The 70,002-nt window shown below is 40.6% G+C and overlaps 2 protein-coding genes and 1 pseudogene across 4 annotated transcripts; all 3 read right to left on the bottom strand.

The window, feature by feature from the left end:
* Positions 1–21,820: 21,820 nt before the first annotated feature.
* On the bottom strand, positions 21,821–24,363 carry LOC126587132 (proline-rich protein 4-like). Its single transcript, XM_050252109.1, has 2 exons — positions 24,102–24,363; positions 21,821–23,222 (listed from the first exon to the last, which is right to left on the bottom strand). Exons 1-2 carry the CDS (start codon positions 24,241–24,243, stop codon positions 22,177–22,179), a joined length of 1,188 nt encoding a protein of 395 aa, XP_050108066.1. The 5' UTR covers positions 24,244–24,363; the 3' UTR covers positions 21,821–22,176.
* A 7,375-nt stretch (positions 24,364–31,738) lies between these two features.
* Positions 31,739–33,849, bottom strand: LOC126584317 (uncharacterized; annotated as a pseudogene).
* LOC126585903 (translocon-associated protein subunit alpha) lies at positions 33,716–63,972 on the bottom strand. Of its 3 annotated transcripts, none has more exons than XM_050250485.1 (8): positions 63,720–63,972; positions 62,943–63,107; positions 62,775–62,825; positions 62,445–62,533; positions 60,560–60,637; positions 60,229–60,432; positions 59,996–60,067; positions 33,716–34,060 (listed from the first exon to the last, which is right to left on the bottom strand). In XM_050250485.1, the coding sequence occupies exons 1-8, from the start codon at positions 63,784–63,786 to the stop codon at positions 34,010–34,012; spliced, it is 777 nt and encodes a 258-aa protein (XP_050106442.1). In that variant the 5' UTR covers positions 63,787–63,972; the 3' UTR covers positions 33,716–34,009. The 3 variants fall into 3 exon arrangements, with proteins under 3 accessions (XP_050106442.1, XP_050106441.1, XP_050106440.1); XM_050250484.1 differs by lacking the exons at positions 59,996–60,067; positions 60,229–60,432; positions 60,560–60,637; ... (2 more) ...; positions 62,943–63,107; positions 63,720–63,972 and adding exons at positions 34,499–34,570; positions 34,740–34,943; positions 35,071–35,148; ... (2 more) ...; positions 36,474–36,638; positions 37,232–37,416; XM_050250483.1 differs by lacking the exon at positions 33,716–34,060 and adding an exon at positions 59,212–59,542 and having other exon boundaries at positions 63,720–63,967.
* Positions 63,973–70,002: the final 6,030 nt, after the last annotated feature.

The raw sequence follows: 70,002 nt of genomic DNA, 5'->3' as shown, positions 1-70,002 counted from the left end.
TGCTTAACCAAACACACCGCATGCTGGCGCTTCATTTTCTTCAGGCTCTCGATTTTGCCCCCAAAAAACTTCTCTATAAAGTCCCATCTCGTCCTGATTCCACCATTTCTGGTTCGTCCAAATCACCGGAAATCTCCCTCACCTGCATCTTTGACTCCGCCTTCTTCTCGCTTCAGATATCCACCGAGCTCAAGATTCTGACCAACCTTCAGCCGCATGATAGCTGCGACGACCTGGATCGGGAAGATGATGAAGAACTCGAGCGTTGAGATCAGATGGAAGCCACTGACTTGGTGCTCTCGGTATCTCATTACGATCTGCCTCTCTTTCCATGGATAGAGAGAGAGATAGAAGAAAATGATGATCTGTCTATATGGTGGTGGTTGCAGGGTGGTTTGGTTCAAGAGAGATCTAATCTGAGGGTTGAAGATAACCCAGCTTTGATAGTTGCAGTAAGAGCGGGATCTGTAGTTGCTGAACCAAAAACAAAGGATGAGGAAGCGGCAAAGCTCAAGTTCCTCTCCGATGGCAAGATGGCCTCTTTCTTAGCCAATGACTACCACAACCCACCGCCTGCGCATTAAACCCCGAGTTGGGAGCTTGGTCGCGCTGACAGCGATGATAGCTCTCTCTCAACCTCTTCCAATCACACGCTGCAAATGGCTCTCCAGCTCCTTGTCGGCGTTCTAGAAGCTGAAAACCTCGAAACTGTCTTCTCCCACCAAATCTTCCTCGCTCAGCCTAATCTTCTGGAGGAAAAAAACTCCAAACCTTCAAACCCTTCTTCTAGCGCAAAAGATCCAATCATCCGTGCGTATTGTTCAAGATATATGGATCTGATGACCACTAATTGGCAATAAGAAACATGTCGGGATATTATATGGAGAAGGCAGCGAAGCGGTATCGGTTTTCCTACGAACTGAAAGAAAAGTTTTCTTGCAATGCTGGGCTCATGAAATACCGACAGAGCATCAACTTTGCAGCACCGACAAAGCATCAACTTTGCAGCACCGACAAAGCATCAACGGCATCAACTTTGCTTGTTAGACACTATCCCACTATCTGCTTGTTAGACACTATCCCACTATCTGCCAGCCCACAATCCCACTCTCCAAACCACAGAAGATAAGTCTTCTTTTATTACAAGATGCTGGCCACATTTTCTTAAAGCAAGATAGTTTTAATAATTTTTATTATTATACTTATTCTTCAAATATTAGTGTGGAAGTGGGCCTCTCGTGGAAACCAATGGTGAAACCTGAAGAAGCCAGGTTTTCAGCCTGCCTTTCCCATACCCATGATAATGGATGTACTAGATGGGACAATCATTCGAGATGGGCAATCATTCGTATCAGTTTTGGGGGTGTGATGATGGGTCATCTGTGATGTATCTTTAAAAGCACAAAGAGAGTGGACAACATGAAAGAAGAGAAAGTGGAGAAAGCAAGGATATGCATGCATACGCGGGCACCGCAGACATTATTTTTATTTTTTGCTGGTATATGTACTGTTATCACCATCTGTATCTCTGGTATCATACCCAGTTAAAAAAAAAAAAAAACGGCAAAGCCCAAAATAAATGGGCTGGAATGTTGTGGAGGGCGAATGCCCATAAGCCCAAAATAACACCAACCAGGCCATCAAAAGTACGCCCAGTACTCCACAATTATTCGGCAACCCGCCGCTATTACCACCAACCAAGTGATGAAATGTACAACCCGTACTCTAATCTCATTTGGCAACTAGCCATTCATGCCACCAACCATGTGATGAAATGTACAACCCGTACTCTAATTTTGGCAACTAGCCATTCATGCCACCAACCAGGTGATGAGATGTACAACACGTACTCTAATTTTGGCAACTAGCCATTCATGCCACCAACCAGGTGATGAGATGTACAACCCGTACTCTCATTTGGCAACTAGCCATTCATGCCACCAACCAGGTGATGAAATGTACAACCCGTACTCTCCTTCATGCCACCAACCAGGTGATCAAAAGTACGCCTAGTACTTCAAATTATACATAAGCATTACTCATGTCATTCATACATAAACATTCATGAGCATCACTCATGACAATCATACATAAACATTCATGAGTATCATTCATGTCAATCAACATAAATATTTATGAGCATCACTTATGTCAATCAACTTCCAAAGCTTCATTTACAAAAGCTCCAACTTCGAAAGCTTCATTTACAGAACTCTAGCTTCAAAGCTTCACTTGCAAAGCTTCACCTATAAAGCTTCAGTGCAGGGTATACAAATACCGTCTCCGAACAACCGCCACTTCGGCCCATACATGGATTCAATTTGAAGTCTCCAGCCAACAGACTCTATTGACCGAAGACTTGGGGGACTACACTATACACCATATATTGGGCCTCAACTGGGCCTCATGAAAAATACTCGGGGGACTTAGCCCATTACTTATGTATGAAGGGGCGAGCCCTTATTCTATAAAAGGGACTCCCTCACCATCATTAGAGAGCATCGCCGCCAGCTGAGTAACCGCCTCGCCGCGAGCATCAACTCTAGCACATTATCCATGTATTGAGGAGCGAGCCCGTATTTTATAAAAGGAACTCCCTCACCATCATTAGAGAGTATTGCCGCCAACTGAGCAACCGCCTCGCCGCGAGCATCAACTCTAGCACATTATTCATGTATTGAGGAGCGAGCCCTTATTCTATAAAAATGACTATCTCACCTTCGTTAGAGAGCATCGCCGTCAGCTGAGCAACCGCCTCGCCACGAGCATCACTCATAACCCATTATTCATGTACTGAGGAACGATCCCTTATTTTATAAAAGGGACTCCCTCACCATCATTAGAGAGCATCAACTCTAGCCCATCATCTATGTATTGAGGAGTGAGCCCTTATTCTATAAAAGGGACTCCCTCACCTTCAAACGCCACAAGCCGAGCCAACCAAGGCAACATAAGCCACAAGCCGAGCAGTCTCGCATCATGTGCTACTTCTGGTTGAGCATCATTTTAGATTGAGCACCGCCTTACATCGAACATCAGTTCAAGACAACTTCTAGTTACTTCGGCCCACACATGGACTGAATTTCAAGTCTCCAGCCAAAAGGCTCTCTTGACTGAAGACTTGGGGGACTATTGTTTATACCATATTTAGGGCCTCATATTTAGACCTCGTATAAATACTTGAGGGACTTAAATGTAATTATGTAATAAAGGAAGGGGCAAATATGTAATTAGGGGAGGAGCCCTTATTCTATAAAAGGGCCTCCTCACCCTCACAAACCCTAAGCTTCCTCACACCCCCTAAGCTCTAAGCTCTCTCTCTCCCTCTTCAACAGAGAAATACAATACAATCAGTGTGGACGTAGCCCAAACCTTGGGGTGAACCACGATACATCTTGTGTTATTTACATTACCTGCAGATTCACGGTTGGATTTACGTTGTACCAAGACCGCCCCGGTTTTGTGCATCAACAATATATAATATTTATGAATATATAATATATTGTTGTACACTTTCTAGTTTAAGTGTGATTTTGTAAATCCTAGATTAGATTTGTTTCTAGTTATTCTTTCCTATAAGAACTTGTATTCCTTAGGGATGAACGATTTCTTCTCCTTTTTATTACTATAAATAAAGGCACTATGTAGGGGGAATAACACACACATTCCTCTACATAACCCTACAAATACTTCTCTCTCTATTCCCCCACCCCCTTCTCTTGTGAATTAAATATAGGCCACAACACGTTATTAGCACGCTCCTACCGTTGTGCTTAGGAATCTGACGTGGAAGTTTTCTGCATCAAACCAGTTCACCAATATCATCACGCAATCAGGTTCTTCCAAAACAACGATTTTTATCTCGATATTTTTGTAGCCCTGATATCATGAACATTCATCATAATGCATGACCCAACTTTACGTTTTTCAAATTTTAGATTATACATAAATTGTGCATGCATTATATTATATCCATAATTGTTGAATTATGTGAATTTGATATTGCCATTAATTGCATCAAATATATGCCCATGCATTAAATTATTTATATAAATATACATGCAATTGAATTTTATAATCTGAAAAAAAAAATGAAAACTATTAGGGTTATTCGAACCCATGACCTATGTGCGATGCACCGGAGTCGAACCTATGCTCCATATGAGACGACGCCGTTTTGGTATTGAACCCACGACCCAGCGCCACCCGTAGTTGGCCACGGCCTCATCGCTGTTTTTCCTAGGAAATCATGACCTGCAGTAGTGTTTGGGAACTCACCATCGTTGGTGGCGATGGATTTTTCTCAAAAAAATCGATGAACCATCAGTGAATTCTTCGAAGGATTCTTTGAATCCTTAAGGTTTCTCATACCTCCGACGTTGAAACCTGATTTTTCGTCCAAGATTTGGGTTCCTAGTTGAACCCCCATGCATCGTCGTATCGTGACCACCCGTGCAAGTCGCCTGAAGTGACGTTGGAGCTTTTTCCAGTTCGAATCCAACACCCAGCACCGCTGGGGTGTCTTGGGTTTTCTCGACCTGAGCCCTAGTGGGCCTCGGACCCTTAGGCCTGCATCACACAACATCTTTTGGGCTTGCTGATTACTCTTGCTGCCACGACCCATATCCAACAAACCAATTGGGCTTTCTGTTGGACCCGACCCACGTACCACCAGCCCAAAATCAAATTTTTAGTGCCCCTCATGTACTCGTCACACCAGATCAAAGCCTTCCTCGGGCCTCTACTTTAGGCTTGAGCCTGCATCCTAATAATTTGTGATGCTAGGCCAGCCTGCATGTTAGGCATAAGCCCATTCCAGCCCATTCTTGGGCCTGGGCCACAAGGCTATAATTTGCTCAACCCACTCGTGGGCTTTAGCCCATGTTTTTGGGCCCCGAGCTTAATTGTTTATTTTTTAGACAATTTGGATTATATATATTTTCACCCACACTTTAAATTTGGCCCGAAGTCCAAATAATTAATTTAATTATAATTCTAGACCTGAAGTTATATTTGCATATATTCTTGTTGCATATTTCTGTATATATATTTGCGTTTGTCTGTAGGAACATATGAACCTGAAGTTCATAAGTATTTTGAAAACTAATGTTTCTAGAATCATGCCTTGTTTGAAAACCTGAAGTTTTCCTTAAAAACATAACCCATGAAAATCCAAAGCTTTTTCGTGCGAATTTTAACCAATACATGTCTATTAGAACCTGAATGTTCTACTTCTATGTGAATGGAGTAATATTTTTCTCCATTACATTAATCACATCTTGTTCTTTATTTTGTGTTAGGAACATGTCAAATTTGAACAAACTCGACTTCACCGCTTTAGAGGTCTCTGGAAGAAACTACCTCAAGTGGGCCCAAGATGTGAAACTCTACCTCATTGCAAAGAACTTGCGTCCCACCACTAAAGATGAGACGGACAACCAAGTTGGCGAAGTTGAGAAGGCAACTGTCATGATCTTCATCTGAAGACATATTCATGACGCAGTGCAAACCAAGTACCTTGCTGAGGAGGATCCACGAGCACTATATGTCGCTTTGGCTGATCGCTTTGATCACCAAAAGGACATTTTCTTGCCTGAAGTAAGACATGACTGGCAGCATTTGAGCTTCCAAAACTTTAAGTCTATGAATGAATATAATTATGAAGTTTGTCGAATCCGATCACTTCTCAAGTTCTGTAACGAGACTTTGACTGAAAATGATCTCCTCTCAAAGACCTATTCGACATTCTCTGCTACTAATATTGTTATGTAGCAACAATATAGGGCTCAGAAGTTCACTAAGTTCTCAGATTTAATCTCTGGTTTACTTTTCGCTGAAAAGAAGAATTAGCTGCTAATGAAAAATCATCAAGCTTGACCTACTGAGGTGACTGCTGTGATTGAAGCACATTATAGCACAAACAAATGCCCAAAATGTCAACATAGGCATGGTAGGGGTGGCCAGAAGCCAACCTATCAAGGTCAATAGAGCCAAAGCCTATCCAAGGGAGGCAACAGAGCCCAGAAGTGCCTTAACCTCTCTTCAAAGGCCCCAAACTTCAAGAATAAAGGCAAAGCACCTGAAACCATAGATGCGGACATGTGCTATCACTGTGGTTCAAAGGACCATTGGTTTCATATTTGCTGAGCTCCCTAGAAGGTTGTAGCTGAATATCATTCTCGTCATAAGAAGTTTGAATCAAACTTTATGCAAGTGGATGAACCAGAGAGTACCAAGATGGAGGTTTCTAACTTTCAATAGGCTATTACCCCTATGGAAGATTAGAATCTTAGACATAAACTATTTTTTTACTTGAAATTTAGACAATGAGGACGAATTCCACCTAGTGGCCGAACCCCCTCTTTGTTTTTTTTTTTTTGTTTAATTTTGAACAATTTTCCTTTATATTTGGATTATTTGTTAGTGATTTGGTTTTGGATATTAGATTTTTAATTAATTACCATCCTTGGATAATTAAAATTATTTTGAATGGATATTTGTTTTTAGAACTTTTATGCATGTGACCAATTCAAATTAATTTTTATTCTAGGTATGACTAGTGAGATAGTTAGTTGTCTGGCAGATAGTACAACCATGCACACCGTTTTGAGTGAACGCATCTATTTCATTAACGTCATACCTAAAAAATCACCTCTAACAACCCTCTCAGGCTCATCCAACCTGATTAAAGGATATGGTAAGGCACGTATAATGTTGTCCAATGGTATAATTTTGACCATTGATGAGACACTTTATTCTCCGCATTTCGGAAGAACGTTGTTGAGTTTCAAGGATATTAGAGATAATAATTATTGTGGAGCCAAAAATATTCACAAGGCGACACGTGGGTTTTTTGGACAAAAAGGAAAAAAATACCCTTGCAGTACAACGAGGTTCCTACGCGCAAGCAGCGGGCAACCCTCTTTCAACCAATACAGAAGTGCCCAAAATAGGTAACAATTCAAAGTCCATCTCATCAAATCCTTTCTACAAGGTAATTCCCAAACACATTCCTTTTAAATTATGTTAATTGGCTAATTAATGGGTTTATTGCCTAATTAACCTATTAATTCTCAATTAAACCATCCATTATATCCAAATAACCACAAAATACAACCAATTCAACCCTAAAACATCACATGGCCGGCCATCCTCTTAAGCTTTCTACCTTCCCTATCTTTTCCCACTTTACTACCCCAATTAAGCTAGCTAATTGATTCTATAACCATCCATTTATTCTCTTTATGTTTAATTAGCAAATTTATCATAATAAATTGGCTAATTAAACCTAAATTAAACCTAAAAACCCTAGCCACCTCCTATCCCTATAAATATACTCCCATTCTCACCAAAAAGCTAATTCCAACACTTTGGCAAAAATCCCAAAATTCTCTAAACACTCTTTCTCTCTAAATTCTAACTTTGGCATCGGAGGTTCTTCGGCCAAAGCCCCCCCCATTCATCGTGGGCGCGTGAGGCTCTTGGCCTTAACCTAAGGTGTTAATTGTTTTGTAGGTGCAAAATCGTCCAAGATAGAGGAGGAAGAAATTTGCATCCACAAATTGGTGCTTTCATTGAGAGTTGAAATCCATACTCGTAGAAAACTCTCGCACAAAAAGGTTTTTTCTTTATTTTTTTAGTCCATTTGAATATTTTTCATACGTTCTTATTATTAGAATTTTTTACTTGCAAAGGTTCTTTAATAAAACGTATAAGCAAAATATAATGGCTAGAAATTTAGAAAATTCCACAAATGAAAATTCTAATATACAAGAAATGGGATTGCGGAGATCCATGAGGCAAAATGCGACAATAAGGGGAGCGGCATCACCACCACGAGTTTCCACCATGGGAACCACCGCGGTGGCTACCTCGTTAGCCACCCATGGCGAGGTCCATGGTGTCTTCACCACGGCCACCATGGGAACCACCGCGGTGGCTACCTCGGTAGCCACCCACGGCGAGGTCCATGGTGCCTTCACCACGGCCACCATGGGAACCACTGTGGTGGCTACTTCGGTAGCCATTCGTGGCGAGGTCCATGGAGCTTTCACCATGGCCCGAGCCGTGCCATCCAAGGCTCACGGTACCAAGACCACGACCCAAGCCGTGCTATCCAAGTTTACGTGGACCCAAGCCCAAGCCTCGCATTCACATGCACCGCGTATTGAGCAGCCTGCTTTCGTTGAGCAGCCCAATCCCGTGGCCCAGCCTGCTCCCGCCAAGCAACTTGCTCTCGCGGCCCAGCCTGCTCCTGCCAAGCAGCTTGCTCTCGTGACCCAGCCTGCTCCCGACGAGCAGCCCACTCCTGTGGTCCAGCCTGCTTCCATCAAGCAGCCCACTCCTGTGGCCCAGCCTGCTCCTGCCAAGCAGCCTGTTCTCGTGACCCAACCTGCTCCCGACGAGCAGCCCACTCTCGTGGTCCAGCTTGCTTCCGTCAAGCAGCCGACTCCCGTGGCCCAACCTGCTTCCGTCGAGCAGCCCATTCCCGTGGCCCAGCCTGCTCCTGCCAAGCAGCCTGCTTTCATGACCCAGCCTGCTCCCGACGAGCAGCCCACTCTTACTGCCTATCTTGCTCCAGTGGCTTTCCAAGCAGCCCAAGTCGGCCCAAGGCTATCTCAACCATCCGGACCTACCATCGAACCGGGGGCATTCTCACCACATTTTTTCGCGGGTTTGACATTTCCCAACTCAAATCTCGCGCCCGAAGTCTACCACCCTTTCACTGCCCAAGGAGGCACATTCCTTCGCAAGCAGCCACGAGCCGAACGTTTGGGCAGTTTACATTCCCGTCTTAGAGCGCGAAGGAGCATGCACTCTCGATTAGGCCCATGGAGGAGCATACATTCACGGTTGGGGTTATATTCCGATAGTCAACATGAACAACCTTCCGGGCAAAGTGTCTATTCGCAACTAAGCCCACAATGAGCGTCCTTCACCTCACATCAAAGTAGGCAGCACGACGGACGGAGAGAAGCAGTCACTCAATCCAGCTCAAGTTCAACCAACAACATGCGAAGAACTCGCTCGCCTACTAGGAACACATCACATGCACTGCATCCGCGGTATAGACGAGCCAAACACATGGAAGAGCAGCCTAGACCAGCAAGTCATGACTGGGGGCAGCCGAGAGCTCCGCTACCCCAACAAAGGCAAATTCAGGAAGAAGTAGAGAGACTCTTGACCAAGCGATTGCATGATTTCCAACGTAACGAGGTCACCGACGAGGCATTACGACGGAACATAACCAACATAAGCAGGTCACCCTTCACGGAGGAGATTGAGCAGGCAGAGCCTCCACGCGATTTCAGCATGCCACATTTCACATCTTTCAAAGGGGATGAAGACCCGGAGAGACATTTAAAACGTTACCAAAGTGCAATGATCCTTTATCGAAACAACGATGATCTCATGTGCAAGATATTCGCCACCACTCTACAAGGCGAGGCGCAAGATTGGTTCTACACCCTGCCGCCACAATCCATCCGGAATTTCTACGAACTTTCTTTGGTTTTCACCAAAGAATATTCATCCTATCGCTCGATCAAAAAGAAGTCTGACCATTTGTTCGACGTCAAGAAGAACCCAAAGGAGTCGCTTCGCGACTATGTGAGGAGGTTCAAAGTAGAGAAGGCAAAAATAGTCGGATGCAACGACTCGATAGCTAGAGCAGCCTTCCAAAAAGGACTTCCAGCAGACCACCCGCTATTCGAAAAATTGATCATGAAAGAAGATCTAACTCTGGCAGACTCTTTTGCTTTAGCAGAGAAGCATGTACTTTGGGATGAGGCTCGCCAATGCACATTCAAGGACTTGAAGAAGTACCCGACATCACCTCCCTAGAAGCAGCGGAGGACTTATTCGCATGTTTGACGGTATCTAAAGTAGCAATAAGCTCTACCATCATGCGAGAAGAGCTGAGGGCCCGACTACCTGTATTCTACAGTTACCTGCAGTCATCATCATGACGCACTATTCCGCTGAATCCAAACCGGCGACGATAAAGGCGTAGACCCTGGCAGATGCAAAGTTTTCTGACGAACGCAACAACTCGGCCCAATGATGCCCCGAAGGCAGTCGAGCACACTTTAGCTGCACATATTCCCTTAATGGAGATTTCTGGCATTCGCATGTCAACGACGCATCCAACTACAAAGGCTTGCGAGCAGCCGTGGTTCGTGGCAACCGACTACTTCACCAAATAGGTGGAAGCAGAGCCCATGACGACCACGATTCAGACGGACATAGAGCGCTTCATATGGAGGAACATCATTTACCGATTTGGCATCCCTGAATCCATCGTCACCAACAACGGCCTGCAATTCGTGGGCAAAGATTTGGCGAAGTTCTTCAAAAAATATGGCATCAAGCAGCATATGTCCATGCCGAGATATCCTCAAGGCAATAGGCAGGCCGAAACATCCAAAAAGATGGATCTCATCTGGGAAGGTCCGTACAAGCTCAGCAGAATAGGCGGTAAGAGTAATTATACCCATGCTACCATGAAGCGATAAAAAGATCGAAAAGTAATGGAGCACCTACAATCTGAAGAAGTACCATGTGTGACCTCCGACTACATCAAGGCCCGAAGACTTAAGAAGCTCGACGGGCACCACCTCACAAGTCGAGGACTATCCAGTTGTTATGTAGTTCCTACCTTACAGCTAAGTTCTCGTTCGTTTCACTCATTTTTCAATGAGGAATTCAAAAGTAATCACAACTTGGCTCGGCTGCATGCTTACAACAAGTGATCACTCCAGCACTTCAAAAGAAGACTGTACCCTTCTTAGGGACCCATCGCAGGAATTGCGCCCCCCGATGGACCAACCATGCTCTCCAGTGCGAGAGGGTAAACTAATTGCTCTCCAGTGTGAGAGGGTAAACCAATTCCCCGACACCCATATGGGTCAGCTCTCCAAGACGGGAGGATAAACTTTACACTCCGAATATCCAGACGTGGATGAGCCTGGCTGCCCTAGTATAACTAGATGCACGCTGGCTTGCGCCGGGATTCCTAGAAGTAGCCGCAATGGTTTTTTTCAAGGCTTAGCTCACTGAAGGATTTTGGGTCTCTTGGCTTAATCCGTGGGGAACCGGGCCCTAGAGACGGAGAGGGCACATTACGCAGTACATCCGATGGACGGCTGCCCTAGAATCCTAAAGCTGCTACCGAGTGCACTAAGGTAGCCTACAGATTCCGGAAGACTGCCTACGGCTTGCCCTTCGAGCAGTAAAGTCGCGCTAGACTTATACAACCGCACATTCTTGTGAAAGGTTAAACAAGCTAGCGCGCATATACGAAGTTTTATCCACTGCCGACATGCTACGTAGTCGATAAGCTTCACCTCTGCCAAGCGCGGAACAACCTACACCAAGTCCTAAAGTGTTGTGATACTTGCTACGCAACCTACGGAATTGAAGAAAGTCAAGGTTAACAGCCTAGTGGTTACGCGAACTTGTCTTCTTCTGTAAGTAAGGCATCCGGCTGCCAACCCTATGGCTAACAACTTTGCAAAGTTCTACACTAACACCTACGGCTGCATAGGTTACGCGAGCTTGTCTGTTTATAAAAAAGTAGCATGTCTGCCACTGGTCTATCAATTCTAAAGGTTAGGGCATGAACAAAAGAAGTGAAGATGAAGAAAAACGAAGGAAAACATGTTTATAAACAACTAACAAAGGCCGAAAGAGTTCAAGCAAAACAAGAGCTACAAGGAAAAACAAAGAAAATCCTAAAGGCTACCTAAAATACTACACTACAGCAGCTTGGACATCCCATGACTACTCGGTCGCCACACCTTCAACAGCCGTAACACTCTTAGCAACGGCATCATCCGGCGCTTCACCCCCGGCTGCCCCAGTCTGGGCACTAACTTCTCCAACTACTTCACCAATGGAAGCCTTAAAAGTAAACGCAAGCAAGTCTTTCGGAGAAATAGAGAAGGTCTTAAAACCTCAAGCCCATCATTCTCACCCTTCAGCTGCTCATTCTTCTTAAGCAGACTAACACAGACGCGCTGCAGCTCATCCACTCCCTTCTTAGCATAAGCAGCGAAACGAAGCTCAGAAATTGCAAGCTTAAGATCTTGAATCTGAGGCGAATCAATCTCAGCAGCAAAGGGAGCAGGCTTTGGCGCCACTTTAGCAGCAGAGTCTACCTTACCACTCTTCATAATAGCAAGTCTCTACAAAGGTGAACCAGACTTGGCTCCCAAAGAACGTCCTGGTACAGACTTCGGCACTGGGGGCATGATAAAACCTTTACGCTGAGCAATCTTATCCACAATTGTACTAGCCATTCTCAACATGGAAGACGCCACATGCTCAGATCTAGCAGCCTTATTTTTCTTCCCATTAGAAAAAGTCATGTCAATCACATACCTCTCGGTAGCAAGCAGACCCTCATGAGCAGCAGAAGAAGTCTTCAGTTTTTTCTTAACTAGGCATCTCATGAGCAGGCGGGCAAGATCTCTTCTTTCCATCTTCATTCATAGTAAGCTCCACGACAGCGATCAGACGAGCCAATGCATCCGCCTTGATCCTCTTTACCTCATCTTTCTGGAGCAGCCCACATTTCTTTCAGCAAAGAAGACTAAGCAGCCAACGACATTCATGGTACTCAGCAGGGGAGCTCAACCCAGCATTCCAGCAGGCAGAAGGCCTGCATGCCCAACATTCCAGCAGCCCATGAGACCCGCAATCTCCTTATTTCTCTCAATTGCCAGCCTAGCCCGAGTCAGGTCCAAGAGCCCAAAAGACATGAGCCATGCGGCTCGCTTAACACTGTGCCCTAGCGCCACAATCCTCGACCCCAGCTGCACAAGCTGCCCTTGGCTCAAGCCAAGCCAAGCTGCCCAAGCAGTGGTCCCTGCCACGACATCTCCTCAGCTCATGCCGAGCCAGCTCCTGGCCCCTGCCAGTCGACGTGCTGCACCACCCCGACGGCTACCCCGCAATAGCACTATCCAAGAATAAGGCAAGAAAAATTAAATTTTTCTTACATTGGTGCGACACAAAGAAAACGAAGAAAGCAACGAAAGACGGTCATTTGCACGAGCAAGATGTAGAAGATTGCTAGAGGAGGGGGAACAAATATCCTCTAAGCTATCTCTCTCTTGTAGGGTAGAATAAATCGCTCTCCAAAGTTGATTTAATAACCCACTTAAGGTGGACTTAAATAGGCTTTGAGAGAAATTTATTTCCTTTTCCTAGAAGGATCTAATTTCCTATTAAAGAGAGAATCAACATCAAAATAGAGAGCAGTCTTAAGTTTCCTAAAGCAAGAAGATCTCTACACCTGCTGCCCTTTTCTGCGAGCAGCCCAACAGGTGTGGGGGCATTTGTGGAGCCAAAAATATTCACAAGGCGACACGTGGGTTTTTTGGACAAAAAGGAAAAAAATACCCTTGCAGTACAACGAGGTTCCTACGCGCAAGCAGCGGGCAACCCTCTTTCAACCAATACAGAAGTGCCCAAAATAGGTAACAATTCAAAGTCCATCTCATCAAATCCTTTCTACAAGGTAATTCCCAAACACATTCCTTTTAAATTATGTTAATTGGCTAATTAATGGGTTTATTGCCTAATTAACCCATTAATTCTCAATTAAACCATCCATTATATCCAAATAACCACAAAATACAACCAATTCAACCCTAAAACATCACATGGCCGGCCATCCTCTTAAGCTTTCTACCTTCCCTATCTTTTCCCACTTTACTACCCCAATTAAGCTAGCTAATTGATTCTATAACCATCCATTTATTCCCTTTATGTTTAATTAGCAAATTTATCATAATAAATTGGCTAATTAAACCTAAATTAAACCTAAAAACCCTAGCCACCTCCTATCCCTATAAATATACTCCCATTCTCACCAAAAAGCTAATTCCAACACTTTGGCAAAAATCCCAAAATTCTCTAAACATTATTTCTCTCTAAATTCTAACTTTGGCATCGGAGGTTCTTCGACCAAAGCCCCCCCCATTCATCGTGGGCGCGTGAGGCTCTTGGCCTTAACCTAAGGTGTTAATTGTTTTGTAGGTGCAAAATCGTCCAAGATAGAGGAGGAAGAAATTTGCATCCACAATTATCACGCTAAAGCCTATGTAGAAAACGAAGTTGAATTTTTATGCATCACTTCCTATGTATATGGCCAGAAGTGTATTTTAGAAAAAATGGAGCGTATCCCAAGTGGTCTATATACTACGACTATACGTCCTATAGAAAGCCACTATGTGGCCGGCCCTACCTCTAGGGCCCTACCTCTAGGACCGTGCATGAAATTACACTTTGGCATGATCATTTGGAACACCCTGGACGAACAGCGATGCGCCATATCCTCAAATCATCACACGGGCATCCACTAACCTGAAGTTTAGGTTCGATTCAATGAATCGCATGTCAAACATGCTCCATGGGCAAACTTATTATTAAGCCTTCTTATGACAAGATTCATTTGAATCCTTCTATTTTTCTACACAGGATTCAGGGGGACATTTATGGACTGATTCACCCTCCATGCGAACCATTTAGATATTTTATGGTTTTGTTTGATGCTTCCACATGGTGGTCACATGTGTGCTTGTTGTCCACAAGGAACACTACATTCTCTAAATTGTTGGCTCAGGTTATCAAGTTTAGGGCATTCATTAAACGCTTACAAATGATTACTCAATCGTTGGTCACACATACCAAGCTCCCAATCGTTGCTTGGGGTCATGCAATATTGCACGCATCCATGTTGGTCTGCTTGAGGCCTGTTGCAACCTAACCATATAGTGCTATTCAGTTGGTTACCGGATACAAACCCGACATATCGCATCTGAGCGTTTTTGGTTATGCGGTCTATGTACCGATTTCGCCGTCCTTACATACAAAAATAGGGCCTCAGTGAAAGATGGGAATCTATGTCAGATATGATTCTCCTTCGATCATTCGTTACTTAAAACCTTTGACAGATGATCTGTTTACTTCTCATTTCACGGATTGACACTTTTATAAGACAGTCTTCCCGTCATTAGGGGGAGATAAGAACGTCAACGTACCTGAAGAACGACGCGAATTATCATAGACGACTCCCACTTTGTCTCATTTAGATCCCCGCACCGCTCAATCTGAAACTGAAGTGCAACGCATATTAGATCTCCAAAGCATAGTTCAGAGCATGCCAGATGCATTCACTGATCTAGTGCAAGTGACAAGATGACATATTCCAGCTGCGAATATGCCTGTAAAAATGGATGTACCAAATGTACGACGAATTTCCCTCCTAGAGGCTTGGGACGCCACTTTGGCCGATCCACGTACATTAGCGGTTAACTAATCATCTGCCCCTACACATAAGCGTGGCAGACCTCTTGGTTCAAAGGATTCACACCCCCAAAAAAGGAAGCCTATGGCACAGGCACCTGAAGAGCCTACTGTGAATCTGACCGTCGCTTACTAATTCTATCCAACTAGTGAGGAAATTCTAGATTACGGAAGTGTTCTTGAAGAGATGAATCCACCTCCCGATAATCGTGAGATTTCGGTCGGTCTATTATGCTAGCCTAGATGATGTGTGGTGTAGAAATAAGATGATCGTCGACGATGCATTAGCATATGTAGTAGCTACTGGGATCATGTTGAGCGATGACATTAAACCGCGTTTTGTTGATGAATGTCGACATAGAACCAATTGGTCAAACTACAAACAAGCAATCCAAGTTAAACTCGATTCGCTTGTGAAACATAAGATGTTTGGACCTGTAGCTCTTACTCCTCCACATGTGAAACTTGTTGGCTACAAGTGGGTTTTTGATCAGAAGCTTAATAAGAAGAACGAAATTATGCGTTACAAAGCTCGTCTTGTTGCGCAAGGATTCTCACAACGCCCCGGGATTGACTATGACGAAACTTATTCACCCATTATGGATGTGATTACTTTTCGCTACATTATCAGTTTGGTAGTTTCCAAAAAACTGAGTATGCAGCTCATGGACGTAGTAACTGCGTATCTCTATAGGGATCTTGATACGGAAATTTATATGAAAGTTCCCAAAGGACTTACATTAATTGGATCAAATATTTCCAAACCTTAGAACACGCTCTCAATTCGGTTGAGGCGTTCACTCTACAGTTTGAAGCAATCCAGAAGAATGTGGTATAACCGTCTAAGTGAATATTTGACTAGTCAGGGATATGTGAACAACGAACTATGCCCTTGTGTGTTCATTAAGAAGTCACATTCTGTTTTACGATTGTTGCAATATATGTCAATGACATGAACCTTATCTCGAAACTTCTAAAGAGCTCGCGAGAACTGCTGCGCACCTGAAGTCAGAATTTAAGATGAAAGATCTAGGAAAGACTCAATATTGTCTCGGTCTCGAGATAGAGCACCGTTGGGATAGAATCTTAGTACATCAAATGAACTACACCCAAAAGGTGTTGCTCTGCTTTAACGAGGATAAACTGAAGCCTTCAAATACTCCTATGGTCATTCGATCGCTAGATGCAAACCAATATCTCTTACGTCCAAATGAGGATGATGAAGAGATTTTGGAGCCTGAAGTTCCTTATCTAAGTGAGATAGGCGCTTTATTGTACTTAGCTCAATGCACTAAACTCGACATCTTCTTCGTTGTTAATCTTTTGACAAGTTACAGTAATGCACCAACACGTAGACATTGGATTGGCGTTAAAGACATTTTTTGCTACCTTAAGGGTACTACGAATTTGGGCTTGTTATATGCCTACGGATCCTTGAGTGATGCCGCACCCCCTTATCTCGAGTCGATTCTCACCTTGTTGGTATGTCGATGTAGGATACTTATCTGATATGCACAAGGTGAGCTCTCAAACGGGTTATGTCTTTACCGTGCACAAGGTGAGCTCTCAATCTCTTAGAGGTCAACTAAACAGACCTTAGTTGCCACTTCGTCTAACCATGCTAAAATTCTTGCTTTACACAAAGCAACTTAGGAATGTTTTTTGTTGAAAGCACTTGTGGGCCTTATTTGAAGCTTCTGCAATCCTTACCCCATCATGGATGTCTCGACGATGATCTATGAAGACAACGCACTATGCATTGAACAGCTCAAGAAGAGTTACAACAAAGGAGACAACACTAAGCATATTACGCCGAAGTTCTTCTTCTCACATTAACAACAAGAGCATCAGAAGATTGAAGTCATGCAAATCCGTTCACAAGAAAATCTAGCCGACCTCTTCACCAAATCACTATCGAAGACGACGTTTTAGAAGCTTGTTCATGGAATTGGTATGCGTAAATTTTTTGAGTTGTGACATTGCTAGTTCTCTTTAGAATTGTGTCAGACTCAAGGGGAGTATCTTGAAGTATACATGCTTGATCTTAATGTACTTGTTTTCCCTACAATTATGAGCATTTTTCCCACTAGGTTTTTGCTACCTAACTAGATTTTAACGAGACACCCACATTGGGTTTATCATATCCCTGATGACGTCCCGTAGATGTTTCATTTGACTTTGCATTTCTCACGTATTTTTCCTTAGACTATGGGTTTGTCCCCACTTGGGTTTTTACTATAGCCATAGGGGTTTTTAGTGAGACTTACTTCCTTATGCAAGTTCCTACCTTATTAAGATTAGCGTGTTCCCATAATCAGTGCCAATGAGTCGACTTTCTCAACTTCTACATGATGTTGAATCTACCTTAAGTATTTACACACTCAAAGGGGAGTGTTGTAAACTTTCTAGTTTAAGTGTAATTGTGTAAATCCTAGATTAGTTTTTATTCTAGTTATTCTTTCCTATATGAACTTGTATTCCTTGGGGATGAAGGATTTCTTCTCCCTTTTATTACTGTTGATGCACAAAATCAGTGAAGACTTTGGAACAACAAAAAGTGTCAAGTTTGTGACATTCGCTAGATTGTTCCGGTCACTAGTGTGGATAAGTATGTAAATGGATAGAGACAGGGAAGCAAACACAAGATGTACGTAGTTCACCCAGATTGGCTACGTCCACGGAGTAGAGGAGTTCTCATTAATTATGAGGGGTTTACACAAGTACATAGGTTCAAGCTCTCCTTTAGTGAGTACTAGTGAATGATTTAGTACAAATGACATTAGGAAATATTGTGGGAGAATGATCTCCTTTTATAGATGAGAGTTTCTAGCTTTGTTCTAATATTGACACGTGTCGTGTTGTGATTGGCTTCTGATGTTGACACGTGTCGCACTATGATTGGCTTATGATGTCGACACGTGTTGCGTTGTGATTGGCCTCCTGGTTGGAGGGAAAATCTTATGGGTTCTTGACGGTATAACGTTGACTAGTACTCTGTAGTTTCGGGATTGGTCAAGTATGGTACAAACAATTACTATAAATAAATGCACTATGTAAGGGGAATAACACACACATTCCTCCACACAACCCTACATACATTTCTCTCTATATATATTCTCTCTCTGTGTCACCAGCCCCCTTCCCTTATTAGTTAAATATAGGCCATAACATATATGAATATATATGACCTGGTGCTGCTGCGATCCGCAGCATGTGTGTGGCAACATATGTATAGAAAGGTTGGATTTAATTCAACCTTGTACCTTTTGGTTGAACTGCAACTTTTGGTTAAAAGACATGATGCTTACTTAAATTGTATAAGTAGAGTTTAAAGATGTAATTAGTCAATATTTAGTTTCTGAAAATTCCAAATAGAATACATGTCTTTTGAGTTAACACTATTAAGAAGGGTTGTATATCTTCAACTAAAATTAAATGACTCGATGAACGTGTGCTTTAATGTCTATAAATACCTATTGTGGCATAATGTTTCACACACAATTTCAGAAATTTGTTTCTACATTCCTTGCTCTCTTCTCTCTCCATCACATTCATACAATTTCTTTCTAGTTATTTCTAAGGGAATATAATTCGGTTTTGCTAATCAAATATTCTATACTTTGTTGTATCCTGGAAGTGATTTGCCAAGAACCCTTTAGCAAACTCATTCAAGTGGGGGCAAATAACACTCTAAAGAAACGATTCAAGTCATACCTCAAAGTCATCCTTCGGAGTATTCTCTATATTTCTACATTTACTCTAACACCAAGAACCTATGTCTTCGATTCGAGAGGACGTGGGAGGTGAGCAAGAGTGAGAACGGGAAGAAAAAGATTTTCAAGAAAGGTGGGAGGGGAGCAAGAGTGTGAACATGAAGATGAAGATTTCATTGTTTGAGAGTGGTTATGGATAGGGATGGCAACGAGGTGTATTGGGTTTAGATGTGTCATCCCCATTCCCAAACCCATTTATTTTCCCCGAACCCGAACTCGTAGAAATCCCGAACGAGTTTTCCTCATAACCAAACCCGTTGGGTGACGGATTTATGATTGGGGAATGGTTTTCCCCATTATGATATTTATATATTTATTTATATTATTAACTTGTACAAGTTTTAAAAAACTAGCATTCGTCATCAATGTTGGGCGCATTGCACCCTCTGAGCACCACCAGGCAAGTCATCGTCCTCATCATGGGCCTCATGTTGAGCCTGTTGCTACTTCCTCCTCATATCCTCCTCCATGTTCACATCATGCAGAGTCGTCTCCTCACACTTGTCCACCTCCATATCTGTGCAGCTTCAATGCATGATTATTAACAACCTCTTTTCATATAATAAATATTTATAGTTTTTTATTAATAGATGAAATGGTTCAGTTTTGTGTATAGGTTTGGGGCGAATACCCCAATAACCATAACCGAACCTAAAACCGAAAAATTTACCCGACGGTTACCCATAACCGTAATATACTCGAAATTTTATGCTCGAAACCGAACCATTCAGATCGATTACTTGCGGGGATCGGATTTGACGGGTTAAATTGCCATCCTTAGTTATGGAGTTCTTTGCTTGAGGGATGAGGAAATGGAGTGTATTGTGTTGTCTTTTATAGACACAAAATCAAAGGACAACCACATATTTTGTACCTATCCTAAGACTCAAAAATGCCGTTCAAAATTTGGCCCACTTTGGATTTCCCGGCTAGGCAAAATTTTGAAAGTTTACTATTTCAAATTGTCATATGCACATGATATTTACAATTGCTCCAGAAATTCCAAATTAATTATCATAGTACAAGGCTTTTAAATTGGAGTGAGTAAACTTTTGATATTTTGTTATGTTCTTTTAGCATAACTGAAAGCATACAATGGATTTTACACTAAATGGTGAACAAGAGTGAAATTGAAGTATAACTCGTTTGGAAATGCTTTTAAAATGACTTAAATCGCTTTTAGAGAAAATGATTGGGTTCCAAGAGTACTTGAAGTGCTTTCCTACAAAAACAAGTTATGTACTTCTTGTAGGCATGGCTTTAAGTGTTTTTTTAAGGATTCACTTGCATTTTAATTATGGATTAGTTTCAAAAATATTTTCAGCAAAAACACTTACATCTGTTTTAAAAGTACTTCCAATTGAGCCTGTAGTCATTAATCCCATGACATTACTTCAAGCCCCATGGCTCTGAAAAATTAAGAAGAAAGAGAAGATTAATTTTTTCTTATCTTGGAGAAGTAAAGCAACGAAACACAATTATTTGCACGGGCAAGCAAAGAAGATTGCTAGGGGAGAGGGAACAAATATCCTTTGGCTTTCTTTCTTTCTTTCTTGTAGGAATTTTAATTTACCTCCAAGTTTATTTAATACCCTGCTTAAGGTAGGCTTAAATAAATTTTGGTGGTGATTAAAATCCATTTCCTAGAAGAATTTAAATTCCAAGTCAAAGTGAGAATCTACCTCAAATTGTGTAGCTTTGGATTTCTACACCTCCAACCCTTTCCTGCGAGCAGCCCAGTAGATGTGGGGGCATTTGTGGGGCTAAAAATAATCCCAAAAATCATGGAGCTGACACATAGATTATTTCTCAAGAAGGACAAGAATGCCCATATTAAATGAGCAGGTAGAAAAAGTCAAAGGTATTTATAATAGAATAATTTCTTATTCTTGTCATTAATACATTCCTCCAACATATTTATTTACACAAATATCTTGGAATATTCCAACTTAAACACAACCCAGGGCCGGCCATCCCTAAACCCTAGAAAGCCGTCCCACTTTCTCCTTTTCTTCTATAAATATCCACTTTATCTCTAAAATTCAGGAGATTTTTTTGCTACCCCCTAACACATTCTTTTTAGAATTCTAACTTTGGCATCAAAGATTCTTTGGCCAATGCCCCCCCCCCAAATTCATCATGGGCGCGTGAGGTTTTTGACCTTAATCTTAGGTGTTACTATTTTGCAGATACATTTTCGTTAAAGGAAGAAAATGCAGAAATTTGCATCCACACCAAGAATCGATCATTGCATCAATAGTTCAATGGGGGATGATAGCTAAATACGCCTCTTTGAAAAGGACAATAGTAAGGTGTCATCAAATCCCAGAGGAGAAGAAAATGAATTGAATCTAGCATTGCCCCCTTCTTAAGTTTGTAGACAACACTTTCAAATCATCCTACCTCCTGATATCACTTGTATCAATAGTTCAATGGGGGATGATAGCTAAATACGCCTCTTTGAAAAGGACAATAGTAAGGTGTCATCAAATCCCAGAGGAGAAGAAAATGAATTGAATCTAGCATTGCCCCCTTCTTAAGTTTGTAGACAACACTTTCAAATCATCCTACCTCCTGATATCACTTGTATTAAAAAAAATAATGTATTAAGTGGTAAATACACACAACTAACGTCTAATGAAACGAAAAATTTAGTTGTTAAAAATTTTGATTACTAAGATGTTACGTTGAGCCATGATTAACTTGTATGCGATATACAATACATAAAACTTGAATTCCCACAACTGTAATCCCAAAAGGAATCACAACAGAATAGTGAATATTTACTATGAAACACATGAAAAGTAACACTGTAACAGAAGCCATATGCATACGAAAATCTACAAAAACAAATGGGATATTACAATTTAAAGAAATAAAATCCAAACAAGTCAAATATTAACTCATAAATAAACAAGTGTTCCACTTTCTTAGCTATCTTTCTGATCTTTGCTTCTCTTTTTCTTCAAGGCTTGAACTTTTGAAGGCTTAATTTATTTTGATCTTAATTTCCTTCATGCTTTCACTTCACCACCCAACAATATTCATGCTCCTACTTATAACTGGAAATGGTATATGGTACTTTAATAACCTAAGGATATTGAGGAACCAAAGGTGGCATGGGTGGGAACTTGCCATCCTTTGGGTGGGGGAAGTAATATTTTGGGTGGAGTGGTGGGATTGGTGGCTTCTTAAAGAATGGGTGAGGAATCTTTGGCAATGGAGGGAGAGGCTTAAAGAATGGATGAGGAATCTTTGGCAGTGGAGGGTGAGGCTTAAAGAATGGATGTGGCTTTGGCTTTGGCTTAAAGAATGGATGTGGCTTTGGCTTTGGCTTAAAGAATGGGACTGGTGGTGGAAATGGCTTTGTGTATATGGGAATTGGTGGGGGAAGAGGCTTTTTGTATACTGGGACTAGTGGGGGAAGTGGCTTTTTGTATATTGGGACTGGTGGTGGAAGTGGCTTCTTGTATACTGGGACTGGTGGTGGAAGAGGCTTCTTGTATACTGGGATTGGTGGTGGAAGAGGCTTCTTGTATATTGGGACTGGTGGTGGAAGAGGCTTCTTGTATACTGGGATTGGTGGTGGAAGAGGCTTCTTGTACACTGGGATGTGGGGAGGGAGAGGTTTCTTGTAGATTGGCACTGGTGGAGGAAGAGGCTTCTTGAAGATTGGTACTTTTGGAGGGAAGACCTTAGGTGGGAATGGAGGAAAAACCTTAGGAGGGAATGGGAATGGGTGTCCCAAAATTGGGTGAGATTTAGGGAAAGTTGGCAACTTAGGCAAATGTGGCAATTTGGAAAAAAGTGGGTGCTTCTTGTGAGGCCAAAAGAAGGCGGAAGTGCAAGTCACAGGTGAAAATTTGAGCTTTCCACCAACCACTCCAAAGGTTTGTGTCCCATCACTTGCCTTAGACTTGAAGACTATTTTTGTGGATTTTAGGCCGTCATGGGCAGCACAAGGGACAGCTGATGCACTGTGGAGTTGGGCATAACAGTCCTCTTTTAGTTGGTTTTCTTCTTTTAGAATCTCTTTAGGGAGTGAGACTTTGAACTCTCCATGTTCATTGAGCTCCCCAACTCCTCTTGTCTTGAAGTGTCCATTTTCTGGCTTGCAATCAATTGTTACACGAAGACCTACAAAATTGTAGCCAGGTTTGATAACAGTTTACGTCGAGAATAAAAACCTAATTGGTGTATTTGTTTGTGAGAGGGAGAGGGGAAGAATTAAGTGTTATACTAGAGAAGTTATCAGGGCCGGTTTAGAGATTTTTGAGGCCCGGGGCGATGCTAAAAAATGTGCCCTTATTTTATATAAGAATTTTTTTTTTCACACATAAGACATTGATAAAATTATACTTACTCTTTGTTGAAGATTAGACTTGAATTGGAATACATGTTTAAAAATAACAACCCACATAACTACTAGCTACTAATTAAAAATAAATTAACAACCAAACAAAAATTCGTAAAAATTGAAAAGAATAAACCTCTCGTTAATTTTAAACAACAAAAATCATTGATTCTAATTAAACTTCTTGATCATTTAGTCAAATTTTATATATTTATACTCTTATGAAAAGAAATTTGTAAAAATTGAAAAGTAGATAAGCACACATGATGTTTTGAACCCAATACCTCCTCATTAATTTCAAACAATAAAACCACAAGTTCTAGTTAAAATTCTTTGTCATTGATCCAAATTTAATAAATTTATACTCTTATAAAAACATATATAAATATAATGTCCTAATAATTTTGGTATCCCCAATTATTTTGGGTCCCAGACGGTCACCCTGCCCGCACTGGGCCTGGGCCGGCCGGTCCTGGAAGCTATATAATTCCGTAGGCGAAAGAGGAAATAAAACTTCACTGAAACTGTTTTCCAAATATAGTCAGTTTTCTGTCCACTTTTGAGTTCATGCAATATTGCAACACAGTAATATGCATGGCAATGCATAAATACCTAAAATATGAGCAGCTTAGACAGAAAAATGCAACCAGCAATTATGTTACCTGAAAAGGCACGGCTAGTCTTAATGCTATTCTGATCACAGTCAGTACATTCTCCAACACCAAGTACCTCAACTGTCTGTTCAGCGTAGCAAAAGCTCACAAAAAGCACACAAAGCCAGAAGCACTTCTGGAAGATCTTCATTGGGAACCGCACCCCAACGAAGACAAAAAAGCTTAATCTATGGTGGTTATATGCACTAGTATTACACAGCTTAAGTTTAAGCTTCTTGTATTACACAGCTTACAAGGCATACATTATATAGTGCTTATAAGCACTTCGATCTAAAAGCACACCGCACTGAAATTTAAGGGCTTCACATGAGGTTAGGGACCCTTCCCTTTAGGGTTAGACCTTGCGTTTAGGGGACAAGAAAAGGACCGTACGTAACGCGCGCACTGACTTCATCCTCCTTATCACAATATCGTCCCTTCAATGATCTCCCAACTGCACAGCTTAATGCGTGTTGGTGTACTTATCTGTCTAAACCTACTTACTCGGCTCCCATTAATACCTTGCTTTTTACACAAAAACCATGCTTAATTTACCAAACTAATCTCTGTTATACAATCACTATATGCCCATACAAATTTAAACTATACGAGAATGAGTTGACAATATTTATCAAGTTTACACTGTTTGACACGTGCATGACTATTTATGCACATATATGGGAATAACCGAACTTGTGGAATGAGAGTGGCAGACATATATAGGTGCAACCTCACCTTGCGGTTGAAAACAACCAAAGAAAGCATGGAGAACTAGAATTGAACTCGAACAAGAATGAGAGGGGCAAACATATAGGTGCAACCTCATCTTGTACTGAAAACAACCAAAGAAGCATGGGAAATGAAAATTGAACTCGATACCATTTGAAAACAAAGCTTTGATAATTCAAAAAGTCGGGTCATCAAGACACTACTAATCACATCGATAATATCTCAACTTAATTATGTACACAACCTTGCATGTGTTTTGTTTTATCACAAAGTTGTTGGATATTTATCGATAAATAATGCCAAATATATATACATAAACTATATGCTTATAAACAATAAATTGCAACTAAGTATATTTACATAATATGAACGAAATTAATATTAAACAAATACTATAATGATCGAGGCTTACGTACCATAATGTCCTTGATAAAACAGAATTTTGTCCCTACTTTGTGCTTATAGTTTAATAAAACGTCTGCTTCACCAAGATTCAACGATATAAGTCAAGATTCCAACATTGAAAAACTTGACTTCTGACGAATATCTTTGTGGTTCTCTTAGTAAGAAAGGTTTTGGGATTTTAGTAGGAGAGATGTGTGTTTTTTCTATCTTCTAAATGCAATGCACATGGATGTATATATAATGTATATGCATGTCCACACCAAGTATGAATTTAGAATGAATCTTCTGGGAGGTATTTGATGAGTCTGTTGATTTACAAATAAATAATTAAATCCAAAATTAAAAAAATAATTGATTCTTGGATTTAATATTAGAGTTTGAACTAAATAGCCCCAAGGTCCATTTTTTGATAATCAAATATATATTAATAATTAATCACAACCCAAAGCCCAAACTCAAGGTTTAAGCTAAATTTTGCTCTTCATGGTCTTTCTAATCACTTGGTAGAGAGACAAAGTGCTAAGTGTAAGAAACATTTTGGTGGTGACCAATATGGGACAATGAGATTGTAGACATCGAAATTTCGGTAAATAAATGTTGACCAATAAATCAAAGTGTCAACGCTCATGTATTACATAAATTTTACACGTAGCATGTGACTCAACGAAAATTGAAATGAGTTGGAAAAGTCATCAAATAAGACACGTGTCAACACCTGGCAGAAACGACTTATTTCATCTGGGATATTATATTCAAAATTAGGCCTTGGAAAATTCTATAAATACAAGCCCATTTCATTCATTTGGAAGGGGAATTCATATTAAACTCTTGAAGCTCTGAAGCTCTGAAACTCCGAAGCTCTCAAGCATCCAGGTTCCCGAAGAATCAAGAAAGCGTTCTTCGTTCATCGTTCATCCTAAAATCAAGCCTCGACGGCCCTTGGATCAACAATCATCCACCAATTCAAGATCAAGCCCCGACGGCCCTTGAAGAAAGCACTATCGTTCATCATCCGTTCATCCAAGATCAAGCCCCAACGGCCCTTTGGATCAACAACGTTGACAAATCCACACACATCCAACCGTTCTTCAAGATTAAGCCCAAAAGACCTTGAAGATCTGTTCATCACTGTTTCTTCAAGATCAAGCCCAAAAGCCCTTGAAGATCCGCTCATCACCATTATTCAAGATCAAGCCTCAAACGGCCCTTGAAGAAACATTCATCCTCAAGATCAAGCCCCAACGGCTCCTTGAAGATCCGCTCAAATCCACCTTCAAAGATCAAGCCCACGGCCCTTTGAAGAAACTTCCAAACAGTTCATCCAAGATCAAGCCCCGACGGCCCTTGGATCAGCAAAATATCCACAAATCAACACCTTACGGAGATCGAATCAGAGGATCAAAATAGAGAGAGATTGGAACCAAAATCATTAGGCAAAACTCTTGAAGCTCTGAAGCTCTGAAACTCCGAAGCTCTCAAGCATCCAGGTTCCCGAAGAATCAAGAAAGCGTTCTTCGTTCATCGTTCATCCTAAAATCAAGCCCCAACGGCCCTTTGGATCAACAATCATCCACCAATTCAAGATCAAGCCCCGACGGCCCTTGAAGAAAGTGTTCTTCGTTCATTGTTCTTCCAAGATCAAGCCCCGACGGCCCTTGGATCAACCATCCACCAATTCAAGATCAAGCCCCGACGGCCCTTGAAGAAAGCACCATCGTTCATCATCCGTTCATCCAAGATCAAGCCCCAACGGCCCTTTGGATCAACAACGTCGACAAATCCACACATCCAACCGTTCTTCAAGATCAAGCCCAAAAGCCCTTGAAGATCCGTTCATCACTGTTCTTCAAGATCAAGCCCAAAAGCCCTTGAAGATCCGTTCAACTGTTCTTCAAAGATCAAGCCCAAAAGCCCCTTTGAAGATCCGCTCAAATCCACCTTCAAGATCAAGTCCACGGCCCTTGAAGAACGTTCATCCTTAGATCAAGCCCAACGGCCCTTTGGATCAATCACACATCCACAAATACACACTTTACGGAGATCGAATCAGAGGATCAAAATAGAGAGAGATTGTAACCCAAAATCATCAAATACTTAATATTTGTTTGTGCGCGTTGTTCTTGTCTCTTTCGTTTCAGGAATTTTCCGTGTTCACAGAGATATAATGAGATTTTAACTCGAAACTCCAACAAAAAACCTCGTGCAATTAAGAGTAAAATCATTCATTATAAATTGTAATTTATTCTATTAAATTTCCGATACGGATACTAGGATAGATTGTATTCTTCTACATGGCACACCCTTTCCTCATGAGCCGATTTTGCAAGTTACGCGTACGCTTAACAATTTGGCGATGGTAACATATGATCATATGAGCCCACATTTAATTTCTCTTATTGACTTGGTGGTTTAATTTGTCACAGTTGAGAGATTAAAAGAAGAAACAAATGGTAGCATTTGCATAATATATGTGAGGCACATAGCTAATTCACGTGGTCATCATATCAACTAAAATATCAACCAATTGTCATAACAACCAAGGTCTCATCAAAAGTACAGGCTGTGTATTGAATGTGGACGCACACTCATCATATGCCTGTTTAATTACAATAGGAGGCTAGTAGTAGTGGAGTTCGAAATGCCTCCTCTCTTTTCCTTTTCAAATTTGAAATTGATTTAGAGAAAATTGGACTTGGTTTCTTTACTTGGGGTAATTAAACCTTTGATTCAATTGAAATTTCAGTTTCCCAATGAAATATTCATGAGTATTGGTCTCAAAACCCATCACAAAATGGAGTAGTGCTCCTTTTGGATAACGCCGTTAGAATTTCTAGTCGAAAGAAATGGTTATAAAGGACGAAAGTTAAACAAATTTAAGGACCAATACTTATGAATCTTTAATTTAAACTCCGATCAAAATTTGAAGACAATGTCTAACTCAATTTGTTTATTCATATGAGCATGGTGGAGTGGGTTCTAAAATTGTGGAATCATGTAGCATATGGAAAAAGTTTAAGTTGTTCAAATGACAGCAATCAGAGGCATGTTGATAGGTATTTTCAGGGCCGGCAATGAGAATTTGTATTTTTAGGCGAGTCTTTGATGTGTATATGTATAAAAAAAAATTCACCAAATGCATGAAATATGCTATTTCTAAATCAAATATCATTAAAATAAATATCAAAAGAAAAAAGATATACAAATATTATTTATATATTACACGTGTCGCGTTTTTACATCCAAATGTATTAATTAAGCCGGTAAAATCGTAAAAAACAATAAAACTTAATTGATGAATATAAGAAATTCTCTTATGCTTCTGAAATTTAGCATCACAAGTTCACAATTTTCAAATATACCTACATAAAGCCAAATTACAAACACAATAATAATAGGGTAGTGCTATCCACTCACCCATTTTTACTTATTACACACCCTTCTCAATTTTCGGCCGTTGGATCAAATGAATTGAAGAAATCAACAGCTTAACAAAGGTGTGTGGGAGGTAAAAATGGATGTGTGAATAGCACTATTCTAATAATATCAAACCATTGGTACGTTACAATATACCAAAGAAAAAATTCCAATAACTCAAAAAGAAAAAACTTAAAAAAAGATGAATTCTCTCTTCGATTGCCTTATTAGTTTGCAGTCAAGAGTCCAAGATTGAGATTTTGAGAAATTTCTCTATTTGATAAGGGAACCGATTAGAATAAACAAGGGTGTTTAGAATTTGGTGTTTGTTTGGAAAATGCGACAGAGGCCAAAGGGTTTAACTGTTTAGCGTTTATTGTCTAGGGAGTGCGACAAAAGAAGTAAACAGGTTTGTTTTTCACATCAATCAGAACATGTTTGAGTTGCTTGACGTTTCCCCTTTAACATACAAATTAAGTTTGCTATTTTATTTATTCAATTAATTATATAAATAACTAAATTTTATAAATGTTGGGCCGCTCATGCTAATGGGCTATTGTATTCAGATAAAGAGTCAAAATCTATAAACTTTTGATTTGATCAAACACGTAATATTAATTCATATATATATATATATATATATATATATATATATATCTACTAATTAATAAAACAATAAAAAAAAGGGTGAAAAAACAAATTTGTCTTCTATCACACAAAAAAAATGATGGGCAATAATGTAATTTCATAGGTCTAAATTTTACTGTTTTTTATTGAAGCCTCACCTATAGGTGATGTTAAAATAAAATAAAATATGTTCATACACACAAAGTGTGTAGGCAAATGCTAGTATATATAATAAAAACAAATTGAGGGTCCCTGCGGAGTGGAGGTTGGATGAGGATTCTCTCCCTTTTCCTTCCCTCCTACTTGAACGACTATGAATAAGTCACGTCAACATCTTATATTGATTTTTTTTATAAGGATAAAATGATAAAAAGAAAAGTATGAAAGGAGGAGAGGAAAGAAGATGGAAATAGGAGATAAGAGAATCCTACTCCTTGAAGAATGCCAACTCTGGCTGCCCACAGGGCCAACTCTGGGTATTTTTGTACACATACTCAAGCCCCTACAAAGAAACTTGCCAATATGGTATAAAAGAATTTCTCTATGATATTAAATAGACTACTCACTCTATTATATGAGGTTAGATATCATTCCACTTGTGGGCTCTAAGTCCTGTATCAAGTTGTAGGTACAAGGGGTAGTTATAGTGATAAAATTATTGGTATGACCGTATAAGTAACTAAGAGAGAAAAACTCTTGAAACTCCATATGGTAAATTGTTGTGACAATATTTTATTTATTATTTATTTCTTTAACGCTCCTGAATTTAAGGTCAAATTATATGTGGAATCATCTACATAGGATTTATCGGTAAACTATGCATATCAAGTAAGAACATGTTTACGTGCAGGGAATAAGAACATGAATCAATTCAACTTCATGTATTAACAAAAATGTAACCATGAGAATTATTTTCCTTCTTAACCTTTTTACAACACATAGAATCTGTTTGGACGCGATTTTGCACCTACTCTGCCCATATACTTTAAGTTGTTGGACGAGAGAAATTTTAAGGATCGGGATTGGTTTCTGTATAAAGGTTGAATCAATCGTATAATCAATCTAGGTTTCGATCCTAGTCGAAGACTACGAGACTTGGAAATGATAGAGTTTTCGCCAAGAATTCCGAGTATATTCAAAGAATATGCCAAGAAATTGGAATATTATCATAATTTTACAACTCAGCGGACTTGCCCATCACGAAATTCACCCTTGTAAATATGAAGTTTTGCAACGTACAGAGCCCTCTTCAACTCAGCACACAAACACAAACGCTCTAACAGAAACCTTTTCACACCTCTGAGAAAAATTCTAATTATCCTAACACCTCGACAACACACCCTCAGTTTGGATTAACAACATTGTATTGGTGACCAGCAACACATTTAGTTTGGATTAACACTACTAGAGCCATAAAATCAATCGATCGAGAAGTATCTTCAATTTTGATTAACAACACTACTTTAAGTTTGATTATCTATCCAAGTCTCAGTCGACGAGGAGTCTTCAATTATTTCGCCAAATGAGGTCACTTCATTCGCTTCTCAGTGAAGTGAGATGTCTATAATCATTACTCCCATGTGCAGTTCAAAGGTCACCATTCCGACAGTCGAATGACATTCACAATAAAGACACTCATTTCCTTTGAGTATCTTTACTCTTGCATCCTGATTCCAATTCGGCGCACCTATATTTCTACAAATAGAGTCGAAGATCTTGAACTTAATAGTGAATTGAATACCTTCTCTTCAGATTATAGAACCTAGCTGTTCAATGCAGAAGTCAGCAAGGTGTTCAACACCATACTACCACATCTATTCTACTCGCTCAACCAAGCTCAATCGCAAGTTGGCACGCATGCATTCACAAGAAAGATGTAATTAGCTCAGTAATTGCTCGATATGCATGCCACGTAAGTCTTGTAATTTTTAGGATCAAACATAATAAAAAAATGTGAATTTTCTTCAAATCCATAATCAAAAACCTAACATAAATTACTAGTTGATCTTATTCCCTTTCAATAAATATGCCCTAAATTGCTTTACGCCCATAAGCTCGAACCTACAACGTGAAAAGCTTCTACAGTTAACAAACTGAAGCTTTAGAGCATTTCTTTTTTATCTGGTTCTTACTAACTACTTGTGCAGCATTAAAAATACAAAAATGTGTATGGAAAAAAAAAACCTGACTTGAACGATCTTGTGTTAAACTACTTGTACATCATTGAAAATGCAAAAACATGTATTTTTTTCATGGGTAAATCTCAATTTACTACTCTTAAGTTTCGTAATTTTCAACATTTAGTTTTTCGTCCTAGAGTCATACCTAAAGTATTAATTTTAGGACAGTCTCATACATCCGTTAATTTTGCTGTTAAGTCTTCCGTTAACTGATGGCGTGGCGCCCATGTGAATAATGACTGGGCGTCACGTGTCATTAAGGGTTCAAGTGAAAATTAAAAATTCAAAAAAAAAATTCCCGCCCAAATTTAAAATATTAAAAAAATTAATTAAATAAAAGTATTAAAAAAATTAAAATTAAAAAAAAACTCAGAAACCCCTTCGTCTTCCCCCACCCGACATCCCTCCACCCCTATCACGGCTCCCCCCCTCCACCCTCTCCACGACTTCTTGGTTGGGCTCCAGGTGTTATAGAAGGCTGCTCGGCCCTTGATCAAATTCCTGCGGTTTGAGCCGTCCGATTTGATAACCTTGATTCCGCTGTTCCCATCCAAATCCTGATTATACGCGATCAGATCACCGCTCGGAGAGAAGGTTGGGAACGAACCCTGAATCCTCAGCATCTGGAGTTGTTCAATAGGCGAAGACACTCGCTCGATATAAGGAATTGTAGAATCGGACTCGCCCCACTGAGTCGAATCACCCCGGAATCGGTGATACTCGAGGAGCTCTGAATCGGGCGAAACAAACGGGTTGTAATGGTGGAAATTCGGGTTCAGGATCTCTGTCATAGGCTCAAACGTCTTGGATTCGACATCAAAGAGCTCAATGTGTCGGAAATTCTTACCGGGCCAGTGAGTCGCGACGGCGATTTGTTTGCCGTCGTGGAGAGCTGTCGGGATGAAGCAGTGGAGCCCCGATGGAGTGACTCGAGTGGGAGTGATCGGGAACCCAAAAGAGGACTCCAGATCTTTGGGAAGATGAAAATCGACCCAGAAAATGCTCCACCAGCCGTCGTCATGTTGGCAGTGAAAATATATGACGGAGTCGCCGAACCAGGTGGGCCAGCCACCGCCCTCGCAGACGAGTACGCGCTTGCTGGGTCGCGATGCTTCGAATACGACTATATCGGTGTTGAGCTCGTGAAACTCACCGCCCCCTGGACGGGATCCGTACGAGGCGACGGCAACGAATTTTCTGGAGAGAGAGAAAGCGGGTTGTGATTTTGTCATGGAGGAGTGTGGATGAGTAGAGAGAAGACCAGGATTTGAAGTATCGACTGGGATCCTGGTGAGCTGAAACGAAGTAGAGGGTGTGATTTTTTTATGATGGGTCGGTCGTGGAAGAAGGATCCGGGTTTGGAGTGCAAGAGTTGGGGATGGGGGAGTCCAAGCCGGGTTAAGTAAATGGCGGGAAACCCGGTTGGCTCGGAGATGAAAACGAGGGAGTGGGGTTCGTGGTTGTTGTCGGCGAATTGGGCGTTGAAGTTGATGGAACGGGCGTCAGAGATGCGGCGCTCAGGGCCGATATTGGTGGAGGAGGGGTGGACAAGGATGGGGAGGGCGAAAATGTCAAAGCCATAGTGGGGTCTGCCAACGGTGGAGTAGACGACAGTGCCTTTGGGGTCGGTGTTCACCGTGGGAGCAAGGGTGAGGGGGATGGACGGGTGTTGGGTGGGGAAGACGAAGGGGTTCTAGGTTTTCTGACAATTTTTTTTAATATTTTTATTTAATTAATTATTTTAATATTTTAAATTTGGGTGGGAAACTTTTTTTTTGAATTTTTAATTTTCACGTGGACCCTTTAATGATACGTGGCGCCCAGTTATTGCACCACATTATCAATTAACGGAAAATTTAACAATCAGACTAAGAATGAATGAAACTGTTCTAAAATTAACACTTTATATACTCTAAGACGATAAAAACTTTATATACTAAATGTTAAAAATCACGAAACTTATTGGTAGTAAACTGAGATTTACCTTTTTTTGGGTTTCATTGTATCCTTTACTCTCACATTATTAGCAGAGCCACTATTCTTTGTATGTCAAGCAGTACTGCATTGTTTTACCTTAAACAAGCTTTCCATCATCCCTTTTCTTAATCCCAACAGAATTATCATCACTGTGACCAAACCCACACCGACTAAACGTCGAATGCGAACAATAACGTCATCGTCGTCATTTTTTCATACCAAAGTGTTGCTACTATGCATAAACTTACATCATTTAAAAACGGTGAATCAACAAATGACAAGCCAAATCCATGCAAATCCCGAATCAAAACAAGATCTTAAGGAAAATTGTATCGCATCAACAAAATTGTATGATTCCTAGCATTGCGTTAGTTGAACTTCTCAACTCCATCTCTAAAAAAGAAAATGTAAAAGTTTACCGTCATGTCTACAATAGCAAGGCAAGTATTGGTTTCTGGTCTAAATTCCATAACTAGCGCAAGTTTTCGACCTCTCTTCAATATCTTCACATCCCTAGTGTGGGTTACAAGAGTCTGCACTTCAATGCAATGTCTCGTGCAGATGAACTGCGAACAGTTCTGTAATCTATTTCTTCTTTTTTGTTTTGTCTTTGACTGACTGAGTATATGCAGTTCCCTGGCCATCAAAAGAGTAAAAACGGAACACATAAGGATGGATCCTTGAATTTATAATGATCAAAGTTACAAACTACACTTTAAACAACACAGTTGACTCGGCTCACTAAACACAGATGAAATTAGAAGAACCGATGCTTCTTTGTTTTGTTATATCCCTCATTTAAAACTTATACTTCTTTATTTTTCTGTGGCAATTTGAAACACCGATTAAACTACAGATGCGGGAAGTTCTACATGAAGCAACCCATATCGAATAGGCCCTATTAAAAGTTATGAGTGCATGACTTCGATTATGAGAGATGCAAATCTCAAAAAGAAATTGATAACTTTTAACAGGGCCATGTTTTAACCATTGGAAACACAAAATTTGAAAATTCAAAACAAGTTAGCAAAATAAGAATAATTAGGAAGATATTTTGGAGCATCAACTGCATACCTGAAGCCATTCATCCATAGAGGCATCGGTAGCCTTGGTTCCAACTTCCACCTTGGGAGCCCTCTTGGTTTTCTAACCAAAAATAGACATACACAAAAGATTAATTAAATGAAAAGCAATGAACAAAAGTAAATATAAACATATAACTAACATGACCTATATATTTTATTAAACGTGCAGTTTTATAAAGATTTGAAACAAGTACAAGAAATTCAACAATCTCATAAGTAAGTTTGAATACCTTAGAAAGGTGCTGTATTTGACCATGAATCCATAAACCTAGGAGGACAAGAAGGGCACATCCAAGGGTGACAAGAAAAACAGACTCAATGCTGAGCATAGCACCAGCCTCAACAACTTCAATAGTACCATTGTAGAAGGTGCTCTGGTATGGTTGCTGGTCTATCTCATAATAAATGGTACCCACAAGATCAAAAGCGCCAGGCTGCATAACACAAATTAAATGATTTAGGTCAAGTGTACCACTCCATTGATTCAATTGCATTTTAAAGTAAAGTTGACTAAAAATACAAGCAGTTCCAGATGTTAACAATAGATAGAAATGATGATACCTGTAAGAACTTGCTGACAGCAAATATGTATGGGAAAGTAGCCTGGGCCGAAGCTGGAACAGATCCATTGTTAAAAGCCTACAGTTAAACCACATCTGTAAGTGAAACTGACAAAAGTACAAAATAAAACTAGCCAGAAGCAACTTTAATGCAAAGAATAACACAAAATTCCCAACATGAAAAGATAAGAGGTACATTTTACAAACTAGGAAATCTAAAATGGTGTGGGAAAATAAATGACCAACCAAATGGTAATGGGCTTTAAAAATATAAGTAAAAAGGCTTTAGGTTATTAAACTTTTTGAATCCTCAAAATACTTTAAAATGAATCAGTTCAACATGTCATACAGGTAAAAGGCAAATCTTCTACATTAAAGTTCAAATCTGAACTCTCATCACTCTCAATGTTCTTGATTGAGCTATCAAATAAATTGGCAAGTTTGATCATCCTTTCAATGTGACTATCAACCCTCATCCACTATTTATATTAATTATTACAATACTAGACAACTGAGCTCGTTCTAAAAATAGGCAATGAGGGGTATAATCTTTACCAAGTCAATTATGAAAACAGATCTCACTAAGCTTCAATAAGAAACTTAGATAACCAAACTTACACTGGTCATGGATATCCTGCAAATCTAGATTTTAACAAACTATGGTTTGTTAAGCATACATATCCTTCACTTGTAAAATAAGTTACATGCAATCAGCAATATCACAAGCAGCAAGCAAATAAAAAGAGATATTATAGCAATATGGAAATAAAAAATGAAGTCCAGTTGTTCATAACAAGATTAATTGTCATAAAATGTTTCCAGATTCTAAAAAACCATGTTAACCAACAAAAAAAATCTCTTGATGAAACAAAACAATTTAAAAGCAAATCCAGAGATTATTTATGTGTAAACCAATCATACCAACAATTACCTGGGCAGTAAGATTCTGAACCAGCAGATTGTGATCAAAAGGAAGATGAACGCTGGCTTTGATTGCAATCACATTCAAGCTTGACTCTCCTGGTTTCACATCAAAACAGCAATTAAGCTATGTTCTAAACATTTCAGAAAAAATATAGCAGAAAAAGTGCATTAGTACGCCAGCACAACAAGTAATCATGTTGCTCTTTCCAAGGGGAATTGGCAAGTTACAGCACAGAACAAATAATAAAGGTGATAAAAACGATTTGAAGACAGCATTGCATTGCACTCAAAGAAATACAGAATCCAATCACATAAGAAAATATTATGTTTATTACCATCATTTTTCAGACCAACCAGTATTTCAGTCTCTTCCCCTGCCGCCACCGCTACATAGACAAGATCAAAGTAAAAAACACATTTCTAAAATTGAAAACAAATGGCTATAAATTTTCCAATGTACAATAATGATGAAATTCTTACTTTTAGCGATGTTTTTGGGGAAGACACAGATTGTATCAACTCCGGGAGCTGGGCTAAAACTTCCGTCTCCAAAATCTTGGACATCCTCGCCAACAATCCCGAGATCACTGCTTTCTTCCACGGTGTCAGAAGCATCCACTTCCGAATCAGACTGGCCCCTAGCGACTAAAGATCGGAAGAACCATATATTCAGTACGACCCACTTGGAATCCACATTAAATCAACCAAAATATTATCTTAATTTCCACAAATTATGAATATTGCAAACCAAACACGTAAATCACAGTCTATTGAACTCAAGACTCAACTTTTGCTTATCTAACCCAGCATGCAAACATTAGTTAAGTCATCTGAAAAGGGCAGGACAATGAGCGAAAAAGATCAACAAAACACGAAATCGAATTCCAAAACCTCACTAAGGCAATTGCATGTTAGCTGAAAAGCCTACCTTGAAGTGAAATTTCGCTTTCTACTAATTAAATTAACGACAATAAACTGAGCTAATCCATGCCAAACCTACACATCAACAATAAATTCAAGCATACTCCATCAAGACAATGGAGCATCAAGTCGATCAAAACGAAAATTAGTCAAACCAGATCTAATTTGCACCGATCAACAAAGTCAAACCCAACAAGTATACACCCAACACTAGCTGGTAAATCGATTCGATGAGCAAATCGCAATTTCAACAAACGAAATGAACGAAACAATACAATCTATATATTAGATCTAGATTTGGGGATTGAGAGAGAGACCTTGGAGGAAAGGGGATGCGATGAGGAGGAGAGTGAGGAGAAGAACCCTAATCGCGCTGGTCGCCATGGGCGGTGGTCGGAGCTTGTTCTTTAGGGTGGGGTGGGGTCGTGATGTTGGTGTGAGATTTGTAGTGAGAAAGAGAGCGAGGGTTTCAACACAGCGCCTAAAGCGAAGAATAACGACAATTTTCAATTTTTATAGTGATTTTCGGGAATTAATCAGAAATAGTGGAAATGAAAAATTGCGAATTTTTATAGTTACCTGTAGCAACGATCCATCATCTTCATTCAAATTTGAGTAACGATTATTTAACTAAAAAATCATTACCATTAGTTCATTAACTCATTAAAATGTGTATATATGGTTATTTTCATCAATTCTGTTAGAATTCTGTCAAAATGAGTTATGTTGGAAGAATCATTACTATAATTAGATTAAAGCTGAAGGACCATTGCACTAATTTGGTTAAAATTGAGAGATCATTTCTCCAATTGGATTAAAGTTGAAGGGTCATTGATCTAGTTGGGTTAAAGTTGATAGACTATTACTACAATTTATTCTAAAATCGAGCATGCTCCGTGGTTATTTTCTTTCATCCTATTTTGCTTTATTTTTATTTTCTCAATAGCTAAAAATAATTAGTTCAAGTGACCGCAATTACAACCAGTATCAGTACAATCAAATAGGACGGCCGTTAGCCACAGGCTGCAATCATCAATTCTAAAAATAAGAGTTTGTACTTTTAAAGCCTAGAGACTGCATTCAGCACACAATTTGCTTCTTTAAAAACTTGCTTCCAAAATTTGGACTCCTGAGAAGCTGCCAAACACTTGTTGTCCATAATAATATTCTTTAGCCTCCAAGGTATTGCTTCATTTGGCCCTCAGATCATTATTTATTTATTTTTAACTGAAAATTTATTTGAAATTTATTTTTATTTTTTAAGAAAGATTACTTTAATAAGTTCTCAAAATTTTGACCTTATTTTTAGTTTTAGTTTTTAATTTTTACATTTTTTAAAAATAAAAGTAGTTACTAAATTTCAATTTTTGATTTCCAAAATTGTGTCTTCTTTTTCCACCATATTAAACCTAACTTATGACACCCTATTTCACCACTTGTAATATGCAATTATTCATTTTCTAGGTAAAGTGAGGCAAAGTCCAAATAAACTACAAACAATTATGGATCTTTAACAAGCTAAAGACTATTTTTGTTTTGTTTGTACCATACCTAGGGCCTCCGTATTTAGACCTCGTATAAATACTCGGGGGACTCAAGTGTAATTATGTAATAAATGAAGGGGCAAATATGTAATAAGTGAGGAGCCCTTAGTCTATAAAAGGGACTCCTCACCCTCACAATCCTCAAGCCTCACATCCCCAAAACAAAGGCTCTCATATTCAGAGCTCTCATCCTCACAGAGAAGCTCTCTCAAACCCTCTCTTTCTCTAGGGGACTCTCCATCACGCTTGTAATCCATACATTCATACAGAGAAATACAATCAACATCAATGTGGACATAGCCCAAACATTGGGATGAACCACGAGACATCTTGTGTTCTTTACTTTCTTGCAAATTCACGGTCGGATTTACGTTGTTCCAAGACCCCTCCGGTTTTGTGCATCAACATTTGGCGCCGTCTGTGGGAAACAACACGAAAAGCTGTGTCGGTTCTCTCTCATTTTTTCACCTCCGCCGTGGATCTGCAAAAATCACAAAAACCATCAACCAGCCCCATCTCTCACTCCTTTCACTGACCCATGCTGAAGTCACCTCTCTACTTTCCCTCTCATATGTTCTCTCTGCAACACTGAGAACACCACCTCATATCGTTTTGTGGGGAGTTGCAACCAACACTGCTATCCCGGACCCAAAAAACACTGCTATCTAAACCAGGTTTGTTTAGATCATTTTGTGGGGAGCTTTAGTCGAGAGCTGAGTTAGACCCAAAAGAAAAGCTGAAATCCCAACATACAAAACCAAGTGTGCAGGAGGAGACACACCCTCAAATGAAGCTTCAGCAATGGCGTTAATGGCAACCAGAACAAACTTCTTTAGGCTCCTTACAACAAAAGCACCAATTTTGGGATCTGGGTCTTGCTCCTATAACCTCAAGCGACCAGTTCGGGTTGACGTCGCTGTATTCCACCTCCACAGCAGCCAGAGTCTGGGATCATTGGGTCGAGGCCACCGCACATGGGGTTGGAGATATTGGGTGTGAAAGATTATGAAGACTATAGGAGGTCTGTGTATGGTGAAATCACTCACAAGGCTTTGCTTGTTGATGCTGTTGGTACCCTTGTTGTTCCTTCCCAGCCAATGGCTCAAATAATAGATATTGATTATCTACGAAGATGGAGGGGGATCGGGGAAGGAAGAAGAAATCAGATGTTGGACTCGGACGGGGGGGGTCCCGGGGAAATGTGTGCAGTGGGTGCTGATCGGAAACCCAATCATTGAGTTAAGTCTCCCATTTTCTTCTCCCCAATGGATTGTTGGTCCCCTTTTCTCGCCGCCGACGACGAGTTCGAGAAGCTCGCCATGAGAATTAACCCCTCGAGGGTTACAGTTGATAATGCATCAAGCAGGAAAACCACTCTGATTAGGGTGGACAGTGCAAATAAGCGTGGGAGTTTGCTGGAATTGGTTCAGGGGAATAAGCTCTTTGACGATGGAATCGCTGAATGCATTCAACAGTCACTGGGACCAAGAGGACGAAGCTTCCTTTCCTTGAGAAGGTCTGTGGGTGTCCAAGCTATCCACCGGCATCAATGTGTTAATCTTCTCCCCTGACCAGTGGAAGCCAGATCCCATTCTCAATCATGCATTTATTCTCTAGGTTGTCGCACTTGTCCAACAAAAGAAAAAGAAAGGCCCTTAGACAGCTCAACCACTCCTACAAAAGTGAAAGGAAAAAGCAAAAACAAGTTTGCAGATGAGTATGTTTGGAGGTAAAGAGACAGAGAGAGGTGCGGTGTAAAAGCAGAAAGTAAAAGCAGAAAGCAAAAGCAGAAAACAAAAGAAGATAAAAAGAAGCACATATAATTGAGGTGGTGATGGCATGCAGAAAAGGGAATTATGGGCGTGACCCATTGAGCAGAGGGTCAGATTTATTTTTGAACGATGTAATTTATTTTTCTTATCCTTCAGAGACATCTGTATAACCCCATTAGAGGGTAATCATAAAATATAAAAAATAAAAATAAAAAAAAAAACGGCAAGCCCAAAATAATGGGCTGGAATGTTATGTGGATGGCGAAGGCCCATATGCCAAAAAGAGATAGGCCCTCTATTATCACCAACCAGCTGATCAAAAGTACGTCCAATAATACAAAAAATTATTCGGCAGCCTACCACTATTATCACCAACCAGGTGGTCAAAATTACGTTCAATACTCCAAAAAATATTCAGCAGTCTGCCGCTATTATCACCAACCAAATGATCAAACGTACGTCCAGTACTCCAAAATTATTCGGTAGCCTGCCGCTATTATCACCAACTAGGTGATCAAAAGTACGTCTAGTACTCCAAAATTATACATGAGCATCACTCATGTCAATCATACATAAACATTCATGAGCATCACTCATATCAATCATACATAAACATTCATGAGCATCACTCATGTCAACATTCATGAGCATCACTCATGTCAACATCCATGAGCATCACTCATGTCAATCAACATAAACATTCATGAGCATCATTCATGTCAATCAGCTTCAAAAGCTTCATTTACAAAGCTCTAGCTTCAAAAGCTTCATTTATAGAGCTCCAGCTTTCAAAGCTTCATTTACAAAAACTCCAGCTTCAAAACTTCACTTGCAAAGCTTCAATGCAGGGTATACAAATACCGCATCCTAACAACCGCCACTTCGGCCCATACATGGAGTCCATTTGAAGTTTCCAGCCAACAGACTCTATTGACTGAAGACTTGGGGGACTACACTATGTACCATATATTGGGCCTCATGAAAAATACTTAGGGGACTTAGCCCATTATTTATGTACTAAGGAGCGAATCCTTGTTCTATAAAAGGGACTCCCTCACTTTCATTAGAGAGCATCCATTATTTATGTACTGAGGAGCAAACCCTTATTCTATAATAGGGACTCCCTCACCATCATTAGAGAGCATCGCCGCCTGCTACGCAACCGCCTCACCGCGAGCATCACTCCTAACCCATCACTTATGTATTGAGGAGCGAGTCCTTATTCTATAAAAGGGACTCCCTTACCATCATTAGAGAATATCGCCGCCTGCTGAGCAACCACTGTAGACATTGAAATTTCGTTAGCATAAATGTTAGCCATTGCATTAAGATTACATTTGTAAACATTGAAATTTTGGTGAAATAAATGTTAACCATTGTATTAAAATTACAACCTTCATCTACCAAGTTCACCTACAACATCCACCAAGTTCACCTACAACATCCACCAAGTTTCACCTACAAACATCCACCAAGTTTCACCTACAACATCCACCAAAATTCACCTACAATATCCACCAAAACAAATGGATGGTGGTGATTCGTTCCCAAAGCCTATAAATAGGCTCCTCCATCAAAGAATCAAGGAAGGAATTCACAAATACATTTCTCTACTCCTCACACATCCAAAATCCTTGAAGCTTTGAAACTCTAAAGCTCTCAAGAAAATCTCGAAGAATCAAGAAAGCTCTCTTCGTTCTTCGTTCTTCGTTTATCATTCTTCCAAGATCAAGCCCCGACGGCCCTTGGATCAACCATCCACCAATTCAAGATCAAGCCCCGACGGCCCTTGAAGAAAGCACCATCGTTCATCATCCGTTCATCCAAGATCAAGCCCCAACGGCCCTTGGATCAACAAACATCAACAAATCCACACATCCAACCGTTCTTCAAGATCAAGCCCAAAAGCCTTTGAAGATCTGTTCATCACCGTTATTCAAGATCAAGCCTTAACGACCCTTGAAGAAACACTCATCCTCAAGATCAAACCCCAACGGCTCCTTGAAGATCCGCTCAAATCCACCTTCAAAGATCAAGCCCACGGCCCCTTGAAGAAACTTCCAACAGTTCATCCAAGATCAAGCCTCGACGGCCTTTGGATCAACGAAACATCCACAAATCAACACCTTACGGAGATCGAATCAGAGGATCAAATTTGAGAGAGATTGTAACCCAAAATCATCAAACACAAATATTATTTTGTGCACGTTGTTCTTGTCTCTTTCGTTTCAGGAATTTTCCGTGTTCACAAATTGGCACGCCCAGTGGGACCATCTCTACCTCTCATCTCTTTCTCCGTTCAAGAAATTCGAGCACACTTCCAAAATCAATGGCATCAAGGAAGGCTCAAGCTGTTCCCACAACCAACACAAAGAACAAGAGCATCCTTACCGCAGGCGGCGCCATTTCAGGCATCGTAACTCGAAGCAAGGCAAGAGCTCTTGTTGCCTCCTCTTCCACCCCTACATCAACCCTGCCAAAGGAACAAGAGTACCCTAGGTACGAACCTGTGATCACCCTGGCCTCGCTAAAGGCACCAAGGGAGGAAAGCTCGAAGAAGTACTCCGAGTCTTTGTTTTCCGATGCTGACTCAAGCGACAGCACATCCATGCAAGTTATGGCTACCGGAGCAACTTCAATCGATGAGCAGCTGGCTCAGATGAATGAAGCAATTGCAAGGTTAACCCGAATTGTGGAAGAAAAAGACTTACAAATTGCAGCACTCGTCAAACGACTGGAGGCGCAGGATGGCGAGAAACCCAACCCGAAGATTGATCATCTGAATAAGGAAAACGACGAAGAAGACGAGCCCCCGGTGAAGAAAATCGATGTGAAGTCGGAGCCAGACCAAGCAGCGGCAATCATGGGATCTCTTTCTATCCAGCAGCTGCAAGAGATGATCACCAACACCATCAAGGCACAGTATGAAGAAAACTCTCATGCCTCCACGTTGTACTCAAAGCCTTACTTCAGGAAGATCGACGCCTTAAGGATGCTAAATGGCTATCAACCGCCGAAGTTTATGCAATTTGACGGAAAGGGAAACCCAAAGCAACATGTCGCACATTTCATCGAAACCTGCAACAATGCAGGGACGGAGGGAGATTACCTTGCCAAGCAGTTTGTACGCTCGTTAAAAGGAAACACCTTTGAGTGGTACACAGACCTGGAACCCGAGTCCATCAACAGCTGGGAACAGTTGGAAAGGGAATTCCTCAACCGCTTCTACAGTACCCGCCGCACTGTGAGCATGCTGGAGCTGACGAGCACGAAACAATGGAGGGAAGAACCAGTCATGGACTACATCAACCGATGGCGTAATCTAAGCCTCAAATGTAAGGACAGGCTCTCCGAGATTTCTTCAATCGAGATGTGCATCCAGGGCATGCAATGGGGTTTACAATACATCCTTCAAGGTATCAAGCCACGGACTTTTGAAGAATTAGCCACCCGTGCCCACGACATGGAATTGAGCATCGCCCACCATGGAAAGAATGAGCCAATCACCGATTTCAAAAGGGATAAAGTGTTTACTTCAAGAGCAGACAATCATGGGAAAAAGCCCGCCAATGAAGCTTTTACCACCAAAACCATCCCTATCAAGACCTCGTCCGCACCCGTCAAAATCTCCTTCAATAACAAAGCAAAGGAGATAAAAAGAAGTGAGCCTTCCCACACCCAAGATAGGTACAAAAACACTTTGAGGGAACTTGAGCAGAAGGTATACCCTTTTCCGGACTCCGACATGGATGCAATGCTGGACGAATTGCTGGAGAAGAAGGTGATTGAGTTGCCTGAATGCAAACGCCCTGAAGAGATGAATCGTACCAACGATCCCAAGTACTGCAAGTACCATCGTATCGTGGGTCATCAAGTGGGCAAATGTTTCATCCTAAACTCATCATGAAGTTGGCACAGCAAGGGTGGATTGAGCTCGACCTAGAAGACACAGCCGCAACGCATACCACTACGATCGTGTTCGGGTCCTTTGATCCCGTGCCTCTTCAAGAAATACCTGACCATTCCTATCAATGTACAAGCTACACGGCACCTTCTGCACAACCATCATTGGGGGCAAACGACCAGGATGCACCTATCGATGATGAAGAAGGGTGGACATTGGTGACCTATAAAAAGACGAGGAAGCCAAGACCACAAGCTATAAAGCCAAAGGGGGAGCAAGCGAGAAAGCATCGTCGCCGCAACAATAGGAAGCTTAAAAGAAGTATAAGAGCTGCTAAGTCAACATATGCTGGGGAACCTATGGAGTCAGAGCCACGTATTCCCGTCTCCTTGCACGAATACTTCCCGGATGACTTCTTCCAACAGTGCACTATCACTGCATGTCACATGGTCGAAGTAGAAATGGAAGAACCCTCAAAAGGCAAAGCTGTCACCACTGAGGGGGAAAAGACTCTTACAACTGAAAAAGGTCTGCCAACACACCTTAGCATCGAATGAGCACTCCGGTTGCCAAAGGAGATGCGAAGAGCACTGGCAGCGGTCTTGGCAAGTCCCGACGACCAAAAAGTGCAAGAAAGCAAGAACGAAAGCTTGAAGCTTCGGCCATATGAATGTGCCACATGTTGTGCCGCCGAGGACGTAATCCACTTCACCGATGAAGACTTGCTGCTAGGATCCAAGCCTCACAACCGACCTCTCTTCGTCTCTGGGTACGTAAGGGAACATAAAGTCAACCGCATACTTGTGGATGGTGGATCAGCCATAAATATCATGCCAAAGTCAACAATGACCACAATCGGCATCAAGGTGGATGAACTATCCCTAAGCCGTCTACTAATCCAAGGTTTTAACCAAGGAGGACAAAGAGCGATGGGCATGGTCCGAGTGGAGATGACCATTGGTGAACTCAAGTCAAGCACAATATTCCACGTGATTGATGCAAGAACTTCCTACGGTTTGCTCTTAGGAAGGCCTTGGATCCATGCAAATGGAGTAGTACCGTCCACCCTTCACCAATGCTTAAAATTTTACCGAGAAGGAGTGAAGGTGATCTATGGCGACACCAAGCCATTCACTGAAGTCGAATCACATTTCGCAGACGCCAAGTTCTACATGGATGAAGACATGGTGCCCGAAACTCTTCGAAAAGAGATCAAATTCATGGGCAAAGCAACACCTAAAAAGCAGGAGTGGCAAGCCGTGCCAAAAAAAGCAAGAAGAAGAAGTTATGCCATCTTCAAGCAAAAACAACGATGAGCTTGCTAAACCTGCAACAACCAAAGGGAGTAGAACGCCCTAAAATGGACCAAACATACCCGTTTTCCGATACATCCCGACGTCTAGAAGAAAGAATGGTCAATCCCTGTTTGAAACTGCAGCAAGCAAAGCCGATGCACAGCGGCACATGGATAATGTAAAGTTGCTTAAAACAAATGCAATTCTGCCTTTAACACAGCTAGGCGACACTAAGGTTGTAGGACCATCACAAGGCTTCATAAAAGGCATGCCAAAAGGGGTAGAACCAAGCTTTCTCCCAACCAAGAGGACCGAAGAAGGTTTTGATCCAAATGCCTACAAACTCATGTCTAAAGCTGGGTACAACTTCACCTCCTCTGCAAATTTAGGAAAAAATGGTTTGAACACCGTCAAAGACAACAAACGTGATCTCACAAAAACTCAGAAGAAGTTGGAGGAACATGGTTACGGGGTCAACAACAACAAAGCTGGACTTGGCTTCACACCAAATGCACCGGTGAAGATCGCCAGCAAGACAAAAAATGCTAGCGCTCAACACATCAACGTGAGCATTATACAAAATAAAGAAGAGCCTCAACCTGCCCCCCAGACGTCAGTATTCGATAGAATGAATCGTTCAAGACCCAGAGTTTCGGCAACTAAACTCATTGGCGGTCAAAACAGAACTTCCGTCTTCAAAAGGCTTAACACATCAGCATCTCGAAGCTCTGTTTTCAAAAGGTTGTCGAAACCTAAGAAGCAAAGCAATACGACTAGCTTTCCTCCACGACAGTCAGTTATGGAAAGACTTGAATAAGCCAAAAAGCCTTCCAGAAGGAGAAAGACGACACCAGAAGTAGAAAAGATCGATCATCTGGCAGAAAAAGATGACGTTCGAAGTTCCATTCCTTCAAGAATGAAGCGCCAAACAATTTTGGAGGTTAACACAGTTGGATCACTGAAAGTAAAAAGGCGCACCATCATCCACACTGGACAATCTTCATGCCAACAAACTCGGGTCAACATCGAAGAAGAGGCCCAAGACGTCTTCCACATCACAATCCAAGAAGGTGAAGAAGATGAAATCCTCGAGGAAGATGTCATTACAGCGCCGTCACAACTCGAAGATGGAGGGCAAGCCACAGTTGACGATCTCAAATAACTCAACTTAGGCACAAGTGAGGAACCAAAGCCTATCTTCGTGAGTGCATTACTAAGTGCAGACGAGATAGAGAAGTATTACCAGCTGCTATTAGAGTACAAGGACGTCTTTGCTTGAACCTACAAGGAAATGCCCGGCCTCGACCCCATCATTGTTGTGCATCATCTTGCAGTCAAGCCTGGAACGCGACCAATAAAGCAAACTCAAAGACGCTATCGATCCGAGCTCATCCCACAAATCGAGGCCGAGATTGACAAGTTGATCGAAGCAGGCTTCATTCGAGAAGTGTAATACCCCAAGTGGATCTCCAATATCGTCATAGTTCTTAAGAAATCTGGACAAATACGTGTTTGTGTAGACTTCCGAGACCTCAATGATGCTTTCCCAAAGGATGACTTCCCCTTGCCAATCATTGAAATCATGGTGGACGCAACCATTGGCCATGAGGCACTATCATTCATGGACGGCTCTTCTGGATACAATCAAATTCATATGGCTCTTGAAGATGAGGAACTAACAGCATTCCGCACTCCAAAAGGTATCTACTGCTACAAGGTGATGCCCTTTGGTCTGAAGAATGCTGGAGCTACATATCAACGCGCAATGCAGAAGATCTTCAATGACATGCTACACAAGAACGTAGAATGCTATGTAGACGATGTGGTGGTCAAGACAAAGAAAAGATTAGATCACTTGAAGGATTTACGAGTAGTGTTCGAAAGGTTGCGAAAATACAACCTCAAGATGAACCCGTTAAAATGTGCATTTGGCGTCACATCTGGAAAGTTCCTTGGCTTCATTGTCAAGCATCGTGGCATTGAAGTGGACCAATCAAAGATCAAGGCCATTCAAAGCATGCCCGAGCCAAAAAACCTGCACGAGTTGAAAAGTCTACAAGGACGGCTAGCCTTCATCAGACGCTTCTTCTCCAACCTTGCAGGGCGTTGTCAACCGTTCAGTCGACTCATGAAGAAAGATGTTACGTTCGTATGGGACAAAGCATGCAACAATGCTTTTGAAAGTATAAAGAAGTATTTATCAAGTCCACCTGTCCTGGGGGCACCTGTACCAGGGAAACCGCTCATATTGTACATCGCTGCTCAGGAAAGTTCAGTCGGAGCACTCTTGGCACAGGAAAATGAATCCCAGAAAGAATGAGCGCTCTACTACCTCAGTCGAACGCTCACCGGCGCTGAGTTGAACTACTCCCCAATAGAAAAAATGTGCCTTGCCTTGATATTTGCCATCCAGAAGCTCAGACATTACATGCATGCTTACACCATCCACTTGGTTGCTAAAGCTGACCCGGTCAAATACGTCATGTCCAAGCCAGTTTTGACAGGACGACTAGCTAAATGGGCATTGCTTCTCTATCAATACGAGATCATCTACGTCCCAGCTAAAGCCGTCAAGGGACAAGCACTAGCAGACTTCCTTGCCGACCATCAAATCCCAGCCGATTGGAAAATCTCAGACGACTTGCCTAACGAGGAGGTGTTCTACATCGACATATTCCTGACATGGACGATGTTCTTCGATGGATCTGCACGAGCAGACGGAGCGGGGGCAGGAGTAGTATTCATGTCGCCACAAAGGCAAATACTACCTTATTCATTCCAACTAAGCGAATTATGCTCCAACAACGTCGCTGAGTACCAAGCACTGATCATCGGGCTCCAAATGGCGATCAACATGGAAATTACAGCCCTTGAGATATATGGCGACTCCAAGCTCATAATCAATCAACTCCTGACTAAATATGAGGTGAGGAAAGATGATCTCGTCCCATACTTCCGGCTGGCAACGTAATTGCTGCAAAAGATCGAGGCCGTAACACTAGAACACGTGCCAAGAAAAGAAAATCAAATGGCAGACGCTCTCGCCAAGCTAGCCTCGAGCATAACGTTAAGAGATGACGAAGCCACAAACGTGCCAGTCTGCCAAAGATGGGTAATCCCGCCTGTCACTGAAATGGTACTAAGTGATACAAATGTTATTTCCATACTTCCGGTCAACGTTGAAGAATGGAGACAGCCGCTGATCAACTACTTGGAGCATGGAATACTCCCAGATGATCCAAAACACCGTTCTGAAGTACGTCGACGAGCGCATCGCTTCCTCTATTACAAAGGGACACTCTACCGGCGATCTTTTGAAGGAGTACTTCTGAGATGCTTAGGCGAGGAAGAAGCCAATCAAGCCATGGAAGAAGCACACTCAGGAATATGTGGAGCGCATCAGTCCGGACCGAAGCTTCATTTCCAGCTCAAAACAATGGGTTACTACTGGCCAAGCATGGTAAAGGACTGCCTAGAACACGCCAAAAGGTGCCAAGCCTGCCAATTTCACGCCAACTTCATACATCAACCGCCTGAACCATTACACCCTACAGCTACTTCATGGCCATTCGATGCATGGGGATTAGACGTAGTAGGACCAATTGCGCCAAAGTCATCTGCAGGAGAAGCTTACATCCTGGCTGCAACAGATTACTTCTCCAAGTGGGCTGAAGCCATACCCCTGAAGGAAGTCAAGAAGGAAACTGTCGTCCGTTTCATCAAGGAACATATCATCCACCGATATGGCGTGTTTCGCTACATTGTCACTGACAACGGAAAACAGTTCTCCAACCGACTCGTGGACGAGCTCTGCGAGAAATACAAGTTCAAGCAGCACAAATCCTCCATGTATCATGCTCCGGCCAACGGTCTTGCAGAAGCATTTAACAAGACATTGTGCAACCTCCTGAAGAAGGTAATCGGCAGAACAAAGAAAGACTGGCATGAAAGAATAGGCGAAACACTTTGGGCATACAGGACGACATATAGAACGCCTACCCAAGCTACACCTTATTCTCTCGTATATGGCGTGGAAGCTGTTCTACCGCTCGAAAGTCAAATCCCCTCGCTAAGGATGGCTCTACAAGAAGGCTTGACTGACGAAGAGAATGCAAAGTTGCGCCTTCAAGAGCTGGAAGCCCTGGATGAGAAAAGACTCGAAGCCCAGCAACACTTGGAGTGTTATCAAGCACGACTCTCCAAGGCCTTCAACAAGAAAGTTTTCCCTCGTTCTTTTCAAATGGGAGATCTCGTCCTTTCATTGCGTAGGCCTATCATCACAACTCACAAGACAAAGAGCAAGTTCACGTCAAAATAGGATGGACCATACGTAATACAAGAAGTCTACACCAATGGCGCCTACTTAATCATGGCGGAAGACGGCTTGAAGATCGGCCCTATCAATGGCAGATTCTTGAAGCGCTACTACCCCTGAAAGGCGACAACTCATGCTCTTTGTTCGCACGAGCCTAAACTGCATGAACCAAAGCTCCTGGCCCGCAAGAGCATAAACTGTGTACGGCAAAATCATCATCAAAATTACTGTTAAATTCATCACTCATTTGAACTACGTTATGGCTTTGATCTCTTCTTTGGAAGGGTACGTAGGTGACTCGAACATTCAATTTCGAGTTCAGTCATATCAAAATTAAAAAAAATATATAAAAGTTTTATTAAAGAAAGTCAATTTTATTACAAAAGAATAAATAAATAAATACATATGTTATTATGTATTTACAAAAAAAAAACAAAAAATAAAACAAAACAAATGCATTGAGAGAAATAAAGTCCGTTTTTATTTATTTTTCTGGAAATTTTACATAAATTTGCATTATACATACTTAAAAAAAAATCAAATCAAATTTACAATAGGGGATCTTCAAGGACGTTCAGGTGCCGCCTCACCACTCGGCAGAGCTCCAGAAATGAGAGGCGCCGGAGGTTGACTGTTTGAAGCCACACCACTCGGCGGAACTCCAGGAAGAAGAGGAGCCAAAGGTTGATCATTTGGAGCTTCATTACGCGGTATAGCCCCAGAAGACGAAGGCAAATGCTGCTGGACCAAACCCACAAACCTCTGATGATCAAGTAAAATCTGACCATCAGATTCCTGCATCTGGTCAATTTTCCTCTTCATGTTTGTCGCATAGCTATGTGCGAGCTTATGCAATTGTTTATTCTCCTGCTTGAGCCCTCTAATCTCCTGTTTGAGACTCGTCACTTCAGCCGCCAATGCTTCAACTTGACGGGTTCGAGCAAATAGGCGTTGGGCCATATTAGACACATAACCTGCACACTGCACACGGAGAGCCAGAGAATCCTTAACAGCCAACTCATCAGACCGTTTGGAAAGTAGTCTGTTATCTCTGGGAGTGACAAGGTTTCGGGCCACCACCGCAGCAGTCATATCATTCTTCACCACCGAATCCCCAACGGTAAGAAGACCAGTAGGGGATATGAAGGATGGGCGCCATATGTTATCTGGAGAAGACGGGACTACCTCTTCACCAAGGTTCAAATCAAAACTACGGTCGGAGGGTCCAGACATTTTCAAAGGTGTTGAAGAAAGAAGAGGTCGGACAAATCAAGATCTTAGAAGTGCAAGAAGGGAGTTTCTACAAGCGAAAATTCAAGTGTGCTTTGAAACGAATTGCGTGCCTTTATAAAGATCAACACTTGACAGGATTTCAAAGATCGAAGAGGCGAGCTCAGAATTCGAAGAGGCCAATTCAAAAAATCAAAGAGGCAAGCTCAGAAATCGGAGAAGCATCTTGCTTTTCCAGACGCGTTAGCACCCGTCACGCGCAAACTTAGCTTTGCGGAAATCACGGGCAATTTGTTAAAGCGCAAATCCCAGATATCGAAGAGGCGCCAGTCTTTTTCAGCCTCATCAGCACCCGTCACGCACAAACTCAGCTTTGCGGAAATCATGGGCAATTTGTCGAAGCGCCGATCCCAGATATCGAAGAGGCGCCAGTCTTTTTCAGCCTCGTCAACACATGTCACATGCACACTCAGCTTGACGAAAATTACGGACAATTTGTCGAAGATTTCTGATAAAGAAGAAAGCACGTGAAGCCATACTGATCAAACACGCATTGGTTGCCGACACGAGTAAAAGAATAGTACCTCTACAGGTACTAAAGAATTTCCTATAACTGTCCACCTTCACCCTCCATAGCAAGGCAGACATACATAACCTTTCTTCATCTCCGAGAACCTTTCTTCATCTCCGAGAATGCCTTCCCAACGAAGCCTCTCGAGTCACTCAGTGTTTCTTATTCCTTGGGGTACCTCTGCAAACAAATGACACCAAAGCAAAAGTATCTCATATCACCAGGGTAGAAAGCAAGAGTATCTTATATCATGCGTTCTCCCTGTCCTTTCCTTTTTCCTTGTTCTTACCTACAAAGACAAGGATAAAGAAAAACAATATGCCGGAACCTCCACTCAAACTCGGATGCCACATTTGCCTGGAGAACAGATAAGGCAAGTGAAAATGATACCTTGCAGCATGTGGAGACAACGTGCAGAAGAAACAAGCAGAGAAGAATGCAGTCTTCACAGTCAGCTCAGCAGAATGAGTCCGAGCTGAGGAACTCAAGAAGCTGCCACATCTGCCTGAAGAAACAAGCAGAGAAGAATGCAGCCTGCACAGTCAGCACAGCAGAAGGAGTCTGAGCTGAAGAACTCGATAAGATGTTACATTCTACCAGAAGAATAGATAAGACAAGGGAAAATGATACATTGAAGCATGTGGAGACAAGCACAACAAAGCACGTGTCGATTCATCCGCTACTTCTTCAAAATCAAAAGTATCTCATATCATCAGGTTTGCAATCACTCTGGGTGGAGGACTCGTTTTGACCCTCAAATTCTTGGGTCGACTTGCTAGGCGTTGTGGGCTGCATGTGCCGTTTCACCACCCTTGAATCAAGTCCTTAAAGATCAAGTCACCAACTGGAAGAAGAGCCCATCAATCTTGAAGATCATACCGTTGACCAAACTGCTCAGGTGTGAATTAGAAAGATTGAACAAAGCAACAAGTCGTCACCTTCACCTCGTGCCTGCTTGCCATGTGTTCGAGTCAACATTCAAGAATCAAGCATCAACGGCCCTTGAAGAAGTTTCAGGCCAAATTCAAGATCAAGCCTCGACGGCCCTTGAGGAAATCACAAGTCCGATTCAAGATCAAGCGTCCACCATATTTGAATCAAATCCAGTTCAAGAATAAGCTGTGGAAAATCAACAATTGGAGGAATCCAAAAAAATCCTCCAACCCCGTTCAAGATCAAAGCTGTGGAAAGTCAACAAAGCGCAAAAACAAATACATGCCGATTCATCTACTACCAAAGCCAAAGATCATCTACCACATAAAGCTCCTTGTGGTCCAATTTTAACCTTCAAGATCAAGCCTCGACGGCCCTTGAAGGAATTTCAAACAAAGTCCAAGAACAAGCCTCAACGGCCCTTGAAGAAATCTCCAGCCCAATTCAAGATCAAGCCTCGATGGCCCTTGGATTGACAACTACATTAAGGGACTTCAAAACGCATCTCCTACATGTAACAAGCACATGTATACAACGCGCCTTGAAGTGGGGGCATTTGTAGACATTGAAATTTCGGTGGCATAAATGTTAACCATTGCATTAAGATTACATTTGTAAACATTGAAATTTTGGTGAAATAAATGTTGACCATTGTATTAAAATTACAACCTTCATCCACCAAGTTCACCTACAACATCCACCAAGTTTCACCTACAACAACCACCAAGTTTCACCTACAAACATCCACCAAGTTTCACCTACAACATCCACCAAAATTCACCTACAACATCTACCAAAACAAATGGATGGTGGTGATTCGTTCCCAAAGCCTATAAATAGGCTCCTCCATCAAAGAATCAAGGAAGGAATTCACAAATACATTTCTCTACTCCTCACACATCCAAAATCCTTGAAGCTTTGAAACTCTAAAGCTCTCAAGCAAATCTCGAAGAATCAAGAAAGCTCTTTTCGTTCTTCGTTCTTCGTTCATCGTTCTTCCAAGATCAAGCCCCGACGGCCCTTGGATCAACCATCCACCAATTCAAGATCAAGCCCCGACGACCCTTGAAGAAAGCACCATCGTTCATCATCCGTTCATCCAAGATCAAGCCCCGATGGCCCTTGGATCAACAAACATCAACAAATCCACACATCCAACCGTTCTTCAAGATCAAGCCCAAAAGCCCTTGAAGATCCGTTCATCACCGTTATTCAAGATCAAGCCTTAACGACCCTTGAAGAAACACTCATCCTCAAGATCAAACCCCAACGGCTCCTTGAAGATCCGCTTAAATCCACCTTCAAAGATCAAGCCCACGACCCCTTGAAGAAACTTCCAACAGTTCATCCAAGAGATTGTAACCCAAAATCATCAAACACAAATATTATTTTGTGCACGTTGTTCTTGTCTCTTTCGTTTCAGGAACTTTCCGTGTTCACAACCACCTCGCCGCGAGCATCCACTTTAGCCCATCATTTATGTATTGAGGAGTGAGCCCTTACTCTATAAAAGGGACTCTCTCACCATCATTAGAGAGCATCGCCGCCTGCTGAGCAACCGCCTCGCCATGAACACCAACTCTAGCCCATCATTTTGTATTAAGAAGCGAGCCTTTATTCTATAAAAGGGACTCCTTCACCTTCAACGCCACAAGTCGAGCCAACCAAGGCAACATAAGCCACAAGCAGAGCAGCCTCGCAACATGTGCTACTTCTAGTTGAGCATCATTTCAAATTGGGCACCACCTCATATCGAGTATCAGTTCTAGAAAACATCTAGTTACTTCGACTCACACATGGACTGAATTTCAAGTCTCCAGCCAAAAGACTCTCTTGACTGAAGACTTGGGGGACTACTGTTTGTATCATACTTAGGACCTCCGTATTTAGACCTCGTATAAATATTCGGGAGACTCAAGTGTAATTATGTAATAAATTAAAGGGCAAATATGTAATAAGTGAGGAGCCCTTAGTCTATAAAAGAGACTCTTCACCCTCACAATCCTCAAGCCTCACATCCCCAAAACAGAGGCTCTCATATTCAGAGTTCTCATCCTCACAGTGAAGCTCTCTCAAAGCCTCTCTTTCTCTGGGGGACTCCCCCTCACGCTTGTAATCCATACATTCATATAGAGAAATAAAATCAACATCAGTGTGGACGTAACCCAAACATTAGGGTGAACCACGATACATCTTGTGTTCTTTACTTTCTTGCAGATTCACGGTGGGATTTATGTTGTTCCAAAACCCCTCCGATTTTGTGCATCAACATGTTTAAAATAAGAATAAAGGTTAATTGTTAGTTATTGGGTGTTTGGTCTAGTGTTATGATTTTAATTCAGGTACAAGAGGTCGGAAGTTTGATTCTCGCAACACCCCCCCAATTCGCAGTTTTTTGTGTTGATTAAATTAATTACATGAAAATTAGTTGGTTTTTGTACTCTAATTGAAGAAAGGCAATTCTTGGTATTATGTTGGCTTTCTCCCTTTATATATAGAGATAAATTATATTACTTTTATGATTTATCTAAACTTTTAATCGAATATATAAAGAAATAAAATTTATTTATAATGTCTCTAAATTAGAACTCATATGTGAAATCTTGTCCCATAATTTCACTATTCATTTATTCGTAATTCGTATTTTGTAATCCTAATTTGTACTTTCGGGAAATTAATATTGTTTTCCGTTAACTTTGGAATTTTGGTTACTCAGCTATAAAGTTTGATTTTGCATAATTAATCATTAAAAATCCATGAACCTTTTGAGAAAAATTAGAGAAAGAAACCGGAAGAGGTCGTTCAGGAGGAAACTCCTAAGGTCTCCAAGAAGAAGGCCAAACTAGCGAGCTCTGGCGATCATTAGGGTGAAATGCCAAGATTGTTGACCTTACATCCTTGGTCGAAAGGACTTACAAAATTTTCTAGTAGCCACAGGCAGAGGAGTGGGTGAATCCTGCTCTTGAAAAGCCATTTATGGAAAAACATAAATCTTCAAAGAAGCAAAGACAGCCATCTCATCGGATTTCCCAAATCCCAATTTGCATTCCTCCAGCTCTCGATCCCACGGCTGAGCCCTCCACTAGTCAAATTCTAGTTAAGGGGTTGGTCAACGCCTCACCGAAAGGGCCTGTTATTCAACTTCATGCTAATGAAGAGGCGCTTGGTGAAGTGTCGTGCCTAATAATCAAGCCCGTTCATGAGTCGGTGTCGCTTCCTTTAAATGCAAGTGGTCTTCGTAATAGAGTACATGCTCAAGCTTTAATTAGTTTCGACATCTCCCCTGCTGATTTTAGGGAAGTGTGTCCAAAGAGGACCTTCAAGAAAAGTGTTATCGGAACAGATATGCAGCTAGCTTTCTTATTTTTCACTTTCAACTTGGCTCCTTATTTGTTTTCTTACTCCTGCTCTTGTATATATATTTTTTTTCAGGGGAATGTTTGGACAGAAGCCTTGATCCGTACCTAAGCAGACAAGATTTCCAAACTCGAAGCAGCTTATACAAGTGAATTGGGTAGCATGATCAAGTATGAGCGGGATTCGCAGGAAAAATAGCTCTAACCTTTAGAAGCTTTCGGATGTTGAGAAGACTTAGAATGATGAGAAGGAAACTCTAAGGGCACATCTAGATGATGTTGAACTATTCTACTCACCAGAGCAAGCTCGGTCGCAAGTTGTCACACACACATTCACGAGAATGGCGTAGTTAGCTCAGTAGTTGATCGGCATGTGTGCCACGTATGTCTTGTAATTGTTAGGGTCAAAATTACAAAAATGTGAATTTTCCTTTCAAATCCATAATCAAATACCTAAAATCAATAAATAGATCAATTACTAGAGGGCTAAATTAGATTAATGGTTCTCGTGGTGATAAGGTAATTGGAAGATAGTCCCCGTGGTGAAAAATTCGGTTTTAAGCCTTGTTGGTGAAGTCTGTTAGGATTCAAGCCCAAAATTAACATTTCAGTCAACTTTCCGCTAACATTCCCACCCCCACCCATCTTTTTTTTTCTTCAGAGAACAATCAGACCACAAACAAATCATAAAAACAATTAAACCCCAAATTAGGGGATTTAACAACCAATCACAGAAAAAAAACCTCAGGAAAACAAAAATCCTCAAAAACAAACCATTGATTTCTAATAACAATTTCACTCAACTCTTCATTTGAGTTCATTAAAAACAAGATGTTAATGTTGTCAGTTGTTAGTTCGAGAGGTCGAATTCTTCAGCTGATGATGATAAGGTCTGCTTGCTGCTCCTCTTTTCATGTTGCTTGGTTTTTGTTTTGCTTGATTGGTGTGCGAATCTCAGCGAATTAGTCAATCGATTGATTTCTTGGCTGGTTGGTTCTTAGGATTAGATTTCATAATTTCTTCCATCAAATAAAAGATGGGGAGCTAATAGAAACGTTTAACGAAATCAATTTTTTTTAGTGCTGCATAAAAAAATATCTAGTTCTCAAACCATCTCTATCCCTTAGGTTAAAACCTAAAATTTTTAGTCCAGAAATTTTGGGTTTTAACCCAGAAACAGTTTTTCTACTCCAACCCATCTGGGCTAAAATTTTAGCCCTAGATTATTAAAAAAAATGAATTTAGGCTATTTTTTTAAATTAACTTTAAAAAAAATTATGTAGACTATCCTAAATTAATTTTATGAACATTGTAACATAAAATATATCTAAATTCCAATAAATATTGAAAAAGCACTAAATCGACACATGAAACTCATGAAACACTATGAAATAATATAAACACATGATAGAGATGTATAACCACAAAATACAAGAAACACACAAAACACATATGAAACACATACAAAACACATGATAGAGATGTATAACACACAAAACACATAAAACATACAAAACACATGATAGAGATGTATAACACATGAAACATATAAAACACACGAAACACATACCAAATACATACGAAACACATGAAACACAAATCTACACGCATGAAACACAAACCTTCAATCATCCTTTATATAAGCATAGGTTGAATATCTAACCATCACAAAACATATTCACCAATCATCCAACTTTCATAGTGTTTTTGTTCCCTCAAAATCATCAATATCTCATCAATGGGTGAGAGAAGAAGGTGTAGCTTGACAATACAGATGACACAATACCAAGCAAGCCTTGCAACTGGGGATGCAGAAATGAACAATGAAGAAGCCGAATTTGCAAACTTGCTGCAACTACATACAAGACTTAATATGATAGGGTCACACTCAGTGAGTATATGAGACGTTTAAATAGAATTCAAGCTCCTCAAGGTCATGACACACTTTGAAAGGATTTGGTTGACCATATATGGCGTCGAGAAGGAGAAATGTGGTGATGGATAATCTTAAGTGTGTTAGTGTGGTTGTTTTCTTGTGTTAAATTTAAGTCTGCTAGTGTGATTGTTTTCTTGTAATAAATTTAAGTGTGCTAGTGTGGTTGTTTTTTGTAATAATTTTTTATTTTGATTTGTGCCAATGACACCATATTCACTAATAGAAACCCATGCCAAGCATAAAGCAACATCTTCATCAAAGGACCAATTACGACCTCTAATATGATCTTTTGCCATCTTGAAAAATTTGGAAAAGGGAAGAAATGGTTTTGGAAGATGGTAGAAAGAAAAATTGGAAGAATTGTAGGAGAAAAAAAATGAGTTTTGTGTGAATGTTTGAACAAATAATAGAGGTATTTATAGAGTTTTTGGGTGAATTTTGAGTTAAATAATTTTTTTAATTATTTTAACCGTTGGATTTAAATTTGGGTCGTTAGATTTTTTTTTTTTTTTTACCGTTATATTTGATTATATTTGATCTCAGTAGTTGGATTCAATAAATATATAATATAAAACTAAAAATTAAATAAATTAAAGTAGACCGTTGGATATCCAATATCCATTTGAGTTGTGGCCGTTGGATCAACAAAAGGAGTTGTTGGGCTCATGTCACGGGGCAATAGTAGGCCGACAGCCCCACATGGGTGGGCCAGCGTCACTGAGGCGGAAAAGCGCAAGCCGGCCTTGCGCGCGTTTGGGCTAAGCGAGTCCAGTTCACTTTCCTTGTTCGCCTCTCACATGTGGGCTTCACCATTAATTTTGGCCTAAATCTTGGCCGGAATTTGACTTTTTTTTTTTTTTTTTTTTTTACTTTTAACACTTAACCCCATTTTAGCACAAGCGTTGGAATGAAATGAGAAGAGAAATTTTAAGATTTACTTCAAAGGTTGGAGTTGGTATCATGGACATTCAAGCCATGGACAAAAGAGCTTTGAATGGAAGCATGGAGCAAATAATTCATAGCCTTGGATGAATGAGTTTTTTTTCTCCTTTTTGGTTATGAAGGCTAAATGTGTTAACAGAGAATGGACATAAATGTTAATTTTGGACTTGAATCCTAATGGATTACACCGCGAGGTTTAAATCCAAATTTTTTTCTACCACAGGTGTAATCTTCCTATTACTCCAACACAATGGGGACCATTAACCAATTTAGCCATTACTAGGGCTAGTTGATCTGATTCCCTCACAGAAAATATGCCTTAAGTTACATTATGCCCATAAGCTCGAACCTACAAAGTGAAAAACATCTACAGCCAACAGACTTAAGCTTTCGAGCATTTATTTTTTATCTAGTGCTTACTAACTACTGTGCATATACTACATCTTTGAATAACAGAACGCAGCTCAGGTAGGCGACTCAACAAATGCACAAACCAAAATCAAAACAAGATCTCAAGGAAAATTGTATAGCTTCAACAAAATTGTATGATCCCTAGCATTGCGTTAGTTTTAACTACTGAACTCCATCTCTAAAAAAGAAAACGTAGAAGTTTCCGTCACGTCTACAACAGCAAGGCAAGTATTGTTTTCTGGTCTAAATTCCATAACTAGTGCAAGTTTTCGACCTCTCTTAAATATCTTCACGTCCCTAGTGTGGGTTACAAGAGTCGGAACTTCAATGTAATTCTCGTGCACCTGAACTGTGAACAGTTCAGTAATCTATTTCTTCTTCTTTGTTTTGTCTTTGACTGACTGAGTATATGCAGTTCCCTGGCCATCAAGAGTAAAAACGGAACACATAAGGATTGATTCTTGAATTTATAATGACCAAAGTTAAGAGGATATACTTTAAACAACACAGTTCAGCTCATTATATACACATGAAATTAGAAAAACCGATGATTCTTTGTTTTGTTATATCCCTCCTTCAAAACATATACTTCTTTATTTTTCTGTGGTAATTTGAAACACCTATTAAACTACAGATGCGGGTAGTTCTAAATGAAGCAACCCATATTGAATAGGCCCCTTTAAATGTTATGAGTGCGATACTTGGATTATGAGAGATGCAAATCTCAAAAAGAAAGTGATAACTTTTAACAGGTCCATGTTTTAACCGTTGGAAACACAAAATTTGAAAGTTCTAAACAAGTTAGCAAAAAAAAATGAAAAAAAAAAGAAAAAAGAAAAATAGGGAGATATTCTGGAGCATCGACTGCATACCTGAAGCCATTCATCCATAGAGGCATCGGTAGCCTTGGTTCCAACTTCCACCTTGGGAGCCCTCTTGGTTTTCTAACCAAAAACAGACACACAAAAGATTAATTAAATGAAAACTAAATGAACACAAGTAATTATAAACATATAACTACCATGACCTATACTAAACGTGCAGTTTTATAAAGATTTGAAACAAGTATAAGAAATACAACAATCTCATAAATAAGTTTGAATACCTTAGAAAGGTGCTGTATTTGACCATGAATCCATAAACCTAGGAGGACAAGAAGGGCACATCCAAGGGTGACAAGAAAAACAGACTCAATGCTGAGCATAGCACCGGCCTCAACAACTTCGATAGTACCATTGTAGAAGGTGCTCTGGTATGGTTGCTGGTCTATCTCATAATAAATGGTACCCACGAGATCAAAAGCGCCAGGCTGCATAACACAAATTAAATGATTTAGGTCAAGCGTACCACTCCATTGATTCAATTGCATTTTAAAGTAAAGTTGACTGAAAATACAAGCAATTTCAGATGTTAACAATAGAAATGAATGATGATACCTGTAAGAACTTGCTGACAGCAAATATGTATGGGAAAGTAGCCTGAGCCGAAGCTGGAACTGATCCATTGTTAAATGCCTACAGTTAAACCACATCTGTAAGTGGAACTGACAAAAGAACAAAACAAAACTAGCCAGAAGCAACTTTAATGCAAAGAATAACACAAAATTCCCAACATGAAAAGAAAAGAGGCACATTTTACAAACTAGGAAGTGTAAAATGGTGCAGGAAAATAAATGACCAACCCAATGGTAATGCGTTTTAAAAATATAAGTAAAAAAGCTTTAGGTTATTAAACTTTTCGAAGCCCCAAAATACTTTAAAAAAATCAGTTCAACATCTCATTCAAGTAAAAAGCAAACCTTCTACAGTAAAGATTAAATCTGAACTGTCATCGCTCTCAATGTCCTTGATTGAGCTATCAAATAGATTGCAAGTTTGATCATCCTTTCAATGTGACCATCAACCCTCATCCACTATTTATATTAATTATTACAATACTAGACAACTGGGCTCGTGCTAAACAAATAGGCAATGAGGGGTACGATCTTTACCAAGTCACTTATGAAAATAGATCTCATTAAGCTTCAATAAGAAACTTAGATAACCAAACTTACACTGGTCATGGATATCCTGCCAATCTAGATTTTAAGAACTATGGTTTGTTAAACATACATATCCTTCACTTGTAAAATAAGTTACATGCAATCAGCAATATCTCAAGCAGCAAGCAAATAAAGAGGGGTTAATTACACTAACACTCCCTGAGGTTTATCGAGTTTTCACAAAACCCCTTTACGTTTGAAACATTACACTAACACCCCTTCAGGTTTTAATTCACTTTCACGTAACCCCTTCACTCAAAATTCTACTAACAAATTGATATCTTTACCCTTCCCTATAATTAAATTACGTAAACAATAAGTCTTTGAAAAATATTAAAAATATAAATAAACATTAAAAATAGCAAAACCACCACTCCATGAAATCCCCCGCCCTTTGACCCCATTGCAAGTCTGCAACCCTAACCATCCTTGAACCCTCCTTTGTGTGTTTTCCCAAAACCACCACAAGAACCACCACGACGGGATCTCTCCTTTCGTCGACTGGATCTCTCTCCCTCTCTCTCTCTCTCTGAATCTGTTTGAAATTTTTGTTGGATTCTTTTGGTATGTTGTTTAAGCTTTTAAGTTGATGATTTCATATGGCGCAAAGTGTACAATGTGCAGTGGGTATACCATATAGTAGAATTAAATGTAGATGTAAAACGTTTAGAAACTAAACTGTACAAAAATTTAGAGTTCAAAGAGAATAAGTATTTTGTACAAGATACTTGGGTCGCAGCCTCCATTTGTGATGAACTACAACAACAGTAATCTGTTTGATCTTCATCTCGTTATCAAGCATTAAATATTTTGTTGACAATTTTAATGTTTAATTTATTATTTAATATTTTCTTTTTCTATATAGAATTATGAAGATTTTTTTGTTGTTTATAATTATAAAGATTTTTTTATTGTTTAAGTAATTAGTTATAAGGGTAAAGTTGTCAATTTATTAGACGAATTTTGACTAAAGGAGTTATGTGAAAGTAAATTAAAACCTAAAGGGGTGTTAGTGTAATGTCACAAACGTGAGGGGGTTTTGTGAAAACTCGATAAACCTCAGGGGGTGTTAGTGTAATTAATCCAAATAAAGAGATATTATATTGCAATATGGAAATAACAAATGAAGTTCAGTCGTTCATAGACATGACTACTTGTCATAAAATGTTTCCAGATTCTAAAAAACATGTTAACCAATAAAAAATCTCCTGATGAAACAAAACAATTTAAAAGCAAATCCAGATATCATTTATGTGTAAACCAATCAAACCAGCAATTACCTGGGCAGTAAGATTCTGAACCAGCAGATTGTGATCAAAAGGAAGATGAACGCTAGCTTTGATTGCAATCACATTCAGGCTCGACTCCCCTGGTTTATCATCAAAACAGCAATTAAGCTATGTTCTAAACATTTCAGAAAAAAAATATAGCAGAACAAGTACATCAATACGCCTGCACAATAAGTAATCATGTTGCTCTTTCCAAGGGGAATTGGCATGTTGCAGCACAGAACAAATAATAAAGGTAATAAAAACAATTTGAACACAGCATTGCATTGCACTCGAAGAAAGAGGGAATCCAATCACATAAGAAAATGTTATGTTTATTACCATCATTTTTCAGACCAACCAGTAATTCAGTCTCTTCCCCTGCCGCCACCGCTGCAGAGACGAGATCAAAGTAAAAAACAAACTTCTCAAAATAAAAACACACTTTTCAAATTGAAAACTAAAAAAGGCTACAAATTTTCCAATGTATAATAACGATGAAATTTTTACTTTTAGCGATGTTTTTGGGGAAGACACAGATTGTATCAACTCCGGGAGCTGGGCTAAAACTTCCGTCTCCAAAATCTTGGACATCCTCGCCAACAATTCCAAGATCACTGCTTTCTTCCACGGTGTCAGAAGCATCCACTTCCGAGTCAGACTGGCCCCTGGCGACTAAAGATGGGAAAAACCATATATTCAGTACGACCCACTTGGAATAAACCAAAATGTTATCATAATTTCCACAAATTATGAATATTGCAAATCAAACACGTAAATCACAGTCTATGAACTCAAGACTCAACTTTTGATTATCTAACCCAGCATGCAAGCATTAGTTAAGTCATCTGAAAAAGGCAGGACAGGAAAAGAAAGCAATGAGCGAAAAAGGGTCATTAACAAAACACGTAATCGAATTCCACAACCTCACGAAAGCAAATGCATGTTAGCTGAAAAGGCTACCTTGAAGTGAAATTTAGCTTTCTACTAATTAATTAACGACAATAAACTCATCTAATCCATGCCAAACCTACACATCAACAATAAATTCGACCATACACCGTCAAAACAATGGAGCATCGAATCGATCAAAACGAAAACTAGTCAAACCAGATCTAATTTGCACCGATCAACAAAGTCAAACCCAACAAGTAAAACACCAAACACTAGCTGGTAAATCGATTCGACGCAGCAAATCGCAATTTCAACAAACGAAATGAACGAAACAATACAATATATGTATACAAGGAACATATATTAGATCTAGATTTGGGGATTGAGAGAGACCTTGGAGGAAAGGGGATGCGATGAGGAGGAGAGCGAGGAGAAGAACCCTTATCGTGCTGGTCGCCATGGGCGGTGTTCGGAGCTTGCTCTTTGGAGAGAGAGAGAGAAGGGGGGGGGGGGGGGGGGGGCTTGTGGCGATGGTGTGAGAATTGTAGTGAGAGACAGAGAGACTGGGTTCTGCAACACACTGCCTAAAGCTGAGGGACCAATATAGCTTCCGGTTTACGGGTCAAAGAACGACGACAATTCTCAATATTGTGTTTTTCGGAATTAATCGGAAATAGTGTAAGTGAAAAGTTGCGAATTTGGGATGTTAAAATCTAGTATACCCCGTCGGTATTTTCTTTCATCATATTTTGGGGTATTAAAATTTGAGATGTGCTATCCACACATCTTTTTTTACTTCTTACACATCCTTTGTTAATTTCTATCAGTTGATCTTCTTCAATTCATTCGATCCGACGACCGTAAACTAAAAAGGTGTGGGAGAAGTAAAAAGAGGTGTGGGATATCACACCCCTAAAATCTCTTCTTAATAATTAAGAAATAGTCACTTAGTATTACGGTCTGTTGATATTTTTCTTCACTTGAAAGTGAGAAGTTTCAGGTTCGAATCTCGTGGTTGGATGGCGAGTTCGATATCAAATTAGGCTGCCCATTGTGTAGTTTAGCCAAACTCCTCATTTCCTTAATGTAAAAATATCGATGTACTAAAGAAAAAGACTAAAAATGACAACTTGTGGAGTAAAAAATAATCAAGAAAATTATGGAGGTGACACGTAAACTTTTAGGTTAAAATGACAAAATTACTCTCAAGGCACACAGTGATTCTCACGCGTCTGCAATAGACAATAACGGCTCAATCAAAGAAGAGTCAAAGGTAATCAAAATAGTATGAGTAAATTGTAGCTATGGTCCCTTAACTTTAACTCAATTGGAGCAATGGTCCCTCAACTAAAAATCCATTACCTTTGGTCCCTCAACTTATCAAAACGTGCAGCTATGGTCCCTCAACTAAAAATCCATTACCATTGGTCCCTGAACTTTAATTCAAGTGGAGAAATAGTCCTTTAACTTTAATCCAATTGTAGCAATGGTCCTTACAATATAACTCGTTTTGACAAATTTTTTGACATAGTTGACGAAAATAACCATAATTATACACTTTGATGAGTTGAGAGACCCTAATTATAAAAATGGTTATTCCAACATAGCTTATTTTGACAAAATTTTGACAAAATTGATGAAAATGACTATAGCTACACATTTTGATAAGTTGAGGGACCAATGGTAATGGATTTTTAGTTGAGGGACCATTGCTCCAATTTGATTAAAGTTGAGGGACTATTTGTACAATTTACTCAAATAGTATTTATTCAAATTTCTTTCATCACTCCTCATCAAATCCTTATTCAAAAGGTAACTCCCAAACTCCCTATTTAATTTAGAATTAATTGGCATGTTAATTACAAAATATTATTTCACATAATATCTTGCAGTTATTCACCGAATTACACCATATATGCCCGGTCACTATTCTCCAAATAGGGCTAGCCATTTCCCTATAAATAGCCCTATTACCCTACTAAAAAACTAAGTCATTTGCTATTCACAAACTCTTAAACACATTCTTTTCAGAATTCTAACATTAGCATCTAGATTCTTCGGCCAAACCATCCCCTATTCATCGTGGGCTCATGAGGCTTTTGACCTTAATCTTAGGTGTTATTATTTTGCAGGTGCATTTTTGTCAAATGAGAAGACAGCGGAAATTTGCATCCATAAATTGGTGCTTTCATTGAGAGTTTAATTCACACGCTCGAAGAAGACTCTCGTATTCAAAGTTTCTCGTTTCTCGTTCATTTATAGATCTTTCATACGTTATTATTCCTAGAATTTTTTTTATAAAGTTCTTTGAAAAAATGTAAAAGATAAGTACGATGGCGAGAAATTCAGAAACCACAACGAACAGAACTTCTTACATTCAAGGATTTGGACCAAGCGATAGAGACTATGACGTAGCCCTACCATGACGATCCACGAGGCTTAACACGATGGCTAGTGGAGCGGCACCACCCCCATGGGGCACCATCGTGGCAGCCACCACTGCAGTAACCACCGTAACAGCCTATGGTGGGCCCACTGCCCATAGTGAACAAGCCACCTTGCAGCATCAGACCCAGGCCCTTGCCACAAGGAAACCAACCCAACGCTAAGCAGCCTACATCCAGCAGGCCCACAACGCTGCAATGGCAGTTGAGGCCCAAGCAACTGCAGCAAATAGAGCAGCCCAGCACTCGCGGGCCCAAGCCTAGCATGATCTAAAAGAGAAGACATTTCACACCCGAATAAGTGGCGATCATCGAAGAAGAAATCAACAAGTTACTGGAGGCCGAATTCATAGAAGAGGTAAAACACTCAACATGGCTAGCCAACGTCGTGCTAGTAATGAAGAAAAAGAAGGGCAAATGCAGGGTTTGCGTAAACTACACCGACCTCAACAAAGTATGCCTGAAAGATCCTTATCCAGTTCCTCGAATCGATCTACTAGTAGATTCAATTTCTGGGAACCAGCTACTCAATTTCTTGGACGCATACTCTGGCTACAACCAAATAGCCATGCACGAGCTCGACAAGGAGAAAATCACATTTGTGATCAAGCAAGGCACCTACTGCTACAAAGTCATGCCTTTTGGCCTTAAGAACTCATGAGTTACTTTCCAACTACTGGTAATCATGATGTTCAAGAAGCAAATTAGAGTAACCATAGAGGTCTACGTTGACGACATCATGGTGAAGGGCAAGCAGCGATCAGATCACATCTGCAACTTGGCGGAAATTTTCAACATCCTTAGAAAGTACAAGATGAAGCTCAATCCCGCCAAATGCACATTCGGAGTATCTTCAGGCAGATTCTTAGGGTACCTAGTAACCCAATAAGGAATCGAAGTACATCCTAAGCAGATCTGAGCAATCCTAAAGATGAATTCTCCAATTACCTTGAAAGAGATCCAAAGCTTGACCGAACAAGCAGTCGCGCTCAATCATTTCCTCACGCTGTCCATCGATTGATGTAAGTCTTTTTTCAAAGCAATCAAGATGGCACAACGAGACAAATGGAATGATGAGTGTGAAAGAGCTTTCCAAAACCTGAAAAAGTATTTCACATCACCTCTCTTACTTTCCAAGCCGAAAGTAGTAGAGGACTTATACATCTACTTGATAGTTTCAGAAGTAGCAGTGAGCTCTGCCCTCATAAGAGAAGAGCTAGGGGCCCAATTACCGGTATTCTACACTTCTAAAGCTCTTCTCGATGTGGAAACCAGATATCCAAAGATTGAGAAATTGATTTTGGCGCTAGTTGTTGTGACTCGGAAGCTCAAACCATATTTTCAAGCTCATACAATCATCGTCATGACTCAATATCCTCTACGATCAATCCTACATGGTCCAAATGCTTCTCAACGAGTAATGAGATGGGTGTTGGAACTTGGCCAATACGGTTTAATTTTCCAACCCCGCACGGTGATAAAGGCCCAAGCCTTGGCAGACTTCATAGCAACATGCACGCCTTGCCCAAACGACATAACATAGCGACCCAATGATGCCTTAGAGGCAATTGAGCATGCCCTAGCCATGCCTGCCTCACTTGATGAAGACTTCTAGCATTTGCACGTCGACGGTGCATCTAACTATAAGGGCTCAGAAGCATGCGTGGTCCTTATTACCCCATACAATTCGATGCTCGAGCAGGCTATCACTTTAGGCTTCAAGGCATCCAACAACGAAGCAGAGTACGAAGCCCTATTAGCAGGCCTTTGAATGGCAAAAGACTTGGCTGTGAAAAAGCTTGCAATTCATTTCGATTCCCAACTAATCACCAACCAAACTACTGGGAAGTACATGCAAAGCATCCGAAGATGACGTAATACGTAGAGAAGGTATGAAAGTAACTTAAGGCATTTCAAACTTACACCCTTACTTAAGTTTTACGGGCAAACAACGCCTACGTGGACGTGCTAGCTGGCCTAGGCTCCGCCCTCGACCACCAACTTAAACGCTCTATTTTGGTGGAATATCTAGACAAACCAATAATAGAGGCAGAGCTAGCAGCTAAGGTGTCATAGGTTAGTACAACTCCAAACTGGCAAGATTCCATTATAGACTACCTGGTCAATGACACACTCCTCACAGAAAGATTAGAGTCTAGAAAACTCCAAACAAAGGCAACACGTTACTACATGTGGAACGACATTCTTGTCCGAAGATCCTATATTGGACCACATATCCATTGCCTAGTGCTTCCTAATGATCTAAATGTTCTATATTTAATCCATAAAGGTGTTTGTGAAAATCACTCTAGAGGCCAATCCTTAACACAAAAGGCTTTTAGCGCAGGCTACTACTAACCTTCTATGCATCAAAATGCTAAGAAGTTAGTACAAAAGTGCAACCACTGCCAACGCTATAAGTGGGTACCAGCACTGCCTGCAAGTAAGCTACATACGTAGATGAGTCATTAGCCGTTCATGTAGTGGGCAATCGACTTGGTAGAGCCAATGTCGCTTGCTACTAGGGGCAAGAATATGATGATCATGGCAATTGACTGCTTCACTAACTGGGTGGAAGCATAGCCCATGACAACCACAACTCAGGCGGACATACAGCGTTTCATATGGAGGAACATCATCTACCGATTTGGCATCCCTCAATCTATCGTCACAAACAATGGCCCACAATTCGTAGGCAAAGATTTGGCGAAGTTCTTCCAGAAATATGGCATCAAGTAACACATGTCCACGTCGAGGTATCCATAAAGCAATGGGCAGGCCGAAACATCCAATAAGATGATTCTTGACTGCCTCAAGAAATCCCTCTCTAACAAGAAAGGAAAATGGCCAGACAAACTTCCCAGATATTTATGGGCCTATCGCACAACCAAACAACGAGTAACCGGTGAGACTCATTTCTCCTTAGAATTTGGTTCAAAAGCAATCATTCATCCCAATGTCATCGTGCCAAGTATCAGTACTTTCCTGCCAAGCATCGAGCATAACAGAAATGAGATGTCCATAAACTTAGATATGGCAAAGGAGAAACGTGAGAAAGTCATCACCCACATTGCAGCCTACCGGCAGCAGCTTCTCTCCAGCTATAACAAAGAGGCCAAGATCCGGCAGTTCCAGCCTGGAGATCTAATCCTAAGAAAAGTCTTTATCACTGCTCGCAGAGTAGGCTCTAAAAAGATAGATCACATCTGGGAAAGTCCATACAAGATCAGCAAAGTAGGCGGCAAGGGTAGTTACAACCTCACCACCATAAACGACAAAAAGATCGAAAAACAGTGGAACGTCTACAATCTGGGGAAGTACCATGCGTTACCTCCCACTACATTAAAGCCTGAAGACTGAAGCAACTCGACGGGCACCACCTTGCAAGCCGATGACTATCCAGTTGTTATGCAGTTCCTACTTTACAGCTAAGTTTTCATTCATTTCACTCATTTTCCAATGTGGAATTCAAAAGTAATTTACAACTTGGCTCGGCTGCATGCTTACAACAATTGATCACTCCTACACTTCAAAAGAAGATCGCACCTTTTTTAGGGACTTATCGCAAAAATTGTAGCCCTTGAGGACCAACCATACTCTCCAGTACGATAGGGTAAACCAATTCCCTGATACCCACATGGGTTTGCTCTCTGATGCGGGAGGATAAGCTATACACTCTGAATATCCAGACGTGGATGAGTCGGACTGCTCTAACTAGGTGCACGATGGCTTGCATTAGGATTCCTAGAAGTAGCCACAATGGTTTTTTTCAAGGCTTAGCTAACTGAAGGATTTTTGGTTTCTTGGCCTAATCAGTGGGGAACCAGGCCTCAGAGATAGATAAGGCACATTACGTAGTACACCCTATGGACGACTGCCCTGGAACCCTAAAGCTGCTATCAAGTGTACTAAGGTAGCCTACGGTTTTCAGAAGACTGTTAACGACTTGCCCTTCTAGCCATAAGCTACGCCAAACTTATACAACCACATTTTTTTTGTGAAAGTTTAAACAATTATCGTGCATATATGAAGCTCTATCCACTGTCGACATGTTACGCATTCGATAAGCTTCACCTCTGTCAAGCGCGAAATGTTTGTTTAGATCTACACTAATTCCTAAAGTGTTGTGATACTTGTTATGCAATCCACGGAATTGGTTACATAAAGAGCAAGAAGTTCTCATGGACCTTTGCCTATGAAATTCAATACAACCGTGTACTTTTGATACGAAA

The sequence above is a fragment of the Malus sylvestris genome, chromosome 10, assembly GCF_916048215.2.
Source record: "Malus sylvestris chromosome 10, drMalSylv7.2, whole genome shotgun sequence".
Lineage (NCBI taxonomy): Eukaryota > Viridiplantae > Streptophyta > Magnoliopsida > Rosales > Rosaceae > Malus > Malus sylvestris.
Note: the sequence above shows the minus strand (reverse complement) of the source record. Positions and strands in the feature narration are given on the sequence as shown.

Bases quoted from the DNA above. Each gene is read 5' to 3' on its own strand.
- LOC126587132 (XM_050252109.1), bottom strand. From the start codon at position 24,243: ATGAAGATCTTCCAGAAGTGCTTCTGGCTTTGTGTGCTTTTTGTGAGC. The intron at 23,223-24,101 runs GTAACATAATTG...ACAATTTTGTAG, and splicing joins GACTAGCCGTGCCTTTTCAG to GTCTTCGTGTAACAATTGAT.
- LOC126585903 (XM_050250485.1), bottom strand. From the start codon at position 63,786: ATGGCGACCAGCACGATAAGGGTTCTTCTCCTCGCTCTCCTCCTCATC. The intron at 62,534-62,774 runs GTAATAAACATA...ATGATAAACCAG, and splicing joins GGTTGGTCTGAAAAATGATG to GGGAGTCGAGCCTGAATGTG. The intron at 60,638-62,444 runs GTAATTGCTGGT...GTTTAACTGTAG, and splicing joins TTCAGAATCTTACTGCCCAG to GCATTTAACAATGGATCAGT.